Below are 72,089 nucleotides of genomic sequence, written 5' to 3'. Positions count from 1 at the left end.
GACGGCGGGCGGACGCGTCCGGCACCGTCCGGACGTGTCCGGCGGCGGCGGAGGTGATTTTTTTAGGGTTTGGACATGGGAGATCCGGATTTTCGAGGAGGGGTCTTTATATAGAGGTAGAGGGAGCTAGGAGTGTCCAAATGAGGTGCGGTTTTCGGCCACGCGATCGTGATCGAACGCTCTAGATGATGGAGAGGGTTTTGGTGGGTTTTGGGCCAAATTGGAAGGGTGTTGGGCTGCAACACACAGGAGGCCTTTTCGGTCCCTCGGTTAACCGTTGGAGCATCAAACGAAGTCCAAATGGTACGAAACTTGACAGGCGGTCTACCGGTAGTAAACCAAGGCCGCTTGTCAAGTCCCGGTCCAATCCAGAAATGTTTAATCCCCGCACACGAAAGAAAGGCAGAAATGACCACCGGAGGAGAACGAAGCGCCGGAATGCAAAACGGACAACGGGGAAAATGCTCGAATGCATGAGATGAACACGTATGCAAATGCAATGCACATGATGACATGATATGAGATGCATGACAACGATAACAGCACACGGAGACAAAAAACCCGAACCCGAGGAAATAAAATAACTTAACGCCGGAAACGACAAGAGTTGGATTACATATTGGGAAAATCATATCCGGGGTGTTACAACACTCCACCACTACGAAAGGATCTCGTCCCGAGATCTAGGACTGAAAGAACGCCGGTTACTCAAAACGGAGGTGATCCTCGCGTTCCCAGGTAGCTTCACGGTCGGAATGGTGTGACCACTTGACTTTGAGGAATTTGATTGACTTGTTGCGAGTCTTGCGTTCAGTCTCTTCAAGAATAGAAACGGGGTGCTCACGATAAGAGAGATCTTCTTGGAGCTCAATGTCCTCGAAGTTGACGGTGCGGTCAGGAGTCTTGAAGCACTTTTGGAGCTGAGAGACATGGAACACGTCATGAAAATTTGCAAAGTTTGAAGGAAGCTCGAGTTGATAAGCGATATCGCCTCTCTTGCTGACGATCTTGAAAGGTCCCACGTATCTAGGGGCAAGCTTCCCTTTGATACCGAAGCGGCGAGTACCTTTCATAGGAGAGACGCGGAGGTACACATGATCTCCAATCTCGAAAGCCAAATCACGGTGCTTACTATCATAGTAGCTCTTCTGGCGGGATTGGGCTGCTTTGAGGTTATCTCGAATGACTTTGCACATTTCCTTTGCCTCTGTGATTAAGTCATTTCCCAAAAGCTGACGTTCACCGGTTTTAGACCAGTTGAGAGGGGTACGGCACTTCCTGCCATACAGGATTTTGAATGGGGCCTTTCCCGAACTTGCTTGAAAACTGTTGTTGTAGGAGAATTCAGCATATGGAAGACAATCCTCCCACTTCATGCCGAAGGAGATCACACAAGCCCTGAGCATATCTTCAAGAATCTGGTTGACACGCTCGACTTGACCGCTAGTTTGAGGATGGAAAGCTGTACTGAAGTGGATGTTGGTTCCCATGGCCTTCTGAAAAGAATCCCAAAACTTGGAGGTAAAGATGCTGCCACGGTCTGAAGAGATCACTTGTGGAATACCGTGCAGAGAGACAATCCGAGAGGTATAGAGCTCCGCCAATTGAGCTGCAGTGATTGACTCTTTGATAGGCAGAAAGTGAGCCACTTTAGTGAGTTTGTCGATGACAACGAATATGGCATCATTGCCACGCTTGGACTTTGGAAACCCAGTCATGAAGTCCATCTCAATGTGGTCAAACTTCCATTCTGGAATGGCAAGAGGTTGGAGGAGACCCGCTGGCCTTTGGTGTTCTGCCTTCACTCTTCTGCAGACATCACATTCATTCACGAATTGAGCAATCTTGCGCTTCATTCGTGTCCACCAATAAGCCTGCTTGAGGTCCTGATACATCTTCGTGCTCCCAGGGTGGATGGAGAGGAGAGAATTCTGAGCCTCGTTCATGATCACTTTACGAAGGTCACCTTTGTGCGCAACAATACGATCCTCTAAGAAGAGGGTACCCTTGTCATCAAGGCGGTAGCACTTGTACTTGGGTTGACTCTTGGCAATCCCAATCTTCACCTTCTTCACCATAGCATCAAGAAGCTGGGCTTGGCGAATCTGGTCTTCCAAGGTAGGAGAGACTTGAAGGTTGGCGAGGAAACCTTGAGGAACAACTTGAAGATTAAGTTTGCGGAAAGCTTCACAAAGCTCGGGTTGATAAGGTTTGAGAATCAGGCTGTTGCAATAAGCCTTCCTGCTCAATGCGTCAGCAATCACATTGGCCTTGCCTGGAGTATACTCGATACTCGGATTATACTCTTGAATCATTTTGACCCAACGAGTCTGCCTGAGGTTGAGATTAGGCTGAGTGAAGATGTACTTGAGACTCTTGTGATCAGTGAAAATGTCCACTTTTCTTCCCAATAAGAGATGTCTCCAAGTCAAAAGAGCATGCACAACTGCCGCCAACTCGGGGTCATGAGTGGGGTAGTTCTTCTCATTGGGCTTCAACTGGCGACATGTATAAGCCACAACTTTCTTCTCTTGCATCAACACTGCGCCAAGACCTTGGAGAGAGGCATCGCAAAAGACCTCGTACGGTTTGGATTCATCAGGTGGAGTCAGAACTGGAGTAGTGACTAATTTCTCTTTCAAAGTGTTGAAAGCAATGTCACATTCCGGAGACCAAACGTACTTGACATGCTTCTGGAGAAGATTTGAGAGAGGCTTCGCGATCTTAGAAAAGTTTTCAACGAATCTTCGACAGTAGCTTGCGAGACCGAGGAAGCTACGAAGTTGCTTCACGTTCTGAGGTGGTTCCCAATTCACAATTGCAGACACCTTCTCAGGATTCACCGCAATGCCCTTGGCAGATATGATATGACCAAGATAAAGAACCTCATCGAGCCAAAATTCGCACTTGGAGAACTTGGCGTAGAACTGGTGTTCCCTCAGCTTATCGAGTACCAAACGCAAGTGCTTGGCATGACCTTCCTTGTTCTTCGAGAAAACCAGAATGTCGTCGAGATAGACCAAAACGAAGTCATTGGTGTAGGCGTTGAAGATGAAGTTCATCATGCGAGAGAAAGTCGGAGGAGCGTTGACGAGGCCAAAAGACATGATAGTGTATTCATATGACCCATAGCTTGTCCTGAAAGCCGTCTTGGGAATATCTTGCTCATGGATTCGAATCTGATGATAACCCATACGGAGATCAAGCTTGGAGAATACTTGGGCACCTTTGAGTTGTTCGAACAGCTCGTTGATGTTGGGAAGTGGGTATTTGTTCTTGATGGTCTTCTTGTTCAATGGACGATAATCAACACAAAGTCGGTCCGTTCCATCCTTCTTCTTCACAAAAAGAACACCACAACCCCACGGAGAAGAACTAGGCCGGATGAGACCCATTCTCTCTTGAATATTGAGTTGCTTCTTCATCTCCTTCAACTCTTCAGGTCCGAGCTTGTAAGGATGCTTGCACATAGGTTCCGTGCCAGGCTCAAGATCGATGATGAATTCAACTGGCCGGTGCGGAGGCATTTCTGGAAGCTCTTCTGGAAAAACGTCTTGATATTCGCAAACGACTGGAATTTGCGAGATAGCATCAAGTTCACCCTTCTCATTGAGAGAAAACAGACGGATGGTATCATCACGAGCGGCAAAGACAATTACATCCTTAGACGAATGAGTCAATTGAATCTGCCTGGCTGCATAATCAAGATGCGCCTTGTGCTTAGAAAGCCAATCCATCCCGAGAATAAGATCAATATCCGAGTTACCAAGAACCACCGGAGAAGAAAGGAACTTGTAGTCGCCCAACGTGATAGTAACATCCGGGGCGATAGCGCTTGCATTCATGAATTTACCCGGAGAAACAACAGATAACTGTCTAGGAAAATCTTGTAAAGGCAACTCATGCTTAGAAACAAATGGTCTCGAGATGAAACAATGCGATGCACCTGTGTCAAAAAGAACTTTTGCAGGAATATCATTAACAGGAAGGTTACCCATGATGACATCTGACGAGTCCTCTGCCTGAGCTGCATTCAGCAAGTTGACCTTGGCGGACTTGGGGTTATGCTTGACCACATCTGTACTTGCCGATCTCATAGGAGGAGGAGAAAGACGCCTCTGATTGAAGCATTTGTTGGCATAGTGACCCTTCTGTTGGCACTTGTTGCACGTGACCTCTGAAAGCGGACAGTGATATGGAGCACTCGATCTTGGAGCTTGAGACGAAGTCTTGTTCTAAAAGCCAGGGTTGGGTGGGTGGGAAGATCCACTGCCACCTTTGCTCTTCTGCTGATACGGCTGACGGAACGGAGGAGGAGGAAGCCAATACTTCTGCTGCTTGGCCACTTGAGTAGAGGAAGAAGGAATAGCATCTCTGACTCGCTTCTTGGAAGCATCACACCTCAGTTGAGCAGCCTCTTGCTTCAATGCCATGTTGTAGAACTCATCGTACCTCAAGGGCTCAAAGAGAACAAGAGCTAGCTGGATTTCTTCTCTGAGACCACCCCTGAACTGGTATATCATGCTCTTCTCATCAGGGACGTCCTGCTTAGCAAAGCGGGCGAGCTTCTGAAACAACTTGTTGTAGTCGTAGACAGACAAAGAGCCTTGCTTCAGGTTGCGGAATTCCTCACGCTTGCTTTCAACCACGCTCTGAGGAATATGATGAGCTTTGAAGTCTTGACGGAATTCATCCCAGGTAATCACACGGCCTCCTCTGGAATCCTTGTACTGCTGGAACCATTCTACAGCTTGGTCTTTGAGTTGGAAGGAAGCGAACTTGACAAAGTCCTCAGGCCTGACGTTACTAAACTCGAAATGCTTGCACAGATCCACGAGCCAATCATCAGCATCAGTTGCCTCAACACAATTGCTGAAAGTCTTTGGCCCGTTAGCAAGGAACTGGTTGAGTGTAGCAAAGTGATTCTGATTGTTTCCTTGGTTGCCTTGGTTCGCTTGATTGCGCTCTTGAAGAATTTGCATGATCAACTGCGTGTTTGCATTGGTTGCAGCCATCACAGCTTGCCATGCCTCCGGAGGAGGTGGAGGTGGTGGCGGATCCTGATTCTGATTCTGATTCGTGCTCTTAGCGGGAGCCATCCTGAAGAGGGTGACAACCGTTAGCACATTGACAGATATAATGAAGCTGAATCAAACGGGATGAAATTGCAACATATAGTCTTCACATCCGAACAAAATGAACGAATGCATTCCACTTGAAATGGTCACATATCCATAAATTGAGAAGCCACTTAGAATTTAGGTAGAGAAATAAATGAACAAGGTACGGATCAAGAACGAATACTCGGTAAGAAAACCCAATCTCAAACCAAATATCCATGGAAGAAGAACTAGAGCTACAAGAATTCCCACCTATGAAACTCCCGAACCTTTCCGGTTATGCAAGCAGGTGTTGGGGATACAGGGGAAGCATAATATCTCACCCAAATCTAGCAATTCCTACATCCAGCTGTATCCATCCTTCAACACATAACCGAGAAAAACTTCGGAAACCATCTACCTGAACCTTCGAAAAGCATCCGTTATACAAGTTATGGCGATACTCCCGAACTCCCGCCCCAGTACTGGGTGGCGTCGAGGTTATCTCACCAACGAACTGCATAAAAGAGATTTTCGATGTCGGCGTACTAAACTCAGGTATTCCAGAACTGCAACGATAAAATTGTGACGGCAACACCTCGGAGCTCAACTCCCCGGGACACTGCCACAACCCCTAAAGACAGGAGGCACCAAGAACAATGTTCTCGTCACAAAACCATCGGAACGATTCCAAGATACCCGCGTGATCCTAAATTTTTTTTAATGAAATTTGAGAAGAGAAGAGTCAAAACTCTACGTCAGGATGCCTTACCAGAGCGATGAGGAGACTGGGGAGTAAAAAGAATTCCTAACTGTTCGATATATAATTCCTAATGACTCAAAACATTTTTCTAGACTCAACAACGGCTGCTAAAAACGATCAAGCAATGGGGGCTCCTAAGGTTGGGGAAGGCTCTGATTACCAACTTGTAACGCCCTCGATGCGGCTATAGCTCCCACGTGTCGAGGCACGACTTAGAGACATAACCGCATTGAAAGCAATGTCGCAAGTTAGGCAATCTTCACAACATCCCATGTAATATAGATAATAAAAGGGGAGATACATAGTTGGCTTACACTCGCCACGTCAATCAAAGTACATAAATAGCATTACAACATTCAAACACTCATGGCCCATCTACGGCGCCAAAATAAAAGATAAACCCAACATGCGACACGGTCCCGATCACCCCAACTGGGCACCACTACTGATCATCAGGGAAAGACACGTAGTATTGGCATGAGTCCTCGTCGAACTCCCACTTGAGCTCAAGCGCGTCATCTGGAACGGAATCATCAGGCCCTGCATCTGGTTTGGAAGTAATCTGTGAGCCACAGGGACTCAGCAATCTCGCACCCTTGCGATCAAGACTATTTAAGCTTAATAGGTAAGGCAAGGAAAATATGAGGAGCTGTAGCAAGCGACTAGCATATTTGGTGGCCATCCTGTTCGCAAAAGAGAGCGAGAAGAGGAGGCAAAGCACGAGCGAGTAACTAGAGGGCATCCTGCGGCAAGCATTACTCCAACACCGTGTTCACTTCCTGGACTCCGCCGAGAAGAGACCATCACGGCAACTCACACAGTTGATTCATTTTAATTAAGTTAAGGTTCAAGTTATCTACAACCGGACATTAACAAATTCCCATCTGCCCATAACCGCGGGCATGGCTTTCAAAAGTTCAAATCCCTGCAGGGGAGTCCCAACTTAGCGCATGACAAGCTCTCACGGTCAACGAAGGAATAGACCTCCTCCCGAGACGTTCCGATCAGACTCGGTATCCCGGTTCTTCAAGACACTTCGACAAGCTAAAACAAATCCAGCAACACCGCCTGAATGTGCCGACAAATCCCGATAGGAGCTGCACATATCTCATTCTCAGGGCACACTCAGATGAGCCAGACATCGGGTAGGCCAGCCCAGAGTTGCCCCTGGTAGCCCAGGACATCGCTCGGCTGGACCAACACCTAGAGGAGCACTGGCCCGGGGGGGCTAAAATAAGATGACCCTCGGGCTCCGGAAACCCAAGGGAAAAAGAGGCTAGGTGGCAAATGTTAAAACCAAGGTTGGGCATTGCTGGAAAAGCTTTAATCAAGGTGAACTATCAAGGGGTTCCCATTATAACCCAACCGCGTAAGGAACGCAAAATCCGGGAACATAACACCGATATGACAGAAACTAGGGCGGCAAGAGTGGAACAAAACACTAGGAGAGAGGCCGAGACTTCCACCCTTTACCAAGTATATAGATGCATTAAGATAACAAGGCAATATAATGATATCCCAACAAGTAAATAATGTTCCAACAAGGAAGGGTCTCCAATCTTCACCTGCAACTAGCAACGCTATAAGAGGGGCTGAGCAAAGCGGTAACATAGCCAATCAATGGTTTGCTAGGACATGGTGGGTTAGAGGTTTGACATGGCAATTTGGGAGGCATGATAAGCAAGTGGTAGGCATCGTAGCATAGGCATAGCAAAAGAGCGAGCATCTAGCATAGCAAAGATAGTAGTGAGTTCGAGGGTATGATCATCTTGCCTGCGAAGTTGTCAGAGTTGACTGGATCCTCGAAAGCAAACTCAACGGGCTCCTCGTTAGCGAACTCGTCTCCCGGCTCTACCCAAACAAGACAAACAAGCAACAAGGACACAATCAACCACGTGCAAGCTCAAACAACAAGATGCAAAGAGGGTATGCTATGCGGGATGCGATATGTGATGCATATGCAAGATTTGACAAGGAATGAATGAACCTGGCCTCAACTTGGAAATACAAGTGTGCCACTAGAAAGTTGAGATGAAATCGCTTGAAAACGATATAAAGATCACTGGAATCGGAGTTACGGTTTGGAAATGGCAAGCAATTCAAATATGACACCGGTCTGCGATTTACAGCAAGTAGCCATCTAAATACAACAAGATGAACATGCTACAGCACCCAAACATGACAACAAAATACATGGCAGGGATCCATTCATGATGCTTAACAAAATACTAGCACTGAGCTACGGCCAATTCATCCATTAACAGGTTCAAACAAGCATGACAAAAATGCATTTGGTAAACAGATTTCAGACTTAGTGAAATTAACACTTGTCTGGAATTTCAGATCAGGTAGCACACTTTGGAGTATGAAAACTATATGCTGCAGGACCTAAACATGGCAAAGTAAAGCATGGCATGGAGCTACTCAAAGAGCTTAACAAAAATCCCTTAGTGACCTTGAGCCAAAAGGGATCAGAAAATACATTTGCAAGCATGTGAACATGGAAAAAACATAAACAGTACTCAGACTTAGTGAAAAACTGGAGCATGCTGAAACAGATATCAAGTAGGCATGTTTACGAGCTCGATGCACTCACTACAGAGCAAGTCATGACAATCTAAGCATACACCCATCAAGAATACACATTATACAAGCTAGACATGGCAAGAACAATAACATAGCATGCACGTATCAACTACAACATCCTCGGCAAAATCACTAACAAGTAGACAATCTGCCCAGATTCACGAAATAGCAAAAGTAGAGCTCGATTGACTCAAGCTAGTGTGCTCCATAATTGCAAACAAAGACATGGATGGATAGAGCACTACAATATTAACAAAACATCCTTACTGATCATCCTCAAAAGAGGCACGGATCACTAGGAAACAACATGAACATATGGCATATTGAGATAAACAGTACCAGGACTTAGTGGAAATGCTAAGTCCCTGAAATCAGCATTAACGAATGCTCCACTTTGCAAGCTTGTGCTAGTCACCACACACATCACAAAAATACATGGGTTGCACCTCTGGAAAGATGGCAAAGCATATAACAAAACTCATGAAGAGCTAAGGGGCATATCATGCACACATTAATCATGGCAAAAATGACAAATATCTAATTGGAGCAGCAGATCTGACAATTATCTCAAATAGCATTCTTCTAACAGCATTTCGGGCATCAAGATGAACTCAAATGAAAATGATGCAATAAGATGAAATGATTTTCTCTCTGAGATGAACATTTTGGTATGCTATATGCCCAAAATGGATCTACGGATGCAAAGTTACGATGCGATGAACATTGCCAAAATATTTAGGGTTAGGGACGGAAAGTCAACCGAGGCAAGATCCGGATCCAGATCTGGCCGGGCGCATTTTATGAGGTTCGCCGGAATCGGAGGTCGCCGGAGCAGGGATGACGCCGGTGGACGAGGTGGCCGGAGTTCGTGGCCGTGGTGGCCCGCCGGAGTCGGACGAGGACGGAGAGGAGGCGGACGGCGGCGGGATCCGGGCGGCGCTGCGCTAGGGAGGCGGCGGGGCCGGTCGGGCGAGCTCGCCGGAGCACGGCGTCGACGGCGGGCGACGGCTCCGGTCGTCTCGGCTGCTGGACTCGAGGCGGGCGGCGGCGGCTTGCGGGCGATGTGGGCGCGCGAGGGAGTGGGCCTCGGGGGCCCGCTGCGGGCCTCGCGGGCCGGCGGCGCTGTGGGCACGCGGGAGCTGACGTGGCGGTGGCTGACTGGTGGGCGACGGCGGGCGGACGCGTCCGGACGTGTTCGGTGGCAGCGAAGGTGATTTTTTTTAGGGTTTGGACGGGGGAGATCCGGATTTTCGAGGAGGGGTCTTTATATAGAGGTAGAGGGAGCTAGGAGTGTCCAAATGAGGTGCGGTTTTCGGCCACACGATCGTGATCGAACGCTCTAGATGATGGAGAGGGTTTTGGTGGGTTTTGGGCCAAATTGGAGTGGTGTTGGGCTGCAACACACACGAGGCCTTTTCGGTCCCTCGGTTAACCGTTGGAGCATCAAACGAAGTCCAAATGGTACGAAACTTGACAGGCGGTCTACCGGTAGTAAACCAAGGCCGCTTGTCAAGTCTCGGTCCAATCCAGAAATATTTAATCCCCACACACGAAAGAAAGGTAGAAATGACCACCAGAGGAGAACGAAGCGCCGGAATGCAAAACGGACAACGGGGAAAATGCTCGAATGCATGAGATGAACACGTATGCAAATGCAATGCACATGATGACATGATATGAGATGCATGACAACGATAACAACACACGGAGACAAAAAACCCGAACCCGAGGAAATAAAATAACTTAACGCCGGAAACGGCAAGAGTTGGGTTACATATTGGGAAAATCATATCCGGGGTGTTACAGTTTCTGTCCTTCCTGTTCGAAATCGTGGTAGAATTCATGTTTCTACTCTGTATCCTACTACTATGCTAGTCCACATGATTAGTTTCATCTCTGTTATAGCCGTCATGATTTATTTTGTGCTTATTAGGATTAAATCTCGTAGTAACTTGCTCATATATTCAACTGGCGCAACGTCCCCTACAGCCACTCCCGTTTCATGGACGGCCTGGTCGATGTTGGAATTTTGCTAGTAGGCCTTTATAAGGTGAGCTCTTCTATCACTTGTATGAGCATGAGAAGAGGAGACCTACACGCGCGCTCCTCCTCCTCGCTCGCCTCGCCACGCCACGCCTCGTCACGACGCGCCGCGGGTTGCGGGATTGAGCCGAGCCGAGGACAGAGCTATACTCCCACGACCTACCCAGCCTGCACTATATAGTTTCTCACCACCGTTCCAGATCATTGCGCTGCCAAGCAAGTCTTCTCCATCCCTCCTTTTGGTGTGCACCGGGAGAAGGGACAGCAGGCCTCCGGAACCCCGCCTCTCGTGATCCTGTACGGGAGCGGGGCGATCAGGTTTTTAGGGAGCGCACTCGCACGACTGCTGGCAGCGACGACTTCGCGAACGACGACTTCTTCCCCGACCTCGGCAACCTCATCCTCGACATGGGCGACAACGTCAATGCTGGCAACCAGTGAGATACAGGGTGTAGGAAGCGGTTCGGGAATTTGCATGCCTTTCCAACCAGTGAGATACTCCGTACAAAGTACGACAGAGAAATAACCACAGAGAAGGAAGCTAAAAGTAAACAATCAAACGAGCGTTTTTGCATTTGTTTTGCATTGAATCGTTTCACAAGCTTGACTAGTGTTGTTTTTCTACTTTTACAAAAACTGCATCGTAATGTTAAAACGTGCATTTGCACGTACATAAGTAATAGTAGTACTCCCTTCGTCTAGGTGTATAAGTCTTCCCTCCTTGGTCACGGTGCACAACCGAAGATGACTTATTGACCTGGATGGAGGGAGTAGCACAGTCTGCAAGCATATATCGAGAGAGACGTGTAGTGCGATAGTATATAGTAAAGTTTGTGCTATATGCACGTACTTGCAAAATGCGTACGAATACACAAGGTTTTTAAACTTTCCCTTTTACATACTTAATTAAGGATGCTAAAAATTCCTGAACGTTCGGGATTTATCATTTGCGCCCCAAAACTAATGAGATCGCCTTACGAAACAAAAATTATACTCCTCCTAAAAGCCACGGCGCTCGGAGGAGCGCTTGCGGCGCGCCACGAGTGCCCTGGTGCGCGGCCGTTTCCCAGCGCGCCGATACAACGCCTCTTCCTCAGCCTCGCAACTCGCGAGGTGCTGATTGGCGGCTTGCTGGCGGGCGAGCGCGATCTCACTGGTGTGGTGATCCGGCGCCAACAGGTACTCCTCCTCGCTGGAAGCGTGCACCCTGTCCACGTACCGCCAAGCATAGATGAGGCGCTTGGGCCCGACTGCACTCAGGGCGTCGGCACGGGTGTCCTCTGCCACCCTCACGGCCCTCGCACGAGCCTTCTTCCAAAGAGCCAATTGCCTGACTCTCTCGGACGTGACATAGGCCTCCCAGGCAGCTTGTTCTGCGGTGCGCTTCTCGTCCTCGGCCTTCTTCTCTGCCTCTATTTTGGCACGCTCTGCTGGAGGCAAAGCCTCCCACAAGGCGACATCCATTTCTTTCCAAAGCTCCTCAAGGCTGGGGGGCTCGGCGCGCGGCGTGGCGTTCTCCTCGTAGCGGGGAGCCGACGCGTCCTCCGACGCGCGTGCTGGCGAGATGGGGAACGCCGACGCGTCCACCTCGACGCGTCGCAGCGAGGAGCGAAACGCCGACGCGTCCTCCTCGACTAGTGGCGGCGAGGAACAGAACGGCGACGCATCGCGTCGCGGCAAGGAGCGGAACACCGACGCGTCCTCCTCGACTAGTGGCGGCGAGGAACGGAACGGCGACGCGTCGCGTAGCGGCGAGGAGCGGAACACCGACGCGTCCTCCTCGACTAGTGGCGGCGAGGAACGGAACGGCGACGCATGACCGTCCGCGCGGTGCAGCGAGGGGCTCCTAGGGCTTGAGAGGGGCGATGCCATGGTGGTCGACGTGAGAGGGAGGGGGAGGAGATAGCGATGAACATGAACGTGAGGGGGAGGAGATAGTGATGTCCTGGGAGGCGCAGTATTTATAGCAAGCAATGGAACACCTATGTAAGGTACGGACTGAGCTGCATTGACTTAACTGCCGGTCCAGTTGCGTCACTGACATATGGGCCAGACCCCTGTTGGGCCCATATGTCAGTGACCGAATGCACCTGCAGTTAAGTAACACCTATGTGGGCATATTTGTTGGAGTAAATTATGGGGGAGCGAAGGGGTGGAAATATTGCTGGTCACGACGGATTGGACGAGCGTGGGGGGAGGAGAGTCATGCATGCCGATTTTTTCACACGGGGTGGAGTGGTGGGACCGCCGGAGGGAGAAGAAGAGTTTGGCAGGCATATTGTTTCCACACATGGAGAGGAAAAGATTTGGAGACGAACGAGCTTCCTACAGGTATGGGGAACGGTGCATAATAAGTCATATTGCATGCCGGGCTAGCTATAGTCTCAAGTCATTAAAAACAAACACGCCCCGCACATGTTCATATTTCAAGGTGCACTAAATTATTGCATGCAATGATTAAGGCTCGCCATAATGGTGGTATCTTAGCTGGTATCATGCACACGGGAATAGCAAACATGCTGATGTGGCAAAGAATTAAAGAAGAGAGGGGGGTTAGAGTAACTAGTGTTCATGCATGCATTGGTAAACACATTTTTTATGGAGAACGACATCACTAGTTGAGTACTTTTGCAGACTTCAAAAACTATTCCAGAATGTGTCAACATTCACAATGTCAAATCAATACTTTTACACTCATTATAAAACGTAGTTCTTGTACTCATTATAATCAGTACTCCCTCCGTCTAGGTGAGCAAGTCATCTTAGATTGTGCATTGTGACCAAGGAGGAGGGGAAAACGAGAGATCTTAATGTTTATTTGCTAATTAATAGCATTGCATGAAATGAACTAACCACTGCATGTCATGTTTGGTAGTCTCAAGTCATTAAAAGCATGCACACCCACATCTCCTATTGGTTGATATGTCAAGAAACAAGAAACGAGGTAGAAGTTAATGCACCGTTGTCGGTGTCAAAACCGGCGGATCTCGGGTAGGGGGTCCCGAACTGTGCGTCTAGGCGGATGGTAATAGGAGGCAGGGGACGCAATGTTTTACCCAGGTTCGGGCCCTCTTGATGGAGGTAAGACCCTACGTCCTGCTTGATTGATATTGATGATATGGGTAGTACAAGAGTAGATCTACCACGAGATCAGAGAGGCTAAACCCTAGAAGCTAGCCTATGGTATGATTGTTGTTCGTCCTACGGACTAAAACCCTCCGGTTTATATAGACACCGGAGAGGGCTAGGGTTACATAGAGTCGGTTACAATGGTAGGAGATCTACATATCCGTATCGCCAAGCTTGCCTTCCACGCCAAGGAAAGTCCCTTCCGGACACGGGACGAAGTCTTCAATCTTGTATCTTCATAGTCCAGGAGTCCGGCCGAAGGTATAGTCCGGCTATCCGGACACCCCCTAATCCAGGACTCCCTCAGTAGCCCCTGAACCAGGCTTCAATGATGACGAGTCCGGCGCGCAGATTGTCTTCAGCATTGCAAGGCGGGTTCCTCCTCCAAGTACTTCATAGAAGATTTTGAACACAAAGGTAGTGTCCGGCTCTGCAAAATAAGTTTCCACATATTGCCATAGAGAGAATAATATTGACACAAATCTAATCTGCTGACATATTCCGTAGCGTGACATCACACCACGGCCAAGTCTTTATTCGAATCATTTTACTGTCCCACCTCAGCGCATTTAGCGAGGTGGTTTTCTTGGCACGTCTTGTCAAAGCAGAGATCGTGTCCCCTTATTCCAGGATTCTCATCAATACGGGTGTGGGTAACCCAACCGTACCCGTTGGTATGTTTTCTCGATCAAAGGCGAGTCCCAAACGGTCACGGGGAGGGCCCTTGGTATTCAACCTCTTATAAAGAGACTAAGGCCTTACTCCTTTCTTTCAATCTCAAACGAGTTCGCCCTTCGCCTCGAGTTCCAACACCCAAGGCTCCAGATTTCAGGCGCTTCGGACCTTCGACAATGTCCGGTTCCGACCTTCGAGGCCGATGGATGCCCTCCTCCGTCACGGAGGAGGACGTGCTGAAGTTGAGAGAGGCCAGGTTCTTGACCGGCGAAATCTCGCATAGGCTGCCTACTCACGGGCAGGTCATTCCCACTCCCAAGCCTGGTGAGAGTGTGGTGTTCATGTCTCACTTCCTTCGGGGGCTAGGCTTCCCGACGGATCCCTTCGTGAGGGGGCTCATGTTCTATTATGGGCTGGAATTTCACGACTTAGCTCCGGAGTCCATCCTCCATATTTCCTCATTCATCGTCGTGTGTGAAGCCTTCCTCTGTATTACTCCTCACTTCGGACTATGGCTCAAGACCTTCAAAGTAGAGCCGAAGCTGATCGAGGGACGACACGCGGAGTGCGGAGGCGCTTTTATAAGCAAGAATGCTGGTGCTCCATGGCCCGAGGGCTCTTTTCAAGGGGAGTCCAGCTTATGGCAACGAGAGTGGTTTTATATCAGAGCTCCCAGGAGCACCAAGTGGGTGGTGCTGCCTGCTTTTCGCTCGGGTCCCCCACCACGACTGGCGTCATGGGTCAATAAGGGGCTTGACTGGGGGTCGGCAAAGGATGTGCCCCTGTTGCAGGGCCGCAACCGAGATCTCCTAGAAAGAGACATCAGTCTGGTCGTGGTGACGCAGGTTATGTTAATTCGCCGAGTTCTGCCCTGCAAACGTCGCCCCCTCCGCCTATGGGAGTTCAACCCGGAGGGACCACGAGTTCTCCAACATTTTCTTGGCATGACGCCCGTGGAGATGTACAAATTGTTCTTCGGACTACAAGTAGTGTGTCTGGATTCTACGGAAGACACAGGTCTGAGCTGCAATCGCCCGGATCCTCAAGTAAGTAGCCTTGTGCCCGGACTCGCTATCCATATATTTATCATAAAATTGCCCCTAAAAGAGCTGTCCTTTAAACAAGAGTGGATAGAGAAAGCAAAGCTAATCAGGTGTCCGGCCCCCTCCCCGAGACCATGTCGGATCCCGTGCTAGTCAGGATGTTGGAGGTTGTGCCTTTGGAGGAAAGCGAGGGAGGGGACAAGGAAGCTACAACCTCCTCGAAGAAGGTTGTCCGGAAGGGAGGAATCGAAAATTCCTCTCCTCAGGGGAAGAAGAGGACCGCCTCTGACGACCCAGAGACCATGGCCTCAAAGCGGGGGAAGAAATCTTCGTTAGAGGGTCCTGCGCCGGGGGATACTTCGGCCGAATTATGCCCTCAAGGGGATCAGCCCTCCACCGAGCAGTAAGTAGAGAGGAGTTTTTCTTTTTAAGAAATGATATAAATCCTTGCGTTATATCTGAGAAGAGTAATCGAAAATTTACCTTGTAGCTCGGACCTTAGCCCTTCTTAGCAGAGCTCGTCTTCGGGGGATCTTCTTCCGGAGATGATGGAGAGCGGAACGCCTCCCCCTGCCGTACCGCCTTGCAAGGCGGGCGATCCTGAGGTATCGTCGCGGAGGGTTTCTCCGAATCCGGCAGGGCCGGAAGGTAGTCCTATGGCCCCCCAAAGCCCTCCGCGTCCGGCCTTCGAAAAGGGCCCTCGGACGAGTCTGGCACCGTCTGGTGCGCGGTCGGAGGAGCTGAAGGATCTGCTAGGGCGAGCATCTATCTCAGAGGAGCACCGTGCATTGACGGGTATGGTGATTGAGAGGATTTCATCCGCGGAGAGCGGATTGCACGAAGCCGTCAGGAGTTTACTGACAGGTTTTGAGGTACGTGAAATAATGTACCCTTTTTGGCCAGTTGCGCATAAATAAGATGTGCCCTGTGTAGATAGTAGCCCCTGAGACTCTGTGCGTTGTCAAAAGTGACGGCGCGCAGAGGATCATAATCCCAGGTTTAATATGCCGCCTTCATACATAGGTGGCGAAGTGTCGGGTGGCTAGCCGGAGTGATGAATTTGCCGAGCTAAAGCGGCAACTTGACGTGGTAGATGCCGACATCGTGCTTGTCAACAAGCGGCTTGACGAGGCACAAGGTATGTAATTACTCCGGCGGCACCTGGTAAGAGGAGCTTTATGCCAGTATCTTACAATGTGTGCGCTGGATGGAGATGGTGCTGCTGCCATGGAGAATCTTCGGGCGGAACTTGCCCGAGCCAAGGAACAAGCCAGAAAAAGTGATGCGGCTGCCGGAAAGGCGATTGAAGAGCTAAAAGCCGAACAGGCTGCTCACTGCCGAAGCAAGAAGGAAATGGCCGAGATGGCTGTGAAGTTGAAGAGCGCTACTGACCGTTGCAAGCTTCTTGAAAAAGAAGATCGGGTGGAACAGACAGACCTGGAGAAGGCCGTTGCCGATGCCAAGGATGCTCGCTCTGCGATGAGAGCTATGAAGGAGGAGCTGCGTCAGGCCGGAGAGATCGCGGCTGGAAAGCCCTTTATGCTGCGGAGGAAGTTCTGCGATCCTAAACATGCTCCGTTAGACCGGATGTGGAGTACGGCGGACACCTATCTGGATTTGGCAGCGAGTGCCGTAGGTGCGGTCGAACACTTCCGAGATCAAGAAGATCGCGAAGTGGAAAAGCTCTTTTGGTCGCAGTTCCACAATCCGGAGCGTCCGCTGTCATTAGCCGATCGTTTGGCCGTATGGGCCGAGCTAAATAGGTTGCCCGGACTCGCCATGAAGTATGTCATGAGTCATCTGTGGCCAGAGAGGCCAGAGCCGAAAAATTATTTCAACTTGGTGCAGCAATTCCTTGGTGCGGCGCCGCATATCAATGCGATGAAGAGGTCAGCGTGCATAGAGGGTGCGCGGATGGCTCTTGCCCGTGTCAAGACATACTGGGCGGAAATGGAGGCCACTGCTGTTGCATCCCTAGACTCGGATGGAAGCCGAGTACCTGCCGAGCACTATTTTCAGGAAGTTCTGCAAGGCGCTCGTTTAATAGAGACGCAGTGCTCGAAGGATACTATATTCGAATAGCATATATTATTGTAAAACAATATTTTGATAAATTGTAGAAGCTTTTTATACTTGTGCCTGCAAGTATTATAATACCACCTGTGCGGCCGTTTAACATATATGTATATATAATCTGAAAGATGGCAGTCGTCGGCTTCAGCCCCCACGCACATAATGTGGGGGTGTTCGCAGAAGGCGCATTTTCACACTTGATCCAACGTCTTGGTCCTACAAAGGAGGTGATAGCGCAGCGAACTAGGCAATCAGACTATGATGCTTTATCACTTTCACTTAGCCATAGGAGTTTGACAGTGAGGCTACTTATATAGCCCCTGGTGGCGCCTGCGCTCGCCCGAACTCGGGGCGCGTATGTGCCTGGCCGGGAAGCGGCCCTTCGTTAATGCGGAGGAATCCTAAAGATTCTGGTAAGTCATCGAGTGGTTAACCAGTCTCACGCTATATCATGACAGTCAGTTTTCGGCTTTCTCTACTGAGGCGCTCGCCTGGCCGAACCGGGACACAATCGCAGTAGTTCTCCTGGTGCCGCCTTAGCCGATAGAGCGGAACGTAAGGTACCAAAACACAGGAGCCGGGCAAACCCAACATTTGACCAAAGACATGATTCGGAGCTGATGCATACAAGGCCAAACTCGCGACGCCGAACACTCCCTAAGGTATTCGGTCTTTATGAGGGCGGGCGGGATAATGCCCTTAGTAATAAGCCCCTAGTGTCCAGGTACGCGCAAAACTCTGACGTGGCCACATGCCAAAACGCCAGCCTCCTCCTTGGTTATACCAAGAAACCAGGGGATGTGTATCAACACGAGACAGTAAAAAAGGTTTACGCAGGGTCTTAATCTGAAAAGAATCCTTGGAACGGGTCCTTGCTGCACGTCTGCGCCTGTGTCTCCGTTGTGCCGTATCCTGGACGGGCGTAGCACGGTGTTCATCTGTAAAAGAGAGGAACTTAGTTAAAGAAATATCATGCCGAACATGAGTTATACTAAATAAACAAATTATAAATCGAAATGGGTAAAATTGAGCTTTATTGTCTCTTGTTTTATATGCGCGGAGCCCCTAGTACAGGGGTATACGGCTATTAAGCCTTTATCAATTGTATGTTTATGCTGGACTCGTCTAGCCGTGTCCGTGGTCTTGACGACCTGTTTAGGTGCTTTGGCTGGTGAAGCCGCTTTATTGTGGGGCTGTCAAGGCAGCCGCACTGTCTTCCGCACGGGAGGAGCACTCAGTGATTTCCCTTTAATGAGATGATGCCTCGTGGACCGGGCATCTTAAGCATAAGAGATGCATAATGCGGTATTGCGTTAAAGCGGGCGAAAGCTTCGCGCCCCAGCAGTGCTAGATAGCTACTTGAGAATGGGGCGATGTGGAAAGTTAGCTGTTCGCGATGGAAGTTATCGGGGGAGCCAAACATAACTTCTAGCCGGAGAGAACCCATGCAGCGGGCATCCGGGCCTGGCGTTACCCCTTGAAAGGAGGTTTTGCTATGGAGAATTTTTGTTGGGTCTATCCCCCTGTTGCGGATTGTGTCCTGGTATAACAGGTTTAGCCCACTGCCGCCGTCCATCAGGACATTTGTAAAGTGGAGTTCGCCGACTATTGGATCTAATACCAAGGCAGTCCAGCCTGCGTTCCAGATACTTCTAGAGTAATCCTGATGGTCGAAGGTGATCGGTTTTAACAACCATTGGCGAGACTCCTTTGGGATAGGCCGTATGGCGCGTATCTCTGGTGGCGCCATTCTGTTCGTCATGTGAAGTAAGTTTACTGTTTTGACTTCTTGTGGGAAATCCTTTTGTTTCCTGGTGCTCTGCTTGTGGGGTTCGTCATCGTCCTCACTTGGTGTGTCGAGCCCCTTGTGTTCCGCGTTGAGTTTGCCAGATTGCTTGAGAACCCAACAATCTCTGTGGGTATGGTTCGCAGGCTTCCTGGGAATACTGTGTATTTGACATATCTTGTCCAAGATTTTGTTTAAGTTGGATAGCTCGTCCCTGTTATCCTTGAGGGGCGGCTTTCTCTGATTCTGCCATGAGCTTTTGAATTCGGTGTTGACCGCCGTGCTCTTTGGGCTGTTTCCCTTATTCCGGCGCTGGTCCTTGCTGCGTCGGGGTTTTCAGTTTCCATCCCTAACTTCGGATGTACTTGGGTTGCTGGTGCTACATCTTGCCAACCAGCTGTCCTCTCCTGCGCAAAAGCGGGTCATGAGGCTTGTCAATGCGGCCATTGTTCTTGGCTTTTCTTGGCCGAGGTGTCTGGTGAGCCATTCGTCTCGAACGTTATGCTTAAAAGCTGCTAGGGCTTCGGCGTCCGGACAGTCGACTATCTGATTCTTTTTAGTAAGAAATCTGTTCCAGAATTTCCGGGCTGACTCTCCGGGCTATTGAGTTATGTGACTGAGATCGTCTGCATCCAGAGGGCGGACATAGGTCCCTTGAAAATTTGCCCGGAAAGCATCCTCAAGCTTTTCCCAACTTCCAATGGTATTTTCGGGAAGGCTTTTGAGCCAATGCTGAGCTGGCCCTTTAAGCTTGAGGGGTAAGTATTTTATGGCATGGAGGTCATCTCCTCTGGCCATGTGTATGTGGAGGATATAATCCTCGATCCAGACCCCAGGGTCTGTTGTTCCGTCATACGCCTCTATGTTTACGGGCTTGAATCCCGCTGGAAATTCATGGTCCAGCACCTCATCGGTGAAACATAGGGGGTGTGCGGCACCCCTGTATTTGGGTGTGCCGTGATGTTCGGATATTTGTTGTGTTGCATTGCTTACTAGAGCTTGCTTTCTTGGCCCGTAGATAGATCTGGCCGGGCCGTCTTTTTGATGCGGATCCTTTGGTGGATCGTGTGCCGGCTTGTGTGCGGCGCCACTTGCCGCTCCATGCTGGCCATGCGGTCGTCTATCCGACCGGATGGCTTTCCTATTTTTGACTGCGGGGGCTCTAAGGCCTCCTCGTCAAATTCAGGCAGTAGCTTTCGCTTTGGATAGCTTTTTGTGCGGCGACTGCCGCCATATTTGTCTGCGGTGTTGCATACTTTGCTCCATCTGATTCTGAGTGCATCTTCCACTGTTTTGAGCTTCCGCTTCTGCTTTTTCAGGCTATGCGCAGTGGCGACGAGCCTTTTGTGGAGGTTCTTCTGCTCCATGAGTTTATCCGGCGTAAGGTCGTCCAGACTGTTGTTTTCGCCGAGGACGGGGTGTTCGGTTTGTTTGTCCAAGTTGCCCTGTTCGGACGCTTGCTCGAAGGCATGTTCGCCGTCCGCCGGCTCGTCCTGCTCTATGGATGGGTCTGTATGGCTTCTGTCTCTGTCGAGGCAGGGTTTGGAGCGGCGCTTACGTCGCCGCTTTGATTGCTTTTCGAGTGAACGATCCCTCGTTGCATCCCTGTGTTCCTCGTTGTCGCTTCCTTTGGGTGTGTCCACCACATATACATCATGAGATGAGGTGGCTGTCCAGTGCCTTATAGGCGTTGGTTCATGTTCATCTCCTACATCGTCGTCCATACCGTTGATGTCTTCGGATTCGAAGTTGAGCACGTCGTTTAAATTACCGACAGTGGCTACGAAGTGGGTGGTGGGTGGGCATCGAATTTCTTTGTCGTCCACATCCCAATCCTGTAGGTCATAGTCCGCCCAGGGCTCTCCTGACAAAGAGAGAGACCTGAGTGAATTCAGAATGTCGCCGAAGGGCGAGTGCTGAAAGATGTCTGCGGCGATGAACTCCATGATCAACGCCCAATCGGATTCGATCGGTAGGGGCGCGGAGGGCTCGGAGTCCGTAGAGGAGTCCGGCACCTTGGAGTTATGGGCTTTGCAGAGGACAAGGCTGGTGTTCGGCTTGATCGCCGTAGAGATTGCAGCCCCCGAGGGGGTGTCTAACCACCCATCCTCGATTGGTGTGATCGGCTCCGAGCTAGGGGTCGGAGCGGACATAGATGCGGCCTCCAGGGCACTGTTCGGCGGCAGAGCTAGATCATGCCCATCGTGACAGTGCGGCGCGCTCGGCTGTGGCTCGAATCCGTCGAAGATCAAGTCTCTGCAAATGTCGGCCGTGTAGTTCAAATTTCCAAATCTGACCTGATGGCCACGGGCGTAGCTTTCGATCTGCTCCAGATGACCAAGCGAATTGGCCCGCAGTGCAAAGCCACCGAATACGAAGATCTGTCCGGGGGGAAAAGTCTCGCCCTGGATCGCATCGCTGTTGATGATCAGAGAAGCCATCGGGCCTAAAAGTGATGACACAGAGGAACTCTCAATGAAAGCACCAATGTCGGTGTCAAAACCGGCGGATCTCGGGTATGGGGTCCCGAGCTGTGCGTCTAGGCGGATGGTAACAGGAGGCAGGGGACACAATGTTTTACCCAGGTTCGGTCCCTCTTGATGGAGGTAAAACCCTACGTCCTGCTTGATTGATATTGATGATATGGGTAGTACAAGAGTAGATCTACCACGAGATCAAAGAGGCTAAACCCTAGAAGCTAGCCTATGGTATGATTGTTGTTCGTCCTACGGACTAAAACCCTCCGGTTTATATAGACACCGGAGAGGGCTAGGGTTACACAGAGTCGGTTACAATGGTAGGAGATCTACATATCCATATCGCCAAGCTTGCCTTCCACGCCAAGGAAAGTCCCTTCCGGACACGGGAAGAAGTCTTCAATCTTGTATCTTCATAGTCTAGGAATCCGACCGAAGGTATAGTCCGGCTATCCGGACACCCCCTAATCCAGGACTCCCTCAATCGCGCCTAAGTGTTTTGGGAGTATTGTAGATATTGATATTTTTAGTATAAATTTGGTCGTGGGATTTCATTGATGCATGTCAAAGCGTTGACAGGTCTGCTATGCGTGACCTGAAGATGAAAGTGTTGAGCATCTCGAAGTTGATCAACAATCTTCAATTGTCAAAGATTAGCCGTTCGGCCAATAAGGTGGCACACTTAATCGCTAAGTATAGCTTTGACAATAGATTAGATGGTATTCTTGTAAATAACGTACCGCCCTGTGTGGTGAATATTGTATCGAATGAGTGTACTGGTGTGGCTGGTTAATTAATATAAGGTGGTGTTCAAAAAAAGTATAAATTTGGTCAAACACTTTGCAAACGGTTGACGGGAGTAAAAAGGACCAGATGGAGTATCATGCATGCGGAGTAGGCAAAAAAATTGCTTGTCTAAAAAAAGGCAAAAAAATTGCTCATTTATAGCCGGTCGAAGTCTCAAAGGGTGCGACCGCGCGAGGGAGGCGAAAGTCGTGGGAGGCGCGACGTTTGACGGAATTAAGTGAAGTTACATCCACGCGCCGACATGGCATGCGAACAGGCAAAAGCTATACCGTCAGGCCTACGATATGGGTCTAGTAGACATGACATCTAGTGGGTCCTGCATAGTTCTCGAGAACTCTTTGGGGGCTTGCAGCCGTTTATCCACCGGGCAAGCCAGCAACCCCATGCCGTTCGCATGCCCTACTCGTCCCCGTCTTCTACCTTACAACAGTTCGCTCCCAGTCATCCCGTCCTTTCACATTAGTTTGCTCCCAGTTTTTTTTGCGGGGTACAACAGTTCAACTTCTCCTAACCCTCCTCCAAAATCCATGGCCTCCCAAATCTCCATGGTCGCCGCTAAGTACCAGGTTAGAGCCATCACCGGCGATCAGTTCATCGTCATCTACACACGTGGATCCGAGACGGTGAAAGCATGGCTTGCTCGCTTCCTACGCATGTTCAACAGTTCAATGGATGAGTGGGTCGCTAAGCTAGATGTTGAGTACACCACAGTCTTGGGACGAGAGAAGGATCTAAAGGACGAAGAGAGGAAGAAGCCTGCCATGATCCAGGTTTGCGTACATAACGTTTGCTTGGTCTACCACATATGCCATGCCAACGTTGAGTGCCAGGATTTTAAGAACTTCCTCAAGGACAAAAGAGTGAAATTCGTTACTGTAGGCTTTAAGAACGACAGTGACGTCCTGCGTCGGATAGGTCTCGTTGTAGGCCAGCCCTTCGATCTCTAGAAGGCAAGCCTGGTGTCCTCCTCTCAACCTTCAATGCTGACCCTGGCAGCAGCCATGATTGATCCTTCATACGCTAAACTGAAGAAACCTCATCACGAGTTTCATCATGCATGGGAGTCGAAGACATTAGATGAAGATCACATCCTGTACGCAGCAATGGATGCCTACCTTTGTTTAAATATCTACAAGGGTTGGATGAAGAAGCAGAGCCCAGTGTATGTGAAGCGTCGGCGAAGAGGAAGAGGAAGAGGAAGAGGGACGAGGACGAATTCGAGGACGTGGACTCGGACTCCAAATAGGTGGCAGTGCCGTCACTCATGCTGGTTCTACTGCAGTGTCAAGCGGACTAGTTGCTTATTAGTTTATTTTCAAGGGTGTGTTGTGCTGAGGCCCCAGCAGAACTATGTTTATGTTCTTTCTCGTTATTTGAACTCTTTAGTATGTATAGTAGTACTAGTACTATGTCTTACTACTGTTCTTCTTGCAGTTGGTACTACTGCTCGTATCTTCGTGTTCCTACTGTACTTAATACGTTCGTACTAGTAGTATAATTTGGGTCAGTCGATTTGTGAAAGAAGTTCGACGGAGCGAAGGAAGAAGACGGCATAATAGGTGGAAGAAGCCCTTCTAGCCATCCATGTTGCATCAAACGGCTCACATGAGTCGACTGACCCAAATTGCTCCTTCAGATTGCAGGATCCATGTGGCATTCAAGGTCTAGAAGGTAGATTCCGCGTCCGCACCCGGTTTGCGGGCTCGACGCGCGCGCAACCAGCTTCCACTGCGACAGCCACCATGCGTGCCTCCTCCGCGCGGGCGAAGACGACAATGACACGCTAGTTCCTCCTCGCCGGCGTGCTAGAGCACGCGCTCGTCCTCCTCTTCGTACGCTGCGTGCATAGACGCGGCTCCATCAGTTGCTCGTGTGCTTGGCAGCGTGGCGGCATCGCGAGGAGGGACTGCAGACGACATGAGCGGGCGAGCCTTCGGCTTCATGGCACAGGGATGGCGGCGACATGGCGGTGATGGGCGAGAAATTGTTGGCCGGAGCAGGCGGGCGCCGGCATGCGCAACGGCGGCGGCATATTGATGAGTGCGCGTGTGGGAGCTTACTTTAGTTTTATATATAAGGTTGGTCAAACTTAAAAGAAAACCTTACTAGTACACGTAAACATTAGACTTAGGCAACGCTTTTATTAGTTACTAGTTTATGTTCTTGCCCATTGTGACCAGCCTTAGTACCACGGCCACGATACAGAATCATGTGCAAGCGCGTGAACCGCGGCCGCGCGGTCGACCGAACGGTGCGTCACCGTGTCGCGCTCGAAGGACATCCACCGAACCTTTTTGTGTGTGTGAAAACAATCCTCGAATATTACTCAACTTTTTTCCTGTGAAAGTTCTTGACGCTGCAATATTTCCATATATTTGAATTTAGCTCCAGTTCGTGTTTATTTGGATTTGGACGTTTTAGGTGCGCCCTAGTTTTTTTTAATACTGATTTTATGTGTGTGACTGATAGAGAACGTGTGTATGTGTCTATATGTGTGTTGTGGTGGAAGGGCAATGTGGAGACGGTGTGCGTGTGATACAGACATAGAGAGGTGTGAATGTGCAAATGATCGTGCATGAGTGAGACATAGACAGATGCCGATACATTGTGTATACATGAGAGAACGGTCTTCTAGTTTACTTGTGTGTGTGAGAGAGAGATAGAGAGAGGGAGAGAGAGACAGAGAGAGGAGCATCCGTAACACAACAACCATCTCTCTCGATTCGTCCATCTCTCGCACGGTCGCATGCAACACATGCATCAACGCGCACATTTTGACACCCTCACCCGGCCCCTGCCCACCTCAAGGCCCGCACAATCTCTTCGTGAATACCCATTTCTCTCCTTAGGTTTGTTTTCTCTCAATATCTGACACACACACAGAGAGACACACGCAGCACAACACACACACATAGAGACACACGCAGCACAACACACACACACACACACACTCCCCCGAGCACACAATTCATCCCCATCCAAGGTTATATGGCGACCACTCTCGCTTGTGCTTCTTTGCACCCCAACATGCACAACACCTCAATCTTCAAAGAGGGAAATGAGCAGATCGAAGACGGTGACCACACCGCGCTAGAGAATGCGGGGTCATTTGGAAGCAGGGTGATGTCGGCTGACTGACTCCTCCCCCCACCCTCTCTCTCTTGCACAAAATTACCAATCCCTCTCTCCCCCGCACAAAATTGTCAATCCCTCAACCCACGAGATCCTTTCCCTATCGTCCATGTTTTTCCTGCTCTCTCATCAAACATGTTGTCTCTTCTCCTTCCACGTATATAGAATCCAGATGCACACGCATCTCATGTATATTACATGTATGCATCTTTCTCACAGACCTGACTTCTTCCTCTCTCTCTCTCTCTGTCTCGTTAGGTTTGTCTCCTACTCTCTCGTCCACATACATACAATCTTTCCCGCCCTATGTGCTCCATCTTCAAAAGCTCTCTCTGCACGTTTCATTCACACATTGGGATATGTCAAAATGTTGCTTCTATAATGGATGATGTAGAGTTATGGTTGTTCTTGTTGCATGCTACAAAGTAATTACTATGAAATGCATTTAGATTCTCATTTGACTGGGATTATGTGAGTTTGAGCATGTTGTGAAGTAGTATAGACCTTGTATACATCTTGGGATTCGACAATGATTGTAACTATTGAATTGTATAGACCATTACATTCGAAGTCAATAGCCTAATATATTTATTTCATAATTTCAACAAATGATTAGTTCACTACAAACTAAGAAAACAAATGTGTACTCCCTCCGTTTTTATTTAAGTCTGCGTATTAGCATTGGTCAAAGTCAAGTTTTGTAAACTCTCAGAAAGCTTATAACAAAAATATTAACATATACAATAACAAATAAATACCATTAGATTCATTATTGAATGTACTTTCACATCATACATATTTGTTATGGTAAATGTTCATATTTTTCTATAAACTTGGTCAAACTTTAGGAAGTTTGACTTCGCTCAAACCTAATATGCAGAGTTTACTACTACTACTCGCTAGTTGCTTAGCCGAATCACTCAACAAGCCACACGGGGAGTCCAGTGTCACAAAATTGTGAGGTCGGCGGGGAAATCTCCCGCGACCCTGATTCGAGCAGTGGGAAGTTACCATCATAGCCTTCGGAACAGGCCTACGGATGACGCTTGGTAGGGGGCTGTTTTCGTAACTTCAGGTTCATCCTACCCAGCCAACCCCACCCCGGCACCCAGAGTAGTACACCTGAATACTCCCCAATTTCTATCCCCACCGCAAAATAGACTTCTCCACGGCACCGCAGCCTTCGTGCTCCTCCCCTTTACATCGGCACACTCGTCCACCGCAGCGCATCTGCCTCATCGATGACCTCGTACGCCGCACTGGAGCCGGTCCACCGTCGTCGTTGTACACAGAGCCTCTTCCCCGGCATCGTTGTCCACGGTCTCGGATCTGCTTCCCGGAAGCCAACGCCAAGCGTAGAAGTACCACCGTCGTGGACAATGAACTGACTCCCCTTGCCGACCATGACTCAGAGAGGCCGCCGCGACCATCGTTCTCCTCCTCGATTGGTAATGTGTGTATTGAATCACTTAGCAGTACATGTGAAGTTCCAATTTTGTTCATACCTACCCTTCAAATTTCCTGGGTGCTATTGTTCCTGTAAAAGTAATTGGTTATAACCTCCATTGTCAAATAGAATATCAGCTTGTAATTGTGCGTCGCTCCTGTATCGCGCTGTGCTTGGGTAGGTTTTTCATCTGCAACCAGTAGTGTGGCAAATGATGGAAAGGTTTTTAGAACTAGCGAAATGCCCATGCGTTGCACGCATCAAGATGCATTTGTATGAGTAGTTTATCTTGTTGGAGATGCTCTAACATGGCGGACGAGTGCTTTAATGTTGCCCACAAGATGTGCGAGTATTACTAGTAGTATATTTTTCTTGCCATGTTGAGATTTTAAAACCACGAGTGCAAACATGCAGAGGAGCAATGAAGACCAAACACGGGATATTCGGGACATCTTCAAGGAGCGTGGCAAGTTAAAGAGGAGTTGCATCGAACCTGTAAAACGAGCTTTGGTAAGTAACACCCTTTCAATTACTTTCGTCTAGCCTCGTGTTCTTCGGTGTGTATATGTTGTAGTTTCTGTTTCTCTTAAGCATGATGTTCTTCGATGTGTAATAAGAAGAGTCTTAATCGTCCTAATGCTTTCGTTTTTAGCTTGATGTAGAAGTGGGTGTTCTCAACTTGTAGTCTGTTTTTATTTATTTTTTCCTTTTGAATTCACTTCTCCGAGTTCTGTTTATCTGGCTTCTACTAAATGAATCTAGGTTGCTCTGAGTATTGATCTAAAAAAGAAGTAACTTCATGTCAGGATGCAGTTCCTGCGAGGAGGGAAGTATGGTCAACCTCGAGATCATGTTTCCAAAATGAGGCTGGATTACAGAGAAGGTGCCAGTTCCCTAATGATGTTGGATTAGACACAAGGTGCAAATTCCAAGATGATGTTGGATTACACACAAGCCAGGTGGAGTCGTCAGCTGTTCGTGTCTTCGTGGCATTAGTAAAGGCTGAAAGAAAGCGTGCAGCAGCCCTTGAGAATGTAGCTGAGTTCTTGAAGAAGCGAAAAGAGCAATCAGATGCTCTCTTCACCCAAGCCAAAGAAGAGATGGAAGAAGCCAGAAATAAGCTAGCAGAGGCAGAGCAGGCTAGGCGTCTCCTGCTATCTAAAACTGTTGTCAATACAAAATTTCCTTCATAATAGCTAGGTTCAAATGTTTATCCAGTCAGCATGCCTGTTGTGATGTCCGTGCATCTACTGATGTGGCACAAAATGTTTTTTTTGGGTCATGTAATAACAGCAATTACTTTCCAAACAATAACAGATGAAGCATTGGACATGGTATAGTTCACGCGCAAGCCCGACATTCCAAGTTCAACTTCCACATCAAACTCATGTTCACAGATATCTGCACATTCATACATAATGTCCACAACCATGATTCACTTCAAAGTCAAAAAAATGTGAGGAGAGTTATAAATATAAAAAATCCTCTACTAGTTCCTGCTACCAGTGCGAGCACAACAAGTCAAGACCATGCGTAAATTAATTATATTTTAGTCATTTTTTGTGTCCTAAAATGCCTGCCGGCTCGCAGAAGGACGTGTTGCCGGCACACGCGTGGATTCAATGAAGGCAGGCGGGGCAGTCTTAAGCTGGTTGCACGCGGCGAGGAGGCATGCTCAGCCAGGCCTGCAGCGAGTGCGGCCCTCTTGGCTGGCGCGCCAGTTCAATGCCTGCGCTATGAGAGGTCGCGTCCGTGTCAAAGAAATCACTCCCTCTAGTCCTTTTTTGTTTGGGTATAACAAAATCTCGTTTTCCATTCACATTTTACAAGTAAAGTTCGTGGACAAATTTTGACCCAAAGTACGATGGGGACTAGTAAACCAGAATGGAGGTAGTAGTTTTTTTAATCGAAGAAGGGTTTCCCCTTCCGATTTTCATTAAAGAAAACCAGCATCTAAATCTAAACGATAGTATTTGCGTTAGAACTACCAGGTTCAACATCTCGCAACATAAACCCATACAGCCTCCATCGCAAAAAACAAACAAACCATACAACCATACGCCAAGGAGGTACGTAGTACTATGAATTCCATTTTCGCTCCATACCAATCGTTCTAAAAACTACTTACTACTTATAACGCGCCATTGAAAATCGGAACTCTTAACCCCGCTAAAAAACGATATTTTAAATGTGGTTACTCGATCTATGGCAACTGGCGAGCCAATGCGCTCCAAGTCGTTCACCTATGGTCCCGACCATCAACTCCTACGGATCAAATTATCATGCGAGCTTACTATTCCTACAAAGGTGCTCCACCACGTACCCGGTACCCGCGAATGCAGCAATCGTGCCCCTAGGGTTTTAGGGTTTATTTGTTAATGTCGCCTTTACGTAACACTCATGTGTGCGAGACAGCGAGAGGCCGACTGCGTGCGTGCGCCTCTTCTCTTCGTATACATACTCCACCGTTTGTCTGGTGTCCAAAAAATTATAATAACTACTAGCAATGTGCCAATGTGTTGCCACACGATCAAAGTAGATTAATACAGTGGCGGAGCTAGATGCAGACTACGCCTAGGGCTGTGCTATGTTGAGTGATAAACTTCTATGATTTTCTATGCTTTGCATGAAGAAATTATAAAGGAAGTTGTTTCTAGGCCTGGGGCTATAACCCTAGCTACCCCAGGCCTGTCTCCGCCACTGGATTAATACATATTCACCGATTTGATAGAAAAAATGTCTAGCTTTGAAATACGTATATCACTAAAAATATGTTATGTTTCACTCAAAATATATTCCTTTGGCGGTTTTGATGAGATAAGGGAGGAATGTTGTTGGTTTCAAGATTTGAGAAGTGGTATATGTCTAATTTCTACTCTTACTAGCAAGATGCCCGTGCGTTGCACGGAACATCAAGATCTTGTGGGAGAAAAGGATGAACGAGGGAAGGCCTTATCTGCAAATGTGGTGAAGAGTGCGGGTAAATTGCCATATTTTCCTTCCTATCCATCAGATATAAATCAGACGACCTACATTGCAGGATGGCAGGCCCACCATCATCACCAACTCTATTTTCTATCCCTACTCTTATAATAAGCATTGTCGGTGATGATCGTGTGCCTGCCATCCTGCAATATAGGCCGTCCGATCTATATCTGACGGATAGGAAGGAAACTATGGCAATTTTGCAAAAAGATACCCACACCCCTCTCCACATTTGCAAATAAGGCCTTCCCTCGTTCATCCTTTTTCCCCACAAGATAACTACTCATACAAATGCATCTTGATGTTCTGTGCAACGCATGGGCATCTTGCTAGTTGTTGCAAAAGCCCATGTGTGTGTGAGAGAGAGGGCGAGTGGAGGAGAACGGAGTGCATGTGTGACAAAGACACAAGGAGTGTGTGTGCGATAGGTATCAGCTTAAAATGAGGCGATAGTGTGTGTGTGCACGATCGAGAGGGCGTGTCTCAAGAAGGGAAGAAAAATCTACATAGATACAAGGAGCGGGAGAGAGACATGTATGCGATGGTGGAAGCACGAGTGTGCGGGTGTATAAACCTATCTAGAGGCTAGCTAGTCGATAAATGTTTGTGAGAGAAATATGAGTCGGGGTACGAAAGCGAGAGTTTTGTGTGTGTGTGTGAGAGAGAGACGGTAGTCGGGAAGGGGAGTGGAAGCAGGAGTTGTGCGTGTGTGTCTGTGTGAGAGAGAGAGGAGACGGTAGTCGGGGTTGTCTGATCGGTAAACAAATGAATAATGTCAGTCTGGGATGGGGATGAAAAGGAGACCGCAACAAATGTTGTGTCTACAGGAGAGATAGAGAGAGTAATTTTAGTGGTATGAGTCATATGTAGGGACATATAGGATGTGTGAGAGAATCCTATAGAGAGAAAGACAAAGTGAAAGACGAGTGGAGACTGTGTGTTTGGCGGTGAAAAAGAAAGCTTAGGTACCGAGTGATACCAGATAATAGTAGAGACGTGAGAGATAATGAAAACCGTGTAATTTATAATGATAGGGAGAGTGTGACACATCTCAAGGGAGACGTCGAGAGACCATGTTTGCGAGGATAGGAGCAATATGAAGTGAGCGTGCGGGTGAGCTAGAGAAAAGAGAGTGATAGCTACCTGAAGGAGCATGCATGCGAGAGAGATGGGCATGAAAGGAGTGAACAAAAAAGGGATTCAAATATTTGAATTCGAGATGATGATACATGTAATCCATACTCGAATCAAAATTGATCTATCAAACATGCATACTCATATGAATTCACACACATCTATGTTATTTAATATGTAGATATTACTGATTCATACATTTTAGTAGAACATAATTTGGTTAATTTTTTTCGAATTCAACCTTAAGATTTCGAGATCGTTGTATTTGTAAATCATATTATACATATAAAGGAGCATAATTCTTTGTTGTGCTTTTGAAAGTATATATAAAAAATGATGTATATAGAATGTAATCCAAATTGAAAATGGATCCCGCCCGAAAAAAATAGAATACAAACGGGATTCGAATTGAGTTGGCACGGTAAACGCGCACTCTGCAAAATTTGAACGAAGCGGGGAAAGTCGCAGTAACCGCCCGAAACCAAAATCTGCGAGATGGAAATCACTACTGTCTATCCCTGCCACGCAAAGCCTATATGCTGGATTTCTATAGGTTTCTATAGGGGTAGGTTTGTAATTTCACCCAAATGTAATGTAACCGCCTCTCACCCGGATTCATACACGGTGGGCGCCAAAACACAGTGTGTCCTCGGTCGAAATCAACTCCCTCCCCGATTCATATTCATACATGGTGGGCGCCAAAAACAAACTCTCGTCGGCAAATATTCGGTGTATGCGAGATTACCGTCCTATCCCCAACCGACTAGTGTTGCTGTGATGTAGTAGAAATTTGAAACGGGGGCTAAGTTTGTAAATTCCCTCGCATTTGAGACAAGCGCGCCCTGAATACATGGTTCCCCCCTTCCTCTCTACCCCCTTTTCCCCATTCGTACTCCGTGGGCGCCAAAACACCCTCTCCGCCCCACCCTCCTCCATCTGCCGCCGTCCGCCACCCCATCCACCGTCGTTCTCCTCCACCATGCCGGAGCTGATACCCCGACGTCGCCGTCCATTACAAGAGATCGACCTCTCTCATCCACGGCTTCGGACCGGAATCCTTGCATCCCGTCCTCTCGCTTCATCCCTGCCGTCATCCACCTTGCCGGTGCCGCTCCTACGACCGTCTGGGGCCGGTGGTTCGTCCGGCGGCCCGTGCAGTGTTATGTATGGGAAGCACAGTATGTTCCTTGTCAGGAAGGGGAGCAGGGACATCTGCAGTCAACAGCTGATAGAGCTGGCCTGTACGTGATCGATAGGCTTTCAATTACTAGCGGCAATACAACACCGTAATTTCCAGCCAGTTCCACTTTCCCGATTTATATATCCTAGTTATGGTTACCCCTGTTATGTACACTATGATCTGCCTAGTTGCTGTGTGCTCTTGTTATCATGGTTTGGCAATAAACTCTCTATACAGTATATTATGAACCTATCATATGCCAGCTATCCTTACTTCTGGAGCCTATTTTTTGTGTACTTGTGCCAGATTATATAAATGCACGCACCATATTACAGCACACATGAGCTCTCTCATCAGAATCCAGTGATAGCACACAAGTGTTTACAGGGGCGCCCCTATATTAGAATATCATCTGCATTACAAAGATAATCTCACAACTATTTATGTTTTCATGGTTCTCAGATATTATACGCAATTACAGTGAATATCAGAATCCGCGCATCATAAGAATATTGTGGAACACTGCAATGACTTACAAAATTGGCAGCAAGGCATTGATTGCTATTCTGGAAGCAATGAAACTCGTACGCTCCCCACCTGTTGATTCTTGTTCAGAATATCATCCTAATGACTATTCTAACCTCAAGGAGTCAAAGGCAGATGGCCTGTCCTGTTCACCCATCAAGGTGCCTGTTCTAATTTGGCAAGGTTTTATTGATTGCGCGTATCTTGCATATGTTGTCTTGCATTTCTTCTACTTTGTTGCACCGCCATCTGCTTAGTTTACTCATCATATATGTCGAGATGCCATGCCCATCCATTATCAATACATATTCCATATGTCATCATACCATGTTTTTCCACTCAAATGCTGTTCTTGTGCATCAGACATCAAAAAGGAAGAGGGTGATTGCCGAACCTGAAGGAGTACCAGCAAAGTCCTTGAAAAATGTGGTGGTGCCGGAGAAATCAGACAGCACCCCACTTATATTGGTTGTACAACCAGTGACACAAAATGTAGGACCGACTCCAGCAGACTGTACCCATACTTCACTGGCCACACCACTAGCACCACCACATAGGACCTGCACTCCAGCAAAAGGTATACCGATTTCATTTGCCATAGCACCAACTGTACCACAGAAAAATCCCACTCCAGCAAAAAGTACAGCAAGTCCACCAGCCGAAGACCCATCCCAACTATAGAGACGGCCAATTCCTGCAGATTGGAACCCCATTCCATTTATTCCCAGTTTTAAAGACAATGCTTTCAATGTTGTTAGGGACTACGTGCATATATTCCCATCATGGGAAGATTATTGTGAAGACAAACACCATTTTCACATCTTCCTGTCCAACTTACGTGTAAGTGCTATTATTCATGGTTATTATTTTCCTGTTTTATGCTGATTGAACACATCAATGATTTACATTATATTGTTGTAACTAGGCAAGGGTCAATCTGGATAGTCATGACGAGCAAAGCTTGCTTGTGCTTTTTAAGGAAGCATTGCAGCAGTATCGGTGTTACCTGAGGTAATCACACTTTGATGGCAAGTCTATAAACGAATTTCCGGTGAAGTCTCCTATGCTAAATTTAGAAGACACTGAATGGAAAAACCTTGTTATGCACTGGTCTCGTTCCCAGGATGAGGTACTGTCTATGAAATCACATGACAATTTGAACTTCTACTTTTCCGCATGTGCCTTACGGATCTTTTTTACAGGAAATCTGCTCGAAGAAGAATTCCGGTTTGACAAGAACGACAGGATATCGCAAATATGCTGTCTGCTGCTTTGCTCTTGTTAGTACCTGTTGTCCTGTATCACTGTACTTGCATACATACCTGGTTCATTATGTGACAGCATATGCATGATAGCTTGCTTATCAATTGTTCGCTCCAAATTATCTGATCTGTATGAATGGTTACATTAGTGTAGAATATATCCAATGCCAATGTTTTTTTAGCTCTGCTTGTTCTTGTAAGTACATGCTGTCCTTTGTCAGTGTACTTATAATGACAGGTAGTTGTTCATGTACCATCACTTTGCAGCTTATTTTCCTTTGCCCTCCATTTTCTACACATCAGATCTATATTTAGTCTTACCATAAGGTTGGTACTGAAGAAGTTTAGCTTTGCATTGCTCTTGGCTGTACCTTTTGCCTGTATCGCTGCACTTACATTTATAGCTACTTGGTTATGTAGCATCACTCTTCATCTTATCTTAAATATTCTCTATTTTTTCGTATATTATCACATCTATATTTACTCTTAACAAAATGTAGAATAAAGGCAATGCTTTTGAAGAAGATTCTGTGGTAAACTTCTTGAATTGCCCCCCCCCCATCAGCATGGACAAGGCCTTTATAGATCCTGTCTTCACCAATAATGTAAGTTTGTCCATCTAAAGCCTTCAAACTTTGTTGTATATATTTGGTTAGGCATGACTACAACAGCTGTTTATTTTTGGTGTTTGCATCAAATTGCTTGTTTAAAGTTTATTATATGTAGTTCATAAACAAAAGTGTGTCCTTTCTAAATTTAAGTTTTCAGTTGTACAACCAAGTTCCTTCTTCATACCATGTAAATTAAACTATACAGAGCAAGTGATCTTCTTTTGCACTGCATGTATGCTTCTGTTCTTCATCTGTAATCCAGTGGTGTGGTGAACCTACCCACTACAGCACAATGTCATATTCTGCAATGTCTTAACTATGAAAAATGTCATATCATTCTACTATTATTTAAACCGTCTCTTTATTCGCCAACCTGAAATGGTATAAATTGACAGCACACTAACCATTAATACTTATGAGTTCTTGATCTGTAATCCAGTGGTGTCGTGAAGCTGCCAACTCCTTCACAATGTCATTTCCTTCCATGTCTTGACCTGAACAATACCATATTGTGTTAATGCAAATTTAAACTGTGTCACTTTATTCGTCAGTAAGAAATGTGATGAATTGTCAGCACTGATACTTTTATGTGCAAAACCTGTCATCTGTCTGCTTGTTTATCTTTCAGAGTGAGGAAGATATAAGTGTTGAACAAGCGTAGTCTCATCATCTTGCTCAGCTGCTTGCGCTGCAGCTCCCCAGCAGGGCTAATGTCGGTGTCAAAACCGGCGGATCTCGGGTAGGGGGTCCCAAACTGTGCGTCTAGGCTGGATGGTAACATGAGGCAAGGGACACGAAGTTTTACCCAGGTTCGGGCCCTCTTGATGGAGGTAAAACCCTACGTCCTGCTTGATTAATATTGATGATATGGGTAGTACAAGAGTAGATCTACCACGAGATCGGAGAGGCTAAACCCTAGAAGCTAGCCTATGGTATGATTGTTGTTCTGTATGTTGTCCTACGGACTAAAACCCTCCGGTTTATATAGACACCGGAGAGGGTTAGGGTTACACAAAGTCGGTTACAACGGTAGGAGATCCACATATCCGTATCGCCAAGCTTGCCTTCCACGCCAAGGAAAGTCCCTCCCGGACACAGGACGAAGTCTTCAATCTTGTATCTTCATAGTCCAGGAGTCCGGCTGAAGGTATAGTCCGGCCATCCGGACACCCCCTAATCCAGGACTCCCTCAGTAGCCCCTGAACCAGGCTTCAATGACAACGAGTCCGGCGCGCAGATTGTCTTCGGCATTGCAAGGCGGGTTCCTCCTCCAAGTACTTCACAGAAGATTTTGAACACAAAGATAGTGTCCGGCTCTGCAAAATAAGTTTCCACATATTGCCATAGAGAGAATAATATTTACACAAATCTAATCTGCTGACGTATTCCGTAGTGTGACATCGCACCATGGGCAAGCCTTTATTCGAATCGTTTTATTGTCCCACCTCAGCGTGTCATGCGAGGCGGTTTCCTTGGCACGTCTCGTCGAAGCAGAGATCGTGTCCCCTTATTCCGGGATTCTCATCAATATGGGTGTGGGTAACCCAACTGCGCCATTGATTACGGCACTTGGAGATAAGCGAGTTTTACCAGGCTGGTGGGGACACGTAGTTGCGTCCACCCATATAAGGGGATAAGGATCCACCTTTTCACCTACGCCTTCTTCCTCCTTTGCCTATCATTTTCGCGCACTCGAGCTCCAGCGCCCAAGTCCGCACTCCCCACCTCAAACTTCTCCAGCCATGTCCGGAGCGGGAGGCAAGTGGATGGTCTCCTCCGTCACGGAGGGACACATAAAAAAACTGAGGAAGGCCGGGTACTTGTCTAACGACATCGCGTACCGGCTTCCAGAAGAGGGGCAGCTCCTTCCCACCCCAAGGCCCCATGAGAGGGTAGTGTTCCTTCCCCACTTCCTCCGTGGACTGGGCTTTCCTATCCACCCATTCGTCCGGGGACTCATGTTCTACTACGGCCTGGATTTCCATGATCTAGCCCCGAACTTCATCCTCAACATCTCGGCGTTTATCGTCGTGTGCGAGGCTTTCCTCTGCATCCACCCCCATTTCGGTCTATGGCTCAAGACTTTCAATGTCAAGCCGAAGGTGGTGCGCGGCAACCAGGTGGAGTGCGGAGGCGCCATGGTGGGCAAGATGCCCAACGTCTTATGGCTCGAGGGCTCCTTTGTGGAGACCCTGAAGGGGTGGCAATCGGGGTGGTTTTACATCACCGAGCCGCGCGACCCTGAGTGGGTCGCAGCCCCCGAGTTCCGGTCCGGACCCCCAATGCGGCTCATGTCCTGAAAAGAGACGGGCCTGTCGTGGGGCAGCAAAGGAGAGGTGACTGGATTGCAAACATGCATCCAAACCCTGGTGAACAAGCAGCTCAAGCTTGTTAACATAGTCCAGGTTATGCTCATCCGCCGGATGCTCCCGTGTCAACAACGGGCCTTCAATCTGTGGGAGTTCAACCCGGCGCAGCACCGAACTCTGAGCAGGCTCTTCGACATGACGTACGAAGATGCCTGGAAGGTGCTTTTCAAGGGCGCCGAGGCTCCCGCATCCTCTACCGAGGATCGCGGATTCAGCGCGCAGCGTCATGCTAGCACGGTAAGTTGTTTGTACCTTTTACAGGCTATTAGTTTTTCATAGTTTAACTCTATGCAGGATCTAAGCTCCCTTACCTTTGACAGGATTGGCAGGGGAAGTCCGGACAGATCGACTGTCCGGCTCCTTTCCCCGAAGACCCAGCCGATGCCCGCTTGGCGAAGCTACTGGTTCCGGCACCCCATGTGGTGCCAGAGAAGAAGGCCACGAAGAAGGCCACGGGGACTCAAAAAAGTGCCCGGCGCCAGGAGGTGTCGGGTTCATCATCCGACGGCTCCAAGGCGCATTCCTCCCGTGAAGACGAGGAGGAGGAAGAAGAGACCTCTCCCCCTCCAGCGGAGGGAGAGAAGAAAAGGAAGGCCGCCCTCACTGGGGAGGCCGAAGGGTCCAAGAAGGGGAAAACCCTTCCTCCGGACTACTCCACCAATGCCGACGACGGCGGAGAGGAGTGGCCGCTCAGGGCCAAACCCCTAGCGAAATCGTAAGTATCCGGATACCAGAGTAATTCATAGTATTCCTTTATTGCACAGCTTTCCCTTATGTCGAATATGATTATGCAGCCCACCCAAAGACCGGCTCGACGCGTCGTCGAGCGGTTCACTGGACTCGTCGGATGTGAATTCGCTTCCGACGGCTACCTCCCCCCGCCCTACGGACGACGCCGAAGTGTTGTCCCAACAGGTTCCAAGCCAGGAGGAGGTGGTCCTGGAGGCGCCGCAAGGTGACCTTCCGGACTCCAGGAGTAAAGGGGATAAAACCCCCCAGGGCTCCAAGTCCGGCTCTAGGCCGGACACCGCTCTGGAACCTTCAAAGGTTCCAGAGTCCGGCGGGCGACCTCCTTCCAAGAGGAGCAAGCCCACCGTGCCGGTGACCCCCGTCCAACCGGAGGCGCTGGACAATCTGTTGGAGGTGCTCAAAGGCGCCTCCATCGACGAGGAGCACCGCACCATTATGAGTGCGGTGGTCCAGAAGGTTCAGTCCGCCAAGAGCGGACTGACTGAAGTTTGTGCTAGCCTTTTAACAGGCTTTGAGGTAAGTAAAGAATGTGTAAATAATATTACCGCATAGACAGTAGCCCCTGATGCTCTGTTTGGCGTTTGGGAAGAAAAGCCGAATAGAGGATCAAATAAAATTCGCAGGAGTCTAACAAAAAGGAGTCAATATGCGTATGCAAGCTTCTCTGCTGGCGTCCGCCGCACTGACTGCGGAAGTGGACACGCTAAAGCAGAACCTCGAGCAGTCCGAGCAAGAGCTCGGGCATGCCAAGAAGCAGCTCGAGGACAAGGAAGGTAAGAAATACCTTGTTTAAATATATATATAAAAAGTGCAATTGCAAATAATGACAGGATTATCGTGGCTATTGTAGGGGCCATGTTTGAGGTGGCGCCCCTTAAGCAAGCGCTGTTCAAGGCCGAGAAGAGGGCGACCATGCAGCGCACCGAGCAGGAGAAGTATGAGGCCCAGGTTGGTAAGGTGCGGCAAGAGCTCCAGGCTCTCATGAAAAAACATGAGAGTTTGGAGCTTGACTCAAAGACGCGAGCGTCCGAGCTCGCAGTGGCTATTGAAAATGCCAAGTCTGCCAAGGCCGAATCCCAGAAGACCCTCCAGGAGTTGGATGCGGTGAAAAAGATAGCGGCGGGTAAGGCATTCTTTATGCAAAGCAAACACATAAACGTGAGTTACTTGTTACTTACCCGAATCCGGAGCTCTCCAGGAGCATTCACAGATCTTCCCCGTAGCGTGTCCGATGCCGCCGCATTCTATCGAGCCGAGGAGGGCAGCTCGATAGAGAAGGTGTTCTGGTCTCAGTATGCTGAGGCCGGACACCTCGTGCCCCTGAGCGACCAGCTAAAGCAACTGGTCGAGCTCCACAAGGCGGCCGAACAGGCCATGAAGGGCCTCATAGTTCGGTTGTGGCCTGGAGAGGCTCTGCCTGGGAGCTATTTCGGGCTGGTGCGGTAGTTGGTGGGGGCCTGTCCAAGGCTCGAAGTCATCAAGCGCTCCGTCTGCATTGAAGGTGCCCGTAGGGCCCTTGCCCGTGCTAAGGTGCACTGGGGAAAGCTGGATGCTGAGAAGCTTGTGAAGGACGGGCCACCGCCGGGGAAAGAGCATCGCAAGCCCAAGAATTATTATAAGGATGTTCTAAAGGGTGCCCGCCTTATGGCGGATGAATGTTCCATGGATGTAATTTTTGAGTAAAACTCGCCCGTTTTGTCCTATGCGCTGAAAACTTGTTCATATGCGCTAAGCAATGCTGTTGAAATTTAAAATATTACCTTCTGTGCGGCTGTTTATCAATTTTGAGAGATGGCGAGTCGTCGGCTTCTGCCCCCGTGCCGCTAGTGCTGGGGTGTTCGGGGATAAACCTGAGCGCTCTTTTTCCCATGTTTGGGTCCTTCGAGGGAGGCGCTCAGCACATTGAACAAGGCAATCGGACTATAATGCGTGAACACTCTCACTTAGCCATAGAATTCTATAATTTTAAATTTCGGCGATGCCCCTGGTATTCGGAAGACCGATTTCGGGGCGTTATCCATGCCTTGGCCGGACAGAGCCGACTCCTCGCTCTAAGCGGCATAAGTCTTTAGGGACTCGAAAAACCTCTCGAATAGCGACTAGCTCTCGCTTCATCATGACAATCAGTTTTAGCTTTCTCTACTGAGGTGCTCGACCCAGCTCAACTAGGGCACAATCGCAGTAGTTCGCCTAGTGCTACCTTAGCTGACATAGCGGAACGTAAGGCACCAAAATATAGGAGCCGGGCAAACCCAACTATTGACCCAAGACATGATTCGGAGCTGATGCATATAATGCTATAAGTTCGGGGTGCCGCACTTGTTAAAGTGTTCGGACTTCTCACACCATATTGAGGGGTACTAAAGCCCCTGGCATATTTTGGCCGTACCAAATTGTACGAGTGCAACATGCCGTTAAGGAACATATATTTGTAAAAAAAGAGTGATGCAAAAATAGACAAAAGCTATGCATTGTTTATTAAAAAGGGCTGCGATCAAAGCAGAACGATACAAATAATGCGATAAGCAAAAGGTTGGACTATTTAACATGTCCATTCCAGGGGCAGGCTGCAGAATGGTATGCGAAACAGGTATACTGCTCGTAATAGAGACCACCTGGAAGTTCCGTAATGCGCATGGCTTGTCTGCTTCCCTGGTTCTTGCATCGTTTGTGCGGCAATTGAACTGCCGAACAGGCCTTCCGAAGAATGGAGTCCTGAAAGTAAGAGAAAATTAAAAAATCGGTAGCCCCTGGTGTGGTTTAAGCCGTGTTTCGGGCGTGCCGTGATGGTGCCCCTCCCCCTGTACCCATGGCATTTCTAGAGCGTAGTTATGTACGCGAAGCACTGGTGTCGCATTTTTGCGAGGGCTGGGGTTGGGGCCGCATTGCTACGCCTACTCGGAACGTGCCAGGCGGTCTTGTTGTAGGTTACTCCGGGCGTGCTTGATGGTGTCCGGACGTTTAATGGCCGGACTGGAGAACTGCCTGGAGAGGCTGCTTTGTACTTCCGCTGCAAGGGCCGCCGTGTGCTCCTCCGTTCGGAGGGAGCGTTCGGTGTTTCCATTGACCGTAATTACTCCTCAAGGGCCTGGCATCTTGAGCTTAAGGTATGCGTAGTGCGGTACCGCATTGAACTTGGCGAATGTGGTTCGCCCGAGCAGTGCGTGATAGCCACTGCGGAATGGGACTATATCGAAGATTAACTCCTCGCTTCGGAAATTATCCGAAGATCCAAAGACCACTTCAAGTGTGACTGAGCCTATACAGTTGGCCTCTACACCTGGTATTACGCCTTTAAAGGTCATTTTGGTGGGCTTAATCCTCGAGGGATCTATGCCCATTTTCCGCACTGTATCCTGGTAAAGCAGGTTCAGGCTGCTGCCGCCGTCCATAAGGACTCTAGTGAGATGAAATCCGTCAATAATTGGGTCTAGAACCAATGCGGCGAATTTGCCATGACGGGTGCTAGTGGGATGGTCCCTTCGATCAAAGGTTATCGGGCAGGAGGACCATGGGTTAAACTTTGGGGCGACTGGCTCTACCGCGTATACGTCCCTTAACGCGCGCTTCCGCTCCCTCTTGAGGATGTGGGTTGCGTATATCATGTTCACCGTCGGCACTTGTGGGGGAAACCCTTCTGTCGACTGTTGTTCGGCGGCCGGGGCTCTTCGTCGTCATCGCTATGCATCCCCTTGTCTTTTTGTTCGGCATTTAACTTGCCTGCCTGCTTGAACACCCAACAATCCCTGTTGGTGTGATTGGTCGGCTTTTCGGGGGTGCCATGTATCTGGCACAAGCGGTCGAGTATTCGGTCCAAACTGGACGGGCCCCTAGGATTTCTTTTGAATGGCTTTGTCCGTTGACCGGATTTATAGCCTCAGAATCCGGCATTAACTGCCGTATCCTCAGCATTGTCGCCGTTAATGCGGCGCTTCTACTTGTTGCGACGCGACCTGCCACTACTGTCCCTGGTATCCGAATTACCAGGGTTCTTGGTCATATTGTTGCTACGAGCAAGCCAGCTGTCTTCTCCCGCGCAAAAGCGGGTCATGAGTGTCGTGAGTGCTGCCATAGATTTCGGCTTTTCCTGTCCAAGGTGCCGGGCAAGCCACTCGTCATGGATATTGTGCTTGAAGGCTGCTAGGGCCTCTGCGTTCGGACAGTCGACTATTTGATTTTTCTTTGTTAGGAACCATGTCCAGAATTGCCTGGCCGATTCCTCTGGCTGCTGAAATACGTGGCTTAGATCATCGGCGTCTGGTGGTCGCACATAAGCGCCCTGGAAATTGTTGAGGAATGCGGCTTCCAGGTCCTCCCAACAACTGATTGATCCTGCTGGCAAGTTGTTAAGCCAATGCCGAGCTGGTCCTTTAAGCTTGAGTGGGAGGTATTTGATGGCGTGGAGATCATCGCCGCGTGCCATGTGGATATGAAGGAGATAATCCTCGATCCATACGGCAGGATCTGTTGTGCCATCGTATGATTCGATGTTTACGGGTTTGAAACCTTCGGGGATTTGATGATCCATTACTTCGTCTGTGAAGCATAGTGGGTGTGCAGCACCTCTGTACTGGGCTATATCACGACGTAGCTCCAATGAACTTTGTCTACTGTGTTCGGCCCTACGGGATTTGTGTCCGGCATGACGGTTATTGTCTTGAGTCGTGGGACGCCCACGCGATCCATAGATCGATCTTGTTTGCCTTGCCTTGTCCTCCAACATATCTCACAGGTCTGGCGCATTTTCCCGTGCCTTGGTACGGGGTGCGGCTTGAGTGGAGGGCCGAGAGGCCTCTCTGTCGTGGCCACGAGGTGGCCGGTCGGCCGTATCAAGTGCTGGTGATGTAGGTTTAAGTGCTTCCTCCTCTAATCGGGGTAGCAACCTGCACTTTGGGTAGCTCTTGGAGGGGCGTTCGAGTTTATGCTCTTCGGCCGCAAGGACTTCAGTCCATCTGTCGACTAGCAAATCTTGATCAGCTCTAAGCTGTTGCTGTTTTTTCTTGAGGCTTCTTGCCGTGGCCATAAGCCTGCGTTGAAAACGCTCTTGCTCAATGGGATCCTCTGGCACGACGAATTCGTCGTCATTGAGGCTTGCCTCGTCTTCAGAGGGAGGCATATAATTATCGTCCTCGACCTCTCTGTCTGCCGCTCTCTCATGAGCGATGGCTTCTCCATCCTCCTGTGCTGAATCTTGCTGGAGGGGGTTTTCTTCGGCACTCTCCGGAGTATTATTATCTCCCGTGCTGGAATCACCGTATTTGCTTTGGCGGGATTTTGAGCGGCGCCGCTGACGCCGGCGCTTAGGCTGTTTCTTGGAGGGGTCATCCTCCGCTGTTCCATCGCCATCTCCTTCTTTTGGGGTGTCCACCATGTATATGTCATATGATGAGGTGGCTTTCCAGGGCCCAATAGGCACTGGTTCTTCATCGTCTCCTGCATCGGCGTCCATACCGTCGATGTCTTCGGAGTCGAAGTCGAGCATGTCGGTTAAATCGTCGACAGTGGCTACAAAGTGGGTGGTGGGTGGGCTTTTAATTTCTTCATCGTCCGTATCCCAACCTTGCTGATCGTAGTCCGGCCAGGGCTCTCCTGATAAAGAGAGAGACTTTAGTGTCTTCAGAATATCGCCGAAAGCCGAGTGCTGAAAGATGTCCGCGGCAGTAAACTCCATGATCAGCGCCCAATCGGATTTGATCGGCAGGGGCGCGGAGGGTTCGGAGTCTGGAGAGGAGTCCGGCTCCTTGGAGTCACGAGTTTCGCGGAGTGCGGGGCTGGTGTTCGGCTCGATCGCCGTTGGGATCGCAGCCCCCGAGGCGGCGTCCAACCACCCATCCTCGATCGGCGCAGCTGGCTCCGAATTAAGGGTCAAAGCCGATGCGGGTGCGGCCTCCAGGGCACTATTCGGCGGCAGAGCTAGATCATGCTTGTCGTGACAGTGCGGCGCACTTGGCAGTGGCTCGAATCCGTCGAAGATCAAGTCCCCGTGGATGTCAGCCGTGTAGTTTAAACTTCCAAATCTGACCTGACGGCCAGGGGCATATCTTTTGATCTGCTCCAGATGGCCAAGTGAATTGGCCCGCAGTGCGAAGCCACCGAAGACGAAGATCTGTCCGGGGAGGAAGGTCTCACCCTGGACTGCATCGCTATTGATAATCGTAGGAGCCATCAAGCCTAACGGCGATGACACAGAGGAACTCTCAATGAAAACACCAATGTCGGTGTCAAAACCGGCGGATCTCGGGTAGGGGGTCCCGAACTGTGCGTCTAGGCTGGATGGTAACAGGAGGCAAGGGACATGAAGTTTTACCCAGGTTCAGGCCCTCTTGATGGAGGTAAAACCCTACGTCCTGCTTGATTAATATTGATGATATGGGTAGTACAAGAGTAGATCTACCACGAGATCGGAGGTGCTAAACCCTAGAAGCTAGCCTATGGTATGATTGTTGTTCTGTATGTTGTCCTACGGACTAAAACCCTCCGGTTTATATAGACACTGGAGAGGGTTAGGGTTACACAAAGTCGGTTACAATGGTAGGAGATCCACATATCCGTATCGCCAAGCTTGCCTTCCACGCCAAGGAAAGTCCCTCCCGGACACGGGACGAAGTCTTCAATCTTGTATCTTCATAGTCCAGGAGTCCGGCTGAAGGTATAGTCCAGCCATCCGGACACCCCCTAATCCAGGACTCCCTCAGCTAACCTTTCTTGAACTCTATTGAAGTGTTGTCGGTTTTCTATATTATTTTGTCGGCGTGTTTATTTGCACTGGTGGCGATCTTTGATGCCCAGTGTATGTAATCTGTTGTCTGCTTGTGCTTTATTATCATAGTGGCGAACTTTGACGCCTAGTGGATGTAATATGCCGTAATTTCTTTATTGTATAGTATAGGTTTTTTATTCACGATGCTGCAGTTATTTTACTGTATATATATCCTGTCTTCGCAGTAAACCGGCCAAACTGTAAAATTACGGTACATAATCGGGTCGTCATGCAATCACGATGTAGGTTGGGCCTGAAACGTGCCGATCAGCTCACGGGCCGGCAATAGCCCGAAATGAACCCCGGCCCATGATTGTGCGAATCAAATCACGGGCTTTTAATAGACCGAAAAATTGTCTCGGTCCTTGTTTGGCCCAATCAGATATCGGCTGCGAGCAGGCCGGATGCAAACCGGGCCGTAGTTAGGCCCAACTATATGACAGGCTTTTAACAGGCTGAAATTAATATAGGGCCGAAATGTTAAACGGGCCCTTAACAGGAAAAAACTAATATCAGGACGAATTACTAAGTGGGCCTTTAGCAAGTGGGCCCAAAAGCATAGTGTCTAATTGACGGGCCGAATCTGATATGGGCCATAATTAGGCCCAAAACCTCTTAAAGGGCCGGACCTGATCTGGGCCGTAATTTGGCCCAGAACGTGGTAGGCTTTTAAAGGGCCAGATCTCATATGGGCCACTATTAGGCTCGGAGCGTGGCAGGCCATTAATAGACCAGATCAAATATGGGCCGGCATTTGGCCCAGAACATGGCAGCCAGTTAACGGGCCGTCCTACTAGGGTCCTCAAAATCTCGTGGGCCTACAGCTGGGCCGGCCCATTAATATCGGCGAAATCTTGTGGGCCTTTAGCTGGGCCGGCCCATTATGATCCGCAAGAATTTTGTGGGCCTTTACCTGGGCCGGCCTATTATGGCACACAAAAATCTTGTGGGCCTTTACCAGGGCCGACCCATTATGGCCCGCGAATCTTGTGGGCCTTTAGCTGGGCCAGCCCATTATGGTCCGCAAAATCTCGTGGGCCTTTAGCTGGGCCGGCCCATTATGGTCCGCAATATCTTGTGGGCCTTTAGTTGGGCCGGCCCATTTAAACTTGTTGGGCCGTGCCACGTGTCGACGTATCATAGGCGCCTTCTGTCCAGTGAGTGGATGACATCTGTCTCGACGATGAGCCGACACGTGTTTCCTCTAGCCAATGATGATTTTACACATGGAAAATCCCCATTGGTCGGGGCTGTTAACGGGTTATCGGATCCAAAACCCGACCCGATAGCTTAACGGCGTTCCGTTACGGTGGATGCCACGTGTCGGTCACCCTTGACGAAAGCACTTCTGTGACGCGCGATTTATCGTCATGGAAGTGGACACTTCCGTGATGATAATTTTGGTAATGTCATGGAACACTTCTACGACAGCACATGTATGACTATCTTAATTCTGTCATAAATTTGTCATGAATGTACATGCATGACAAAAAACGACCTACTGTGACAAACACGTATTATCACGGAAGTGTATTTTTTTATAATGTTCTACGAAAATGGGGCGGTCAAAATATCATTCTCATCAGCAGCAAGTTGAGGAATATGCTCAATCCTAGACTCATCCAGGGATACACAGTTATCCTCCGGAGGCCCAAACAATTGCTTGTAGTATTCAGTTATGTAAAGTTTTAGGTTTTCCTGTCCTAAAATCGTCCCTTCGTCTTGTTCAAGCTGAAAGATTCTCTTTTTTCTATGCTTGCCATTAGCAATCATGTGAAAGAATTGAGTGTTCGCGTCCCCCTGGACGACTTTGCGAACCTTAGCCCGCAATGCCCACTTCAATTCCTCCTCTCGGAGAAGCTCTTTCAATCTCATCTCTGCCTCAAGTTTTGCATGAAACTCCATGGCTTGAAGAATTGTGGACTCGGCTTTTAGATCTAGGGACTGAATAAGTGTAAGGAGTCTTTCCTTTTCAACCTTATAAATCCCACTAAGATGCTTAGCCCACCCACGCAAGAAACTCCTCAAGTGCCTTATTTTATTCTGCCAGCGCCCAACCACAGTCCTACCTCCTGCATCCTTAGCACATTTCCTGGCTATCAGATTCAAGAAGCCTTCTCGTTCAAACCATGCCATTTCAAACGAAAAGGAGTTTTTGTTCCCCATGCGAGTGGCCTCACCAGAGTCCACCACAAGAGGCGTGTGGTCAGAAATACCGCGCGAAAGCGCCTGGACCGTAACCAACGGAAATTTCTGTTCCCATTCGACGCTCGCAAGGACTCGATCTAACTTCTCAAACGTCAGATTTGGCAAAGTATTGGCCCAGGTATACTTTCTACCTGAAAGCTCTATCTCTCGCAGATCCAAGCTTTCAATGATGGTATTAAACATGAACGACCACCTGCCGTCGAAGTTATCATTATTCTTTTCCTCTCTTCTTCTAATAATGTTGAAATCACCCCCAACCAGGATTGGTAGCCGCTCGGAACCGCAATTTCGAATAAGATCTGCCAAGAAATCTGGTTTGAGTTCGAGCTGTGCGGCACCATAAAAAAAGTAAGTTTTACTCTACTAAATTTAAGGGATCGTCTAGAAGGGATGAAAACTTAGTCAAGTAAATTTACTCCACTAAGGTTTACTCTCCCCGTTTTACTCTATTTTAGGCGATCGGTTAGAAATGCCCTAAGCTTTGCAGGCAAAAGCTGGTCGCACATCCTTTTTATCTACCTATTCCGTTCCTAAATATTCATCTTTTTAGAGATTTCAACAAGTGACTAGATACAGAGCAAAATGAGTGAATTTACACTCTAAAATATGTTTATATACATTCGTATGTGGTAGTCCATTTGAAATCTCTAAAAAGACAAATATTTAGAAACGGAGGAAGTAAAAAATTGCAAAAATAAGAAGCCTTTTTATATGAAAAGAAATAGATAAATTACAAAGCGGAGTCTAAATCAGGGCAGGGCTGATGCTTCTTTGCTCGTTCTTCTTCATAAAATGCAAGCACTCGTATACAGTAGTAATGTTATCAGTGACCATTCTTCCTGGCATAAAACTGGTATGCTCCTCGGAAATGATATTAGGGAGTGCAGGTGATGTGCAGTATGCGATGGACCAGCCCAATGTCTGTTCTTCCCACACCACAACTAGTCCATAAAATGTTAAAGCTTCCATAAAAGCTAGTAGATGATTTGTTGTTCCCAACCCTGCTTCACCTTAATTATTTTGAACAAAAAGATCACAATATTTTTTTGGTGAAAGTTCCATCTTGGTTCTTGTTGGATTACTGGATGAGCAGGATTGTTTCAATTTGGTGAAAGCTCGCTCGGGCCATCTCACCCATCACTCCTTTGGTTGATCGATTGACACTTGACTTGTCTAAAATGTTCACCAAATTGAAAAGTGTACATGATTTTGGAAAAAGGTTCATAGAAATTGAAAAGTTGTTCACATTTTTTTAAAAGTTTGCAAATTTCAGAAAAGTTTACGAATTTGGAAGAAGTGTAAATAAAAAAAACGAATTTGGAAAAACAGAAGAAAAAACGCTCAGAAGTTTTGGAAGCTTCCTAAAACCGGTAAGAAAAGCAAAGCGTAGATGGACTAGCCGATCAAACAGCGACAACCCCTTCTGTGATGTATGGAGCAAGAGCTATATCTCGCTCATAGCGGACTAGCTTTTGTCTAACTGAAGGTTTCCAGTGCTTTTTACAGTAATGGCCGCCGTTTGCTCGCTACCTTTTGCTCATACTTTTTTTTCTTTTTTTTCATGCTTTCTTCGGTTTTTCGTTTTTCCTTTTTTATTCATCGTTTTATTTCTGTTTTTACTGGTTTTTATTTTATTTTATTTTCTTCATTTTATTCAGTTTTTCCTTTATTCCTTCCCCCCTTTTCACTAATTTTTTCTTTTCTATTCTGTTTTCTTTGGGTTTTTTATTGGTTTTCATGATTTTTCTTTGATTTCCTTCGGTTTCGTTTTATGTTTTGGGGTTTTTTTCGTTTCCTCATGGTTTTTTGTTTTTTTGGGTGTTCCTTTCTTCAGTTTGTTCGGGTTTCACCACTTTTCTTCGGCTTTTTTCTTCAACACATGTCTACATTTTCATGCCAATTTGTACATTTTACGTTTACATCAGGAACTTTATTTTGCGGGGTATCAGGAACTTTATTTTATACACGCTTACCATTTTAAAATACATGATTAACATTTTTAGACATTTAAGATGTTTACTTTTCTCATACACATTATATATTTCGATATATATATATATATATATATATATCAGTAACTTATTTTAATGCATGTTTAATTATATATATATATACACACACACATACATACATATGATTAATATTTTGTATACATTATTGAAAAAATTAAAATTTATGTTCAAAATTTTCAGTACATGTTCTACATTTTTTAAATATATCAAGAGCAATTTTTGTACAAATTTGAAATAGATGATTAATTTTTTTTTTAAAAAAAATTGTGTTTTAAGACTAATTTTTTCATACCCATTATACATTTCTGGTATATATTAGGAACATTTTTTATACAAGATTACATTTTAAAAATATATGATTAACATTTTTTTGATACACGATCAATTTTAAAAAAATTATACACATTCTACATTTTGGGTATACATTAGGAACATTTTTGGCATACATCAGGAACAGGAAGGATTGAGGGAAGGGAATGGAATTGAGAGACGACGATTGATGGAAGGAGGTCGAGAATAGGGCCAAAACGACTGAAAGAAGAAGAAAAATCAAAATAGGGTCGGTGGGAAAGAAATTGATGGGCGAGAGAGATCGTATTAGCGGGGAGGGACGAAATGAAACAACCTACAGACTCTATAATAGTGTAAAGAAATGATACCATATGGTCGTCCGGTCTTGGAATTTGGTGTCGTTTTCTATATCTATATCTATATCTATCTATCTATTTATATATCTGCACTATTCTTCTCATACTTTCCTCACAGGATTTTGGGGGAGACTTTCAAGATCATTCAAAGGATTTATCAAGATGATGCATATACCCAATAAGAGGCGATGTAAAAGGTGGGTTTTTAAGAATAGATTAGTTGCTTAAGCTAATTAGGATAAGTGCTTCGTTCTCAAGGCAATCATGTACTTCCTTGGCTCTCAAGGTAACTATGTAATTCCTTGACTCTCAAATAACTCTATGTTTATTTGGCTCCCAAGCAACATGTGAACTTCTGGGTGTAAAACACCCCATTTTATCACCAATAAAGACTAACGTATATTTCATTCATTCATCCTTCCCATTCATTACTTCTTTACTTCAAACACCTTTTTCCTCTGACCGCTTCGTGTCCTATTCATTTTCGTTGCACGGATTCAACCACTTGAATATGAACACAATCAGAACTTCGGTCCATTACACGAATCTAATTTGAAGCGGAGAAGAAGTTAATTTTACTCCCAAATGCTAGCGGATGTGCGTGAGTTCACCTCCCAAAATCCAGGGGACATATGCCCCCTCTTTCATAGTTAAGCAATAAAAATATGCTCACTACGTATGAACTCCATTACCGTCACTAATCATAACACCTGCTGTGTTAGCATACCCCATCAACACACATTACGGGATAAGCCAGAAAACATATCAACAATCCATTTTTTGGTTGGAACGATACATAGGCTTGCATACCTTATATTGTTGGTCGAACACTTGGCTTGTTTGAGCTCAGGTGGTGGTAGATGCTATCATCAGTCCTTTCTGGCAACTGAATCCACTTCTTGATTGCCGCTAGGATGGCAACGCTCATCCGGGAGAATATTGTCTGTGACCCCTTGTCCCTGACATACAAGCCAGATCCTAGGGTGAAGTTTGTTATGTAGAGTGCCATGAGCACGGATGACACGGTGAACCAAGTGTTCGGTCTGAAGATGTTCACCATGTCGATGGCCACAGTGGCAATAAAGAACGTTGTGCCTATACACGTGTGGTATGAAGGAAATATGCCCTAGAGGCAATAATAAAGTTGTTATTTCTATTTCCTTATATCATGATGAATGTTTATTATTCATGCTAGAATTTTATTAACCGAAAACTTAGTACATGTGTGAATACATAGACAAACAGAGTGTCCCTAACATGCCTCTACATGACTAGCTCATTAATCAAAGATGGTTAAGTTTCCTAACCATAGACATGTGTTGTCATTTGATGAATGAGATCACATCATTAGAGAATGATGTGATGGACAAGACCCATCCATTAGCTTAGCATAATGATCATTTAGTTTTATTTGCTATTGCTTTCTTCATGACTTATACATGTTCCTCTGACTGAGATTATGCAACTCCCGAATACCGGAGGAACACCTTGTGTGCTATCAAACATCACAACATAACTGGATGATTATAAATATGCTCTACAGGTGTCTCCAATGGTGTTTGTTGAGTTGGCATAGATCGAGATTAGGATTTGTCACTCCGTGTATCAGAGAGGTATCTCTGGGCCCTCTCGGTAATGCACATCACTATAAGCCTTGCAAGCAATGTGAATAATGAGTTAGTTACGGGATGATGCATTACGGAACGAGTAAAGAGACTTGCCGGTAACGAGATTGAACTAGGTATGATGATACCAATGATCGGATCTCGTGCAAGTAACATACCGATGACAAAGGGAATGATGTATGTTGTTATGCGATTTGACCAATAAAGATCTTCGTAGAATATGTAGGAGCCAATATGATCATCCAGGTTCTGCTATTGGTTATTGACCGGAGATGTGTCTCGGTCATGTCTACATAGTTCTCGAACCCGCAGGGTCCGCACGCTTAACATTCGATGACGATTTGTATTATGAGTTATGTGATTTGATGACCGAAGTTTGCTCGAAGTCCCGGATGAGATCACGGACATGACGAGGAGTCTTGAAATGGTCGAGAGGTAAAGATTCATATATTGGAAGGTTGCATTTGGACATCGGAATGGTTCTGGGTAGCTCGGGTATTTTTTTGGAGTACCGAGAGGTTACCGGAACCCCCCGGGGGAAGTTAATGGGCCTTAGTGGGCTTTAGTGAAGAGAGGGAAGAAGGGCCACAAGGTGGCGCGCGCCTCCCCCCTGCCCAAACCGAATTGGACAAGGGGTGGGGGCGCGGCTCCCTCCTTCCTTCTCCTTCTCCCCTCCTTCCTTTCCCTCCGGTGGAAGAAAGAAAAAGGGGGGGCGAATCCTACTTGGACTAGGAGTCCAAGTAGGACTCCCCCCCCCTGGTGCGCCCCTCCTGGCCAGCCTACTCTCTCCCTCCCTCCTTTATATACGTGGCCAGGGGGCACCCCAATTGCACAACAGACAATCTCTTAGCCGCGTGCGGTGCCCTCCTCCACAGTTCAACACCTCGGTCATATCGTTGTAGTGCTTAGGTGAAGCCCTGCGCCGGTAACTTCATCATCACCGTCGCCATGCCGTTGTGCTGACGGAACTCTCTCTCGTCCTCAACTAGATCAAGATCTCGAGGGACATCATCATGCTGAACGTGTGCTGAACACGGAGGTGCCGTACGTTCGGTACTTGGATCGGTTGGATCGTGAAGACGTTCGACTACATCAACCGCGTTACTAAACACTTCCGCTTTTGGTCTATGAGGGTATATGGACACACTCTCCCCTCTCGTTTCTATGCATCTCCTAGATAGATCTTGTGTGATCGTAGGATTTTTTTTGAAATACTGCGTTCCCCAATAGTGGTATCAGAGCCAGGTCTATGCGTAGATGTTATATGCATGAGTAGAACACAAAGAGTTGTGGGCGATAATAGTCATACTGCTTGCCACCAACGTCTTACTTTGATTCGGCGGTATTGTTGCATGAAGCGGCCCGGACCGACGTTACATGACCGCATTCATGAGACTGGTTCTACCGACATGCTTCGCACATAGGTGGCTGGCGGGTGTCTATTTCTCCAACTTTAGTTGAATCGAGTTTGACTACGGCCGGTCCTTGTTGAAGGTTAAAACAACACACTTGATAGAAAATCGTTGTGGTTTTGATGCGTAGGTAACAACGGTTCTTGCTAGAAGCCCGTAGCAGCCACGTAAAACTTGCAACAACAAGGTAGAGAACGTCTAACTTGTTTTTGCAGGGCATGTTGTGATGTGATATGGTCAAGACGTGATGAGATAAAAATTATTCTATGAGATGATCATGTTTTGTAGAAGTTATCCGCAACTGGCAGGAGCCTTATGGTTGTCGCTTTATTGTATGAAATGCAATCGCCATGTAATTGCTTTACTTTATCACTAAGCGGTAGCGATAGTCGTAGAAGCAATAGTTGGCGAGACGACAACGATACTATGATGGAGATCAAGGTATCAAGCCAGTGACGATGGAGATCATGACGGTGCTTTGGAGATGGAGATCAAAGGCACAAGATGATGATGGCCATATCATGTCACATATTTTTTGATTGCATGTGATGTTTATCCTTTATGCATCTTATTTTGCTTAGTACGGCGGTAGCATTATAAGATGGTCCCTCAGTAAATTTCAAGGTATAAGTGTTCTCCCTGAGTATGCACCGTTGCTACAGTTTGTCATGCCGAGACACCACGTGATGACCGGGTGTGATAAGCTCTACGTTCACATACAATGGGTGCAAGCCAGTTTTGCACGTGCAGAATACTCGAGTTAAACTTGACGAGCCTAGCATATGCAGATATGGCCTCGGAACACTGAGACCAAAAGGTCGAACGTGAATCATATAGTAGATATGATCAACATAGTGATGTTCACCATTGAAAACTACTCCATCTCACGTGATGATCGGACATGGTTTAGTTGATATGCATGACGTGATCATTTAGATGACTAGAGGGATGTCTATCTAAGTGGGAGTTCTTAAGTAATATGATTAATTGAACTTTAATTTATCATGAACTTAGTGCCTGATAGTATTTGCATGTCTATGTTGTTGGGGAACGTAGTAATTTCAAAAAAAATCCTACGCACACGCAAGATCATGGTGACGCATAGCAACGAGAGGGAGAGTGTCCTCCACGTACCCTCGTTGACTGTTAAGCAGAAACGTTATAACAACGCGGTTGATGTAGTCGTACGTATTCACGATCGACCGATCCTCAGCACCGAACGTACGGCACCTCCGCGTTCAGCACACGTTCATCTCGATGACGTCCCGCGAACTCACGATCCAGTAGAGCTCGAGGGAGAGTTTCGTCAGCACGACAGCGTGGTGACGATGTTGATGAAGCTACCATTGAAGGGCTTCGCCTAAGCACTGCTGTGATATAACCGAGGAGGATTATGGTGGAAGGGGGCACCGCACACGGCTAAAAGATCAATAGATCAATTGTTGTGTCTTTCGGGTGCCCCTGCCCCCGTATATAAAGGGGGGAGGAGGAGAGGACCGGCCAAGGGAGAGGCGCGCCCAAGGGGGGGGCAATCCTACTCCAAGTAGTTTGCCCCCACCCTTTCCTATTCCAAGAAGGAGAGGGGGGAAGGAGGAGGTGGAGAGAAGGAAGGAGAGGGGGGCCGCCGCCCCTTCCCCTTGTATAATTCAGACTGGGGCAAGGGGGGCAGCGCGCCACCTCCTGGCTTCCCTCTCTCTTCTCCACTAAGGCCCAATAGCTTCCGGTAACCCCGGTACTCCGGTATATGTCCGAAACCTCTCGGAACCCTTCCAGTGTCCGAATATAGTCATCCAATATATTGATCTTAACGTCTTGACCATTTCGAGACTCCTCGTCATGTCCATGATCATATCCGGGACTCCGAACTACCTTCGGTACATCAAAACACAAAAACTCATAATACCGATCGTCACAGAACTTTAAGCATGCGGACCCTACGGGTTCGAGAACTATGCAGATATGACCGAGACACGTCTCCGGTCAATAACCAATAGCGGAACCTGGATTCTCATGTTGGTTCCTACATATTCTACGAAGATCTTTATCGGTCAAACCGCATAACAATATACGTTGTTCCCTTTGTCATCGGTATGTTACTTTCCCGAGATTTGATCATCGGTATCTCAATACCTAGGTCAATCTCGTTACCGGCAAGTCTCTTTACTCGTTCCGTAATGTATCATCCCACAACTAACTCATTAGTCACATTGCTTGCAAGGCTTATAGTGATGTGCATTACCGAGAGGGCCCAGAGATACCTCTCCGACAATCGGAGTGACAAATCCTATTCTTGATCTATGCCAACTCCACGAACACCACCGGACACACCTGTAGAGCACCTTTATAATCACCCAGTTACGTTGTGACGTTTGGTAGCACACAAAGTGTTCCTCCGGTATTCGGGAGTTGCATAATCTCATAGTCATAGGAACATGTATAAGTCATGAAGAAAGCAGTAAACTTAAACGATCAAGTGCTAAGCTAATGAAATGGGTCAAGTCAATCACATCATTCTCCCAATGATGTGATCCCGTTGATCAAATGACAAATCATGTCTATGGCTAGGAAACTCAACCATCTTTGATCAACAAGCTAGTCAAGTAGTGTTAACACACGAACACGTCACGTGTACCCTCGACGCCGGGGGTGATGCACCGCAACTCACGTCGAAGGAGACCCGACCGATAGCGCGATACGCAGGACAGTCGGCGGGCGCTTTTGTGGACCCAAAACCCCGCACACCCGGGACGGACCCCGTCAGGGAGCGCGGCGGCTATGGGCTGCCCTAGGTCGATTCGCTCACCCCTAGAGCCTCGGGATTCGTAGCTCTCAAACTTGAGGAACATCAAAGAATGAGAGAGAAAATGATGGAGAGATAAAACGTAAACTGAAAAGGTTGTATATTGATTTGTTCGATTGTGTGTTGTTTAATCGTCCATCACCCCCAATATATATAAGAGGCATCCGGACATCCTGTAAAATTAAATGATTCATCTAGGCTTTCCTTACAAGAAATTACATCAATTCATGTCCTAGAGTCCTAGTTCTATTCCAACTCGGATTAAGTCTGAATCTCGCCCAACTTCTGTCTCCCTCCTTGCGTGGGCCGTCGAGCTTGTATATGATCTCTGATCAAGACGGCTAAATATCAAACTTGTGCGCCTCGACGAGACGAACAATTCTCAAGTTGATCACTTTTTCAAATAAGGCCATCTTGAATACTTTTTGAGGTCATCTTTACCTTCCAGTCGGACTCGATCTTGGAGCAGACTGGATTATCCGAGTCTCATAGTGAATTCGCAGGTTATATACTATTTCTGATGATGATGACTCAAAAACCAAAGTTTATCTTTTTGATGATACGCACAACTTCCGTACTGAACACTTCTCCACCTGAGGTCTTCTTGATAAACTTTTGGGCACATGTTCAGTTTCACTCGGATTCGAGCTCATCCACTCGGATATTAGTCTTTCACTCGGATAGTTGGACTGGACTTTTTCACTCGGATGACACTCTTTCACTCGGATGACTATATTTTCACTCGGAAGACAATCTTTTACTTGGATGACTCTATATTCACTCGGAAGACAATCTTTCACTCGGATGACTATATATTCACTCGGAAGGCAATATCTTACTCGATCGGCAAGTTTTCATTCTGATGGTAATCTTTTCACTCGGAATATTTTCACCTGGAGTACAATTTCACTCGGATGACTATATTTTCACTCGGATGATAATAAGTTCACTTGGACAACACACTTTCACTCGATCAGTAAGTTTCACTCGGATGGTAAGCTTTTCACTCGGATTTCCAGACTGAAAACATATCCTGATCTTGATTTGTCTCTCCAGGTCTCATACGACCTCGGATTGAGACGAGTTATATATGAAAATCGATCGGCTCGACGAGACGAAACTTTCTTGTGTTGAAGGTCTTTCGATTCAAGGCCCTCTTGAGGGCCCAATTGCTCGCGCGACCCATCAGACACGGTGTGTGGTACCTCGCGCCATATTTCCGTTTAAATTCAGTCTGCAGTATATTGCCTCTAACTTTTGCATACGAACTCGGATTGAGATGGCTTATATATCAAAGTCGATTGCCTCAACGAGACGAAGACAATTTATTTAGAGAGCTCCTTCATCCAAGGTTGTCTTGAATGCGTGATCGGCCGAAAACCACTCGGAACATTGAATTCTGGCACTCAGAGTACAATTTTGGCCCCTAAGATGGAGTCGGACGATGATAACCTAAACATCAAAATTGTTTCACTCGGCGATGTGAAACTTTTCATGCTAAAAACCCTTTCAATCGAAGCCATCTCATTTTCTTTTATGCCGTGCCAAAATCTGATGTCAACACATGCCCCCCCCCCTGTTTTTTGGCAAAGCTTGCACGCCGAAAAATAATATGCACGATGTTTGTTCTAAGGACGATGTCAACACTCCATCGGCCATTTATTTTCTTGGGGCGATAATTATGTATCGTCCATGTTTGTGCTAAGGGCTATAATCGTATATCTGCCGTTTATTTTTCTTAGGGCGATAATTATGTATGGGCCATGTTTGTGCTAAGGGCGATAATCGTATATCAGCCATTGCCTACTTAGGCTTCTTGCCACACACTCGGGTGGTATTTCTTCAAGTATTTTCCATTGAGAGCTCTAGGTAACACTATCCCTTGTATGGATTCCACCAAATATGAGTTTCCGGGAACTATTCTTGTAATCCTAAAAGGACCTTTCCAACTCGGAGACCACTTCCCGAATTTCCTATCCCTTGAACCAATCGGTAGAATCACTTTCCAGACGAGATCACCAACTTGAAAATTCTTCAACTTGACTTTCTTATTATAAGCTCTTGCCACCCTCAACTGGTCTCTCTCTATGGCCTTCAAAGCAGCCAAACGTTTATCGGCAACCTCATCAATATTGTCCATCATCAAGTTATAGAAGTCTATTGCCGACAAATCATTTTGTTTGGCTATTCTCAAAGCATTCAAATTTACTTCCATTGGTAAAACATCCTCTTGACCATATACTAGCTCATATGGAGTCACCTTCGTAGCACCATGCCTTGAAATTCTATGTGCCCACAAAGCTTCAGACAACAACTCATGCCATCTCCTCGGATTATCCTCAATCTTCTTCTTGATGAGCTTGATTAAAATTTTATTGCTAGACTCAGCTTGTCCATTAGCCTGGGCATAATACAGAGAGGAATTGAGCAACTTTATATTATAAGATTCGGCAAACTCTCTGACTTGGTGTGACATAAAAGATGAACCTTGATTTGTAGTTAACATTTGAGGAATACCTAATCTATGAATAATGTGCTCGGTTATGAATTGAATTACCTCTGTATGTGTCATGTTCTTGAGAGGTACTGCTTCAGACCATTTAGTGAAATAATCAGTTGCCACCAATACAAACCGATGCCCTTTTGAGGAAGACGGATGGATTTGTCCAATGAAGTCTAAACCCCAACCTCTGAAAGGCCACGGCTTGATAATAGGATGTAACATAGCAGCAGGAGCCAATTGAATATCACCAAATTTTTGACAAGCTTCACACCCCTTATAATATCTGAAGCAATCATTAATCATAGTCGGCCAATAAAACCCAGCACGTCGCAATAACCATTTCATCTTGGGAGCCGACTGATGAGTGCCATAAATTCCTTCATGTACCTCTCCCATAGCAACTCTTGCCTAGTCCTCGTCCAAGCACATTAGAAGAACATCATCGACTATTTGGCGATAAAGACCGTCATCTCTCATTGTATACTTGAAAGCCATACGCCGAACAGACCTGTCCACCCTTTCACTCAGATTGCACAAGTAATCAACAATGGGCTTCCTCCAGTCGGTATTGTCACCTGCACTTGATTTTTTGTTAAGGGACGAATCACTGGGTTCTGGTTCGGCCCCTCCTATATTGGCAAGACAAGACATCGGTCTTTGAGAAATATGAAACATGGCATGATCAACATGATAACCGGATGCTTGCTGTGCCAACTCATTTGCTCTCTGATTGTCATGCCTAGATATATGAGCAATGCTAAAACAATCCAATGTAGAAATTATATCTAGACATTTATCAACATAAACATTAAGTGATTCGTCCAAACACTGAAAGACTTTGGATATTTGCTGCACTACTAGTAACGAATCACCGTAAGCCTCAATATGTGTAACACCTATAGCAAGTAACCTCTCTAGGCCGAATAACAATGCTTCATATTCTTCTTGATTGTTTGTGCAAAAATATTCTAAGTGGCACGAGGCTTAAAAAAGCACTATGAGGAGAAATATAAACAATACTAACACCTTGGCCATTGCTACAAACTGAACCATCAAAGTATAATCTCCATGGTACTAATGAAACAAGGTTCATATCAATATCATGCTTGTCATTAATCCGATGTTCAACAATGAAATTAGCAACAATTTGGCCTTTCATGGATTTTAGAGATTCATAAGCCAAATCATATTCAAACAAAGCATAAGCCCACTTGCCAATTCTACCACTAAGAATTGGCCTATGCAACATGTATTTAATGACATCGGTCTGACAAGCTACTACGCAAGCACTCGGCACTAAATAATGTCTCAATTTTGTGCAAGCATAATATAAGCATAGACATAATTTTTCAATAAATGTATACATTGTCTCGGCGTCCAATAAGCGCCTGCTCAAATATGTAATATCATGCTCTTTTCCTTTGGTTTCTTGAGTCAAAATAGCACCAATAACACCTTCCTCTGATGCAATATAAAGCTTAAAGGGCTCCCTATGTTTAGGTGCTTTCATCACTTGAGGAGTGCACAAATAATTCTTGATCATATCAAAGGCTTCTTGCTATTTTTCCCCCAAGTGAAAATAGCATCATTCTTTAACCGAAGGATAGGAGTAAATGCATCAACTTTCCCTGACAGATTAGCTATGAACCTTCTCAAATAATTGACCTTGCCAAGGAACTTTTGCATATCTCTCTTGCATGTTGGAGCCTCCACTTTCTATATGGCCTCTATCTTTTTGGGATCAATCTCTATGCCATCTTCATGAATAATGAAACCCAAAAACTTGCCAGCTGACACGCCGAATGCACACTTTAAAGGATTCATCTTCAGTCCATACTTTTTCATTCTTTCAAAAGCTAAACGCAAATCGGCCAAGTGAGATTCAAAAGCATCCGATTTGACAACAATATCATCAATATAAACTTCAAGTATGACACCGAGTAAATCATGAAAAAACAAATTCATAGCCCTTTGATATGTGGCGCCAGCATTTTTTCATCCGAATGTCATCACTGTCCATTCGAATAAACCAAGGAAACCAGGGTATCGAAAAGCTATCTTGTACATGTCCTCTTCGGCCATAAAAATTTGACTGTATCTGACATTACCATATAGAAAGCTAATAACCTTATGTCCAGAAGCATCATTAATAAGCATATCGGCTATTGGCATGGGATACTCATCTTTGGGTGTAGCCCTATTCAAATCTGTGAAGTCAATGCACACCCTCAACTTGCCAGATCCTTTCTTCTCCACTGGGACAATATTAGAAATCCACTTGGCATACCTGCAAGGTCGAATGAAATTAGCTTTAAGCAAACGACCGATCTCTTCCTTGATCCGGTCATATGTTTTTGGATTAAACTTTCTGGCTGATTGTTTGTAAGGTCTAAAACCGGCCTTTATAGGTAACCGATGCTCCACTAGCTCTCGGCTTAAACCTGGCATCTCATGATATTCCCATGCAAAGCAACAAACATTTTCTTTCAATAGCTCGTTTAACTTAGCTTTACAATCGACTCTCACATTTTTGTTTACAAACGTTGGCCGAGTGACTGAACCATCTCCAATATCTATCTCTTCTAATGGATCAGATGATGTAAAACCTTGTCCAAGTTTATCCATGTCATCTAACTCCTCTATAGACTCATACATATCGTCCTCGCTGGACCGATATTTTACAAGACGTTTCTGTAACCACTCGGAACTAGAATCCATTTAAACATATCATACCTTGGAGCCGATTGCATTCAGTCGGCTTTAAAGAGACGGGCACGAAACCATTATTGGTCGCACTGAGGAAATCGAACTATGTCAAGTCACGCCCCGTCAAGCAAGTAGCATTGGGGTGTTGCCAATCCACCGATGCATCGGCCAAAGCAACACAGGACGAGTTATCCGCATGAATGACTTCCACTTCATCATCAACCCATTGGATCAAAAACTGGTGCATAGTGGATGGCACAAACTGGTTTGCATGAACCCAATCACGGCCAAGTATGACATTATAGTTACCTTGCACCTCAGCGACAAAGAATGCAGTGGCCAAAGTTTTGCTTCCGACTGTAAGCTCCACATACATCACACCTTTGGCTTCAGTTTTATCTTTGCCTTCAAATCCATTGAGCACCATATTGGTCTTGATCAATTCTTCATCAGGCAAACCCAATTTCTTGAAGACCAAATAGGGCATAAGATTTACCACAGCACCACCATCAACAAGCATCCGAGTGAGCGGTGACCCATTGATATGACCTCTGAGATATAATGGTTTCAGATGTGTTACTGGTTCCTTTGGCTTCTCGAATATTGCATTTTTAGGGCCAAAATCCAGCTGAGCCACCTCCCCTTCCTCATCTACAGCACGGAACTCAATAGGTAAGTAATACACCATATTGATATCCATACCTTCATGAACCGATGTCGACTCATAATCTAACATATCATCCTCTTTCTCAAGTGCATCCACCGATTCTGAAATCTGTCCTAGTGAAGGAGAAGAAGTGTCGCAGACGATGTGATACCTGTTGCATCGTCCTCCTTTGGTGATGTAGGTATTGTTGTGATAGATGTAGAAGCTGTTGTATCTTGTATTTTTTTAGGCCTCCACACTTGTTTTGCTGGAACCATGGGTCGAGTGTCATTGAACAACTTATCCCTTTGCTTCTCGGCCTCCTGTTCTGCCATCTCTTGACTCCTTAACCTCTATAGTTTCCTCTTTTTGTGTCTTTTTTAGCCTTGGAGGACACCACTTTGGCTGAGTGTATTTAGGGTCTCTCATTTTTACTTGGTTGGTGCTTGTTTCATGGTCATTAGCCGAGTGCTTTGGCGCGATAGCAAGTATCGGCTCAGTCGGATTGTTATGCACAATCGGCTGCTGTATGGCGAATGTTTCGGTGCCCAAGATAAGCGAGTCGACATCCATTTTCTCCTCGCCTTTTCCTGACTCAACTACTGCAACACTTGGTGACTTAACACGCCATTCTTTTTGACTTCCCTGATGCATGAAATTTCCACTCGGGCACACCTTTTTACTCTGATGGAATCCACTCGGATGGATGTCACTCGGATGGAATCCACTCGGATGGAATTCACTCGCATGGAATCCACTTGGATGGAATTCAGTCGGATGGAATCTACTTGGCCACATTTTTTCACTTGGATAGCTTCCACCTGGGTGCATCTTTACACTCGGATAGTTTCCATCCGGTCGCATGTTTTGACCAGCCGACTAATAGTTACCGATGTTCAATCGGCCATTATATGTGTATTCAAGTCGGTCCCAAACAGTTTGCCTATGCTCTTCTAGAAATAGCGCCTTTGGTTCACTCAGTTTCATATACTGACTGAACATATCATCTGATGGTGACCTTGGTCGCTTCAAGTATGATGTCCGGTTAGAGCTGGAACCAGCCGACTGGTTGGCATACTTGTACATCAACATGTCAAAAGTTGGTTTGATTCATTTGCGCTGCACTTTAGCTTTGTTCGTCTTCCACTTGGCAACTTTAGGACCCTTGGGCTTAACAAATTTAACTCGAGTGTCCTGCTGCACCTGTGCTTGCCCTCCCCCCCGAGTGTAGGATTCTTGATGGTGATTTTGATCACTTCCTTGCCATCGGGTTGCTTATCAAGCACAACATGTCTCCCCAAGACCTTGTCGCCATCCTTGTCTTTCCTGGGCTCACCAACAATGACATTAGCTTTATTAGCAGATTCGGCTACCTCCGGCCGAATGAGCAACTTCTTCCCTTCTAGATCCATGGTGTTCATTGGAAAGGGCTGTTTATCAACTTGCATCTCAGAAAAGTTCAACCGTCCGTCATTAATGGCTGATTGTATCTGTCATCGAAAAACATTGCAATCGTTAGTAGCATGAGAAAAAGAATTATGATACTTGCAATAAGCACGCCATTTCAGCGCTTCAAACGGCGGTAAAGTATGAGATATTCTAATAATCTTAGCCTGCAGCAAAGCATCAAATATTCGATCACATTTAGCAATGTTAAAAGTAAACTTCATCTCTTCATCACGATTCTTATGAATCGGTTTCAGATCATTTCAAGTAAAGGGTTTGGCCTTAGATGGCCAAACAAATTCAGTAGCAAAAACATCACCCTCATCGTCCGAGTGATCACTATCATATTCCACCATATTCATCTTTGGACGATCGACTTTGTATCTATGTACTTCTTTGAGATCTTTGCTTCGGCTTTCCTGAGCCAAAGCCCTTTGTAAGACTTGGTTGATATTTAAGAACTCATAACCTTCTAGCTTTTCTCTAATGGGAGTTCTCAAACCACTCAGCACTAGATCTGCCAACTCTCTCTCGGTTAGCACCAAACTAAAACACCGGTTTTTTGTTTCTTTGAATCTCTTGACGTAATCGGAGACCGATTCATCATGCTTCTATTTAACCGATGTTAGATGTGACAACTTGAGTTCATTGTCGCCGCTATACAAGTGATCATGAAATTTCTACTCTAGCTGCGACCAAACTCGAATGGAACCATGTGGTAAAGAAGAAAACCATGAAAATGCGGTACCAGTTAATGATAAAGGAAATTAATGCACTTTCAACTCATTTAGTGAGCCTGCTTCACCTAATTGTGCGAAGTATTGACTAACATGCTCCCATGTGGTTTTTGTGCCCTCTCCATTGAACTTAACAAAATCTGGAATCTTATATCCCAGAGAGCACTGGATGGCATCAAAGTACTCAGGGTACGGCTTTGGTAAATCCGATTCCGAGGTAACTCAACTCCAAAATTTTCTCGAAGCACCTTAGCCATCTCCTCTCTAAGATTAGCTAGACCATCATCCATAGTGGACGATGAAGCTTGTGGCAGTGACATAGGAGGAGTAGGGTTACTAGATGTAGGTAGGAATTGTGGCATGTATGTCGACCCATAATTTGGTAGTGGTCGAGTGGTTGTTGCTGTAGGTAGGGTTTGGTTCGGCATTGCCACTGAACCTGGCATGCTCATAATAGGATTAATAGGTGCAGCCACAATCTGATTTGTTTGGGTAGGATAATAAGCCATTAGCACGGGAGGCACCGATGAAATAGGTAAAGCCAGATTAGGGTTTTGCACACTAGCAGCTACACCATCATTACCACTAGACGATTGAGATATATTCCTCCGAGCATTAGTATTTTCTATGGAAGTTTGATAGACTAGATTGTTACCATCAGCAATACAACTCTCAATCTTAGCCCACTGCTCAGGAGAAAAGGTAGTACTCACAGAGGGTTTAACCTGCTCGGCTTGAATATTAGGGAACTTGATTTCTTCAATCGAAGTGATGTTGCCTTGGCGATCCTTCTTGAACTTTGCAAGGAACTCCTGCAAATCCTTCTCTTCACGCGCCTTCTTGTACTCCTCATAGACTTGGCGATGATCGGCCTATATCTCATCAAGACTAGGCTTAATGATGTTATCGGCATCTACCTCAAATGGCTTGGGAAGATCAGACATGGTGGATGATGAAGATTGATCTTCAGTCCCCAGTGGGGGTAAAAAGTGTGTTGACACACGAACACATCACGTGTACCCTCGACACCGGGGGTGATCCACCGCAACTCACATCGAAGGAGACCCGACCGATAGTGCGATACGCAGGACAATCGGCGGGCGCTATTGTTGACCCGAAACCCCGCACACCCCGGAGGGACCCCGTCAGCGAGCGCGGAGGCTATGGGCTGCCCTAGGTCGATTCGCTCTCCGCTAGAGCCTTGGGATTCGATGCTCTCAAACTTGAAGAATAGCGAAGAACGAGAGAGAAAACGGTGGAGAGATAAAACGTAAACTGAAAAAGTTGTATATTGATTTGTTCGATTGTGTGTTGTTTAATCGGCCATCACCCCTAATATATATAAGAGGCGGATGAACTTCTCGTACAAGTAAAGGATTCATCTAGGCATTCCTTACAAGAAATTACATCAATTCACGTCCTAGAGTCCTAGTTCTATTTCAACTCGGATTCAGTCTGAATCTGGCCCAACTTCTGTCTCCCTCCTTGCGTGGGCCGTCGAGCTTGTATATGATCTCCGATCAAGACGGCCCAAATACCAAACTTGTGCGCCTCGACGAGACGAACAATTCTCACATTGATCACTTTTTCAAATAAGGCCATCTTGAATACTTTTCGAGGTCATCTTTACCTTCCAGTCGGACTCGGTCTTGGAGCAGACTGGATTATCCGAGTCTCATAGTTAATTCGTAGGTTATATACTATTTATGATGATGATGACTCAAAAACCAAAGTTTATCGTTTTGATGATACGCACAACTTCCATACTGAACACTTCTCCACCCGATGTCATCTTGATAAACTTTTGGGCATATGTTCAGTTTCACTCAGATTCGAGCTCATCCACTCGGATATTAGTCTTTCACTCGGATCGTTCGACTGGACTTTTTCACTTGGATGACAATCTTTCACTCGGATGACTATATTTTCACTCGGAAGACAATCTTTCACTCGGATGACTATATTTTCACTTGGAAGGCAATATCTTACTTGATCGGCAAGTTTCCATTCTGATGGTAATCTTTTCACTCGGAATATTTTCACCTGGAGAACAATTTCACTCGGATGACTATATTTTCACTCGAATGATAATAAGTTCACTCGGACGGCAAACTTTCACTCGATCAGTAAGTTTTCACTAGGATGGTAAGCTTTTCACTCGGATTTCCAGACTGAAAACATATCCTGATCTTGATTTGTCTCTCCAGGTCTCATACAACCTCAGATTGAGAAGAGTTATATATGAAAATCCATCGGCTCAACGAGACGAAACTTTCTCGTGTTGAAGGTCTTTCGATTCAAGGCCCTCTTGAGGGCCCAATTGCTCGCGCGACCCATCAGACACGGTGTCTGGTACCTCGCGCCATATTTCCGTTTAAATTCAGTCTGCAGTATATTGCCTCTAACTTTTGCATACGAACTTGGGTTGAGATGATTTATATATCAAAGTAAATTGCCTCGATGAGACGAAGACAATTTCTTTAGAGAGCTCCTTCATCCGAGGTTGTCTTGAATGCGTGATCGGATGAAAACCACTCGGAACATTGAATTCTTCCACTCGGAGTACAATTTCGGCCCCTAAGATGGAGTCAGACGATGATAACGTAAACATCAAAGTTGTTCCACTCGGCGATGTGAAACTTCTCATGTTGAAAACCCTTTCACTCTAAGCCATCTCAATTTCTTTTATGCCGTGCCAAAATCTGATGTCAACAAGTAGAGGCATACTAGTGACACTATGTTTGTCTATGTATTCACACATGTATTATGTTTCCGGTTAATACAATTCTAACATGAATAATAAACATTTATCTTGATATGAGGAAATAAATAATAACTTTATTATTGCCTCTAGGGCATATTTCTTCAGTCTCCCACTTGCACTAGAGTCAATAATCTAGATTACACAGTAATGATTCTAACACCCATGGAGTCTTGGTGCTGATCATGTTTTGCTCGTGGAAGAGGCTTAGTCAATGGGTCTGCAACATTCAGATCCGTATGTATCTTGCAAATCTCAATGTCTCCTACCTGGACTTGATCCCGGATGGAATTAAAGCGTCTCTTGATGTGCTTGGTTCTCTTGTGAAATCTGGGTTCCTTTGCCAAGGCAATTGCACCAGTATTGTCACAAAAGATTTTTCATTGGACCCGATGCACTAGGTATGACACCTAGATCAGATATGAACTCCTTCATCCATACCCCTTCATTTGCTGCTTCCGAAGCAGCTATGTACTCTGCTTCACACGTAGATCCCGCCATGACGCTTTGTTTAGAACTGCACCAACTGACAGCTCCACCGTTCAATATAAACACTTATCCGGTTTGCGATTTAGAATCGTCCGGATCAGTGTCAAAGCTTGCGTCGACGTAACCATTTACAACGAGCTCTTTGTCACGTCCATAAACGAGAAACATATACTTAGTCCTCTTTAGGTACTTCAGGATGTTCTTGACCGCTGTCTTGTGATCCACTCCTGGATTACTTTGATACCTCCCTACTAAACTAATAGCAAGGCACACATCAGGTCTGGTACAAAACATTGCATACATGATAGAGCCTATGGCTGAAGCATAGGGAACACTTTTCATTTTCTCTTTATCTTCTACAGTGATCGGGCATTGAGTCTGACACAACTTCACACCTTGTAGCACAGGCAAGAACCCTTTCTTTGCTTGATCCATTTTGAACCTTTTCAAAATTTTGTCAAGGTATGTACTTTGTGAAAGTCCAATTAAGCGTCTTGATCTATCTCTATAGATCTTGATGCCCAATATGTAAGCAGCTTCACTGAGGTCTTTCATTGAAAAACTCTTATTCAAGTATCCTTTTATGCTATCCAGAAACTTATATCATTTCCAGTCAACAATATGTCGTCCACATATAATATTAGAAATTCTACAAGGCTCCCACTCACTTTCTTGTAAATACAGGCTTCTCCAAAAGTATGTATAAAACCACATGCTTTGATCACACTATCGAAACGTTTATTCCAACTCCAAGAGGCTTACACCAGTCCATAAATGGATCGCTGGAGCTTGCACACTTTGTTAGTACCCTTTGGATCGAAAAAACCTTCAGGTTGCATCACATACAACTCTTCTTCCAGAAATCCATTCAAGAATGCAGTCTTGACATCCATTTCCCAAATTTCAGAATCATAAAATGCGGCAATTGCTAACATGATTCGGACGGACTTAAGCATCGCTACGGGTGAGAAGGTCTCCTCGTAGTCAACTCCTTGAACTTGTCGAAAACATTTTGCAAAAAGTCGAGCTTTGTAGACAGTAACGTTACCGTCAGCGTCAGTCTTCTTCTTGAAGATCCATTTATTCTTGATGGCTTGCCGATCATCGGGCAAGTCAACCAAAGTCCACACTTTGTTCTCATACATGGATCCCATCTCCGATTTCATGGCTTCTAGCCATTTTGCGGAATCTGGGCTCATCATTGCTTCCTCATAGTTCATAGGCTCGTCGTGGTCAAGTAACATGACCTCCAAAACAGGATTACCATACCACTCTGGTGCGGATATTACTCTGGTTGACCTACGAGGTTCGGTAGTAACTTGATCTGAAGTTTCATGATCAACATCATTAGCTTCCTCACTAATTGGTGTAGGTGTCACAGAAACCGGTTTCTGTGATGAACTACTTTCCAATAAGGGAGCAGGTACAGTTACCTCATCAAGTTCTACTTTCCTCCCACTCACTTCTTTCGAGAGAAACTCCTCCTCTAGAAAGGATCCATTCTTAGCAACGAATATCTTGTCTTCGGATCTGTGATAGAAGGTGTACCCAACAGTTTCCTTTGGGTATCCTATGAAGACACATTTCTCCGATTTGGGTTCGAGCTTATCAGCTTGAAGCCTTTTCACATAAGCATCGCAGCCCCAAATTTTAAGAAACGACAACTTTGGTTTCTTGCCAAACCACAGTTCATCAGGCGTCGTCTCAACGGATTTTGATGGTGCCCTATTTAACGTGAATGCAGTTGTCTCTAAAGCATAACCCCAAAACGATAGCGGTAAATTAGTAAGAGACATATAGATCGCACCATATCTAGTAAAGTATGATTACGACGTTTGGACACACCATTACGCTGTGGTGTTCCGGGTGGCGTGAGTTGCGAAACTATTCCACATTGTTTCAAATGTAGACCAAACTCGTAACTCAAATATTCTCCTCCACGATCAGATCGTAGAAACTTTATTTTTTCTTGTTACGATAATTTTCCACTTCACTCTGAAATTCTTTGAACTTTTCAAATGTTTCAGACTTATGTTTCATTAAGAAGATATACCCATATCTGCTCAAATCATCTGTGAAGGTGAGAAAATAATGATACCCGCCGCGAGCCTCAATATTAATTGGACCACATACATTAGTATGTATGATTTCCAACAAATCCGTTGCTCGCTCCTTTGTTCCGGAGAACGACGTTTTAGTCATCTTGCCCATGAGGCATGGTTTGCAAGTACCAAGTGATTCATAATCAAGTGATTCCAGAAGTCCATCAGTATGGAGTTTCTTCATGCGCTTTACACCAATATGACCCAAACGGCAGTGCCACAAATAAGTTGCACTATCATTATCAACTCTACATCTTTTGGCTTCAACATTATGAATATGTGTATCACTACTATCGAGATTCAACACAAATAGACCACTCTTCAAGGGTGCATGACCATAAAAGATTACTCATATAAATAGAACAACCATTATTCTTAGATTTAAATGAATAACCGTCTCGCATCAAACAAGATCCAGATATAATGTTCATGCTTAACGCTGGCACCAAATAACAATTATTTAGGTCTAAAACTAATCCCGAAGGTAGATTTAGAGGTAGCGTGCTGACGGCGATCACATCGACTTTGGAACCATTTCCCACGCACATCGTCACCTCGTCCTTATCCGGTCTTCGCTTAATCCGTAGTCCCTGTTTTGAGTTGCAAATATTAGCAACAGAACCAGTATAAAATACCCAGGTGCTACTACGAGCTCTAGGAAGGTACACATCAATAACATGTATATCACATATACCTTTTTTCACCATGCCATCCTTCTTATCCGCCAAATACTTGGGGTAGTTCCACTTCCAGTGACCAGTCCCTTTGCAGTAGAAGCACTCAGCCTCAGGCTTAGGTCCAGACTTGGGTTTCTTCTCTTGAGAAACAACTTGTTTGCCGTTCTTCTTGAAGTTCCCTTTCTTCTTCCTTTACCCTTTTTCTTGAAACTGGTGGTCTTGTTGAACATCAACACTTGATGCTCCTTCTTGATTTCTACCTCTGCAGCCTTTAGCATTGCGAAGAGCTCGGGAATCGTCTTATCCATCCCTTTCATATTATAGTTCATCATGGAGCTCTTGTAGCTTGGTGGCAGTGATTGAAGATCTCTGTCAATGACACTATCAATCGGAAGATTAACTCCCAGCTGAGTCAAGTGGTTATGGTACCCAGACATTCCGAGTATATGTTCACTGACAGAACTATTCTCCTCCATCTTGCAGCTGTAGAACTTATTGGAGACCTCATATCTCTCAATCTGGGCATTTGCTTGAAATATTAACTTCAACTCCTGGAACATCTCATATGCTCCATGACGTTCAAAACGTCATTGAAGTCCTGGTTCTAAGCCGTAAAGTATGGCACACTAAACTATCGAGTAGTCATCCGCTTTGCTCTGCCAAACGTTCATAACATCTGGCGTTGCTCCTGTAGCGGGCTTGGCACCTAGCGGTACTTCCAGGACATAATTCTTCTGTGCAGCAATGAGGATAATCCTCAAGTTACAGACCCAGTCCTTGTAATTGCTACCATCATCTTTTAACTTTCCTTTCTCAAGGAACGCATTAAAATTCAACGGAACAACATCATGTGCCATCTATCTACAATAACATAGACAAGCAAAAATACTATCAGGTACTAAGTTCATGATAAATTTAAGTTCAATTAATCATATTACTTAAGAACTCCCACTTAGATAGACATTCCTCTAATCATCTAAGTGATCACGTGAGCCATACCAACTAAACCATAACCGATCATCACGTGAAATGGAGTAGTTTTCAATGGTGAACATCACTATGTTGATCATATCTACTATATGATTCACGCTCGACCTTTCGGTCTCAGTGTTCCGAGGCCATATCTGCATATGCTAGGCTCGTCAAGTTTAACCCGAGTATTATGCGTGTGTAAAATGTATTATACCCGTTGTAGATGAACATTGAGCTTATCACACCCGATCATCATGTGGTGTCTCGGCACGACGAACTTTGGCAATGGTGCATACTCAGGGAGAACACTTTTACCTTGAAATTTAGTGAGAGATCATCTTATAATGCTACCGTCAAACAAAGCAGAATAAGATGCATAAAGGATAAACATCACATGCAATCAATATAAGTGATATGATATGGCCATCATCATCTTGTGCCTTTGATCTCCATCTCCAAAGCACCGTCATGATCACCATCATCACCAGTGCGACACCTTGATCTCCATTGTAGCATCGTTATCATCTCGCCATCTATTGCTTCTACGACTATCGCTACCGCTTAGTGATAAAGTAAAGCAATTACAGGGCGATTGCATTGCATACAATAAAGCGACAACCATATGGCTCCTGCCAGTTGCCGATAACTCCGTTACAAAACATGATCATCTCATACAATAAATATAGCATCATGTCTTGACCATATCACATCACAACATGCCCTGCAAAAACAAGTTAGACGTCCTCTACTTTGTTGTTGCCAGTTTCACATGGCTGCTACGAGCTGAGCAAGAACCGTTCTTACCTACGCATCAAAACCACAAAGATAGTTCGTCAAGCTAGTGCTGTTTTAACCTTCTCAAGGACCGGGCGTAGCCACACTCGGTTCAGCTAAAGTTGGAGAAACCGACACCCGCCAGCCACCTGTGTGCAAAGCACATCGGTAGAACCAGTCTCGCGTAAGCGTATGCGTAATGTTGGTCCAGGCCGCTTCATCAAACAATACCGCCGAACCAAAGTATGACATGCTGGTAAGCAGTATGACTTGTATCGACCACAACTCACTTGTGTTCTACTCGTGCATATAACATCTACGCATAATCCTGGCCCGGATGCCACTGTTGGGGAACGTAGTAATTTCAAAAAAAATCCTACGCACACGCAAGATCATGGTGACGCATAGCAACGAGAGGGAGAGTGTCATCCACGTACCCTCGTTCACTGTTAAGCAGAAACGTTATAACAACGCGGTTGATGTAGTCGTACGTCTTCACGATCGACTGATCCTTAGCACCGAACGTACGGCACCTCCGCGTTTAGCACACGTTCAGCTCGGTGACGTCCCGTGAACTCATGATCCAGTAGAGCTCAAGGGAGAGTTTTGTCAGCACGACGGCGTGGTGACGATGTTGATGAAGCTACTGTCGCAGGGCTTTGCCTAAGCACCGCTACGATATAACCGAGGCAGATTATGGTCGAGGGGGGCACCGCACACGACTAAGAGATCAACAGATCAATTGTTGTGTCTTTGGGGTGCCCCCTGCCCCCGTATATAAAGGGGGGAGGAGGAGAGGGCCGGCCAAGGGAGAGGGCACCCAAGGGGGGGCAATCCTACTCCAAGTAGGTTTGCCCCTCCCTTTCCTATTCCAAGAAGAAGAAGGGGGGAGGAGGAGGTGGAGAGAAGGAAGGAGAGGGGGGCCGCCGCCCCTTC

This window comes from Triticum urartu, chromosome 6 (assembly GCF_003073215.2).
Source record: "Triticum urartu cultivar G1812 chromosome 6, Tu2.1, whole genome shotgun sequence".
Taxonomy (NCBI): domain Eukaryota; kingdom Viridiplantae; phylum Streptophyta; class Magnoliopsida; order Poales; family Poaceae; genus Triticum; species Triticum urartu.
The sequence above is the reverse complement of the archived record's forward strand: the minus strand, read 5'-3'. Positions refer to the sequence as shown.